Here is a 72,089-nt window from a genome sequence, read left to right on the forward strand (position 1 = left end):
AATCATCGCCAAGATTTTGTGCGTCTTCTTGTTCATTGTCTTTATCTATCCCTTCAGCTCCACTACCCTGATTATCGCTAGCAGCCTACACAAGAAAAGAACAGTCAGTATTGATAAACAAAATATAATGAAATAAATTACACACTATATGTGACTCTATCATGTGTGATCTAAGGCAATAAAAAAACTCTATATGTGATTCTATCATGCTCATATGTGTGCTAAGGCAGTCAAAAAATTGAATATGTGATTATAGCATGTTCATATGTGTTCTAAGGCATCTAAAAAAACTCTATATGTGATTCTACCATGCTCAGATGTGCTTTAAGGCAGGCAAAAAACTATATATGTGATTCGATCATGCTCGTATGTGTGCTAAGGCAGTAAAAAAATTGAATATGTGAATATAGCATGCTCATATGTGCTCTAAGGCAGGCAAAACCAAAAATTTTATATGTGATTCTATCATAAATGATATATAACATGTTCATATGTGTTCTAAGGCAGTTAAAAAACTCTATATGTTATTATAGCATGCTCATGTGTGCTAAGGCAGTCAAAAAACAGAATATGTGATTATAATATGCTCATATGTGTTCTTAGGCAGTCAAAAAACTGAATATGTGATTATAGCATGCTCATATGTGTTGTAATGCAATCAAAAAAACTTTATATGTGATTCTATCATGCTCATATGTGCTCTAAGGCAGACAAAAAGTTAAATATATATATATATATGTGATTCTATCATGCTCATATGTGTGCTAAGGCAGTCAAAAAATTGAATATGTGATTATAGCATGTTCATATGTGTTCTAAGGCATATAAAAAAACTCTATATGTGATTCTACCATGCTCAGATGTGCTTTAAGGCAGGCAAAAAACTATATATGTGATTCGATCATGCTCGTATGTGTGCTAAGGCAGTAAAAAAATTGAATATGTGAATATAGCATGCTCACATGACGGGCATGATATGTCGTTTTCCTGCTCCTTGAAATACAACATGCAGTGATTTGGACAAGCATCAATCTTTTTGTAACCCATACCTAGAGCGTTGACCATAACTTTCGCACGATAGAAATTTTGTGGCAATTTCTCATCTTTAGGCAACATACTCTTCACAATCATGCACAAACGGTCAAAACATGATTGACTCAAATTATACTCAGACTTCAAATTCATTAGTTGAAGAACTGCAGACAAGATAGTGTGACTCTCACAACCGTTCCAAAGTGGCTCATCAGCATCTTTAAGTAAATCATAAAATCTACTAGCTGCATCGTTTGGTGATTCTTCATCTACGACAGTTCTTACATCACTAGAACTCATAGCAGAACCCAGTTCTGTTCCTGCAACATCAAATATCAAATTCGTATATGGATTATCGTGCACCACATTCACCCGTGCATCAAAATCGTTTCTAAATTCTTCTCCATGAAACGTCCAGTTCTGATAATCACTCACAAAACCCTTCCTGTATAGGTGATGTCTAACGCCATGAGGTTCTACAAATCGATTATTCTTACAAATCTTGCAGGGACACCTAATCCGACCTGTGGGATCTACCGTACTGACACTCGCCGTTGCAAATTCAATAAAACTATCGACACCATCCATATATTCATGCGATAACTCATTGTCCACTATCCTACGGTACATCCATTCACGGTTTGCAGTCATTCTGTCGTATGATGTTACGAATAGTATCCTAACGAATTAAGAAAAAAACAATCAGAATGCTACGATGAAGAAAATATCAAATTTATCATGCAATATACTATGTCAAACAATAACAAGAATTTTGATGCATGCATTGATAACTTAATATTTTCATGTGCAAACTATTAATGACACGATACAATCATTTGAAGCATGCTTTTATTATAAAATTTCACATGGAAGTCAAAATCAAATTGAAATTAACTACATGCAAGCATGGATACAATTACATCAAACATTGCAATACATCATAATCATTCATATCAAATAAATGGCAAACATGTACCTGCAGCAAACACACTTCAATATCTCACTAACTACTACCATGCTTAGCATGGACTCCGTACTCCAAAAATAAGAACACTTCCATATTTCTACATTAAAATCATGCTCAGCATGATCTCCGAACTCCAACAAAGCAGTCCTAGATATCAACAACTAAGTGAGTGTGTGAACAATAAAGTGCTGCATTCAATAAATTAAATAACATGTGATACGTTTGCATCACTTACTCACCACGGGTATTTACCCGATTTGCATTGTTTTTGTCATTTACTTACCACAGGTGGCCGAGCACGAGTTGGTTCCGTTGAAAAATCTGCACAAAAACAAAACAAATTAAGTAACAAACTAACTAATCATGAAACAAGATGAAACACTAACTAAAAAAATTAAAACAAATTAAAACAACTCTAACTAATTGAAAGAAGAGAAAAGAAAAATAGTATATATGTTAAGCCAAATCTAACTAGAAGATGCTAATTTAACAAACCAGCTATAACATGTTGAACCAGTCGACTACCATAAAGTCATAGACAATTTCTAATCTGAACTACTTAGCAAAGGAATAGTAAATCAATCAATTAGTTTACTAGAAAAGATGTGAACTCCGTTTAACCACCACTATCATAAAGAATTCAAATAGCCCTAATCTAACTAACTGATTGTGAGAACATTAAATACCAATCTATCTAAGAAAAATATAATTATAAAAGACTAATAGATTGAAATACTCTAACTAACCAGATTTCAAGAAAACAAATTAAAGTAAAACTAACTACCAGTAGACATTAACAAACTAACAAATTGAACAACATGGACAACTTGTATATATACATTACAAAAAAAATTTCAACTTAAAATCCATATGGACAACATATATGCAAACTACACTTAAAACCATATGGACATCTTATATACACATATTACAAATTTTTTTTCAAGCTAATCACATGGACAACATAGGGATCACATAATAACTTTTTTTTTTTTTAAAAAGAGATCACATGGGCAGCATAGGTATCCATAACAAAAATTCTTTTCAAAACAGATCACATAGGCAACGTAGGTATCTCATAACAAATTTTTTTTCTTCAAACAAACACATAAGCAACATAGTATTCCTACTAAAGATTTTTTTTTTCAAACTGATTTACATAGGCAGCATATTCAGTAGTACTTGAGAAAGATGAAGAATTTGCACTTGTTCTGTCCAACATTGGCAAAAAGTAGGACACATGAAACACTGCTTGCTATTTATCAATACAATGGCTAGCATGTGCAATGGAAAACATTTACCAACTATTGTAAATAGAAAGTATTCTTCATGTGATTTTGTGATTTAGATGTAAGGATACATTTTGAAGCGGGAAAATGGTAGGAAAACATTGCAGTTTTTTTTTAGCGGGAAAAAAAACTTATAGGATCCGGTTATGGTTTTTCAAATTTCCTGATTAAGATATGAAAATGTTTTTCCATCTCAAAGGTGGAGAAAGTTTTCCTGTCAACAACCTCACCTTAAGGGGTGTTTGCTTGTCACGAAATAGGGTGCCGCGTCACCCTTTCTGTGGATTTTGTCTGCCACAGAAACTGAATCGGACCACTCCCATTTTTGACGAAAAAGAAGGGTCCAGCATGTAAAATGACACAACCCTTTAGGCATTTTCACAATGCCATGTTTGTTTTTGACATATGGCTCCGCAAAAATGCACCGGCAGGGGGTCGACCCCCCCTGCCGGAAACGCAGGGGGTCGACCCCCCCTGCCGGAAAGCACGGCAGGGGGTTAAACCCCCTGCGTTTCCGGCAGGGAAGGGGCGTACCCCCTGCGTTTAGAAGAAGAAGAAGAAGAAGAAGAAGAAGAAGAAGAAGAAGAAGAAGAAGAAGAAGAAGATTACCTGCGCGTCGCCGGACGGTGGCGGGAGGTTGACGGGGAGCGGCAGCTGGCGAGCGCCGGCTGGCGATCGGTGGACGGGGAGCGACGGCTGGCGAGCGGCGGCGGCCGGACGGTGGCAAGAGTCGACGGGCGGCGGGAGGGAGCAATACAGCGAAACAGAGAAAAGAGAAAGAGGGATGGGATTAGGGATTTACGCGACATTTAGCGACGAAAACATTCCGTCGCGAAGCCGTCGCTAAACCAAAATACCAAAAAAGCGACGGAATATATTCTGTCGCTACGCCGTCGCTAATTAGCGACGGATTAACGACGACAGAGTTCCCTCTCTAAATTCGTCGCTAAAATGGTGTTCTTGTAATAAAATGTAGCGACAAAAACATGCAGTCGCTAATCCGTCGCTAAGTAGCGACAGATTAGCGATAATAGTCGTTTCCTCGCTAATCCGTCGCGAATTAGCGACAGATTCTATCTCTAGCTAATCTGTCGCTAAGTAGCGACGGAAAAAATCTGTCGCTAATTTCCGTCGCTAATTAACAATTTTCTTGTAGTGATACCTCAAATTTGCCTTGCTTTGAGGGTAGAGTTAGTACTGGAGATATAGTGAGCTTTTCTTTTAGAATTTGGAAGCTTTCTTCACATTTAGCATCCCAATCAAATTTAGCACCCTTCTTTAGAAGTCTGGTCATCAGTAATGCTATACAAGAGAAATCTTGAATAAATTTTCGGTAGTATCCTGCAAGTCAAAGGAAACTTCGAATGTCTGTAGGATCCACAGAGATTCCATCCTTTGAAATTACATGACCCAAAAATATAACTTTTTTTAGCCAAAATTTGAATTTAGAAAATTTGGCATATAACTGATTCTTTCACAGAGTATCTAGAATAATCCTCAAATGTCTTTGGGCCTTTAATGAAGAAATAACTTGATTTTTAAGAGTAGAACTAGATAACCTAAATTCTACCTTGGGAATTCTAGGTTGAGAAAATGTAACTTTTCCTTCCTGACAAAATATTCTTGCATGATGTTGATGTAGCCAATCCATACCCAATATGATATCAAAATCTGATATATTCAATAAAATTGGATTGGCAGATAAATTTTGTCCTTCAATATTTACTTCTAAATTCGACAGGTATGACCCACAAAAAGATTTACATCCTATCAGGTTGACCACTTTCTGTGCACAGTTCAATGACTTGATAGGCATATTAAGTAAAGTAATAAACTTCTTGGAAATAAAAGAATGAGTTGAACCACAATCAAATAGAGTAAAAACATGTTCAACTACAGATAAAGTACCTTGAATCAGGTCACCCTAGGATAACTGATCAACATTGGCGACTGTTATCATCGAATTTTTTTTTCTTTCCACTATGAGAGAAAGAAATGATTCTGTGAGTCAAATTTGACCAAGATTTGAAAATTGTTTTTGAAAATAACTTGCCACTGTTTTAAAATTACAGGAAAATTCCATAGAATGGGACTTCTCTGTCAGTACGAGGTTCAACCGTTCTTGGTGCCATAACCAGGGGTAATTGAACCAAGGATCAAAAGTGTGCTTAGCTAGGTTCAACTGTCTAAATCATGCGCTATTTCCTAAATGCATAGAGAATCACGCATATGCTATGAAATTTTTGAAAATGCGCGTTGAAAACATGATGTTTGCTTCTGATATTTGGAAAATGACTGAAAAAAATATTCTTTGAAAATCATGGATCACATTGAGGATTACCTTTTTAATGGAAAATTGATTTCTAAAGAAAAATTGGAAATTCTAAGGAAAATCAATTTCTGAGATAATTCAAACATTCTTGAGAAAATCGATTTTTCTATAAAATAGATCAATAAAAGGGGCGTGTGGCCATATGAAATGATGTAATCTAACTTAGATGAATGAATGTGATTTAAGAAGATATTTTCTACAGAATTTGCGAAAAATCATTTGAAAAATGCAGTGATTTTTAAAAATAGCCTAAGAGTGTAGGCTGAATGTGGCTTATACGAAGATGACAAATCTCGGTCTCGTTCGTATTCTGACTATGACCATGAATACGAACTCCACCGAGTTTTCCAACTCCCTAAAAGCTCGTGCACGTGCCATTCGTGTCAACCATGCTGGATTTCAAAAATTGCATGAATTATCATTCATCAGATATTAAAAATTACGAAAACAAACTATATGCAATGTGATCCTATTCTATACAGAAAATGTAAACTCTTATTGCAATATTACATTTGATTTTACATCAATGAATAAACAATAAAATAAAAAAAATATAAAATTGTCCACTTGAATATCCCTGCAAAACTAGAAAACGGGTTAGCACAGATATGTAGGTCTTTCCGGATTTATCCAATAATATTGAGAAACTATCATATTTTATCTGGATATAAACCCAATTTCATTCTACCCTGAGATAAGTACGATGAAAAATGATGCAGATGCAAGAAAATAAGAAAATAAAGGATTTTGAAATTCAAAATTATGATAAAATTGACCAAAATGCCCCTGATAACAAGACTATGTCCTTGAAATCAGGGTTTTTAGAAAAGATTTTTTTTTTTGCAAAAATGAGAATTTTGAAATTCAAATGAATGTAAATGGGAATAAAATTGAACATGAGATGTCATGATATGGCTATATATGCAATAAGACCCTAAAATACAAATTTTCCTAAAATATCGCCAAAATATCAAATTTTGCTTGTATTCCGTGCGAATCGGGGTTCCGTGGTTCTGAAATTTTAGTCAAGAGGTCAGTTCTTACTAAAAAAAATAGCACAACAAAAAATGGAAATACTAACCTACGAATTATACTAACATATCCTAACCTAAGTGAATATGCAAATTACTCAAAACTCAACAAAGTGTAAAAGAAAACTTACCTAAGGCTGACAAAGAAATAAAAAAAAAACTTCCTAAACTAACAAGCCATCAAGAGATTACCTAAAATACATTGCACGAATTTGAAAGCTCTAAGCAAAGGTCCAAACATACTAAAAATTTGAAATACAAATATTACCTATGCTACCCTACCAAAAATTAATCTATACCAACATTAGACCAAGGACTGAAAATGTAGAAGTCAACCTAAAATTTTTAGAATATGTAAATTCCTAAAGCTAAATAAAGTAATCAACAGACTCACATAACACATGCTACACGGTTTTGAAAAGCCTAAGTATTAACCTTACCTAAATAAATCAAGTCAAAGCTGGAAATAACATAAACAAGTCAAGTACAACATCTAACCTAATAATTGAAATTGGAAATTCAAGGAATCCTAAGAAAAATATTAACTGTTACCTTAAATACCACCTACACAAGTTTTCCAAAAGGACCTAATTTAAAATCAACGAATGCTAAAACTACACACCCAACCTATATGTTAACCTACTGACGTGATTATAACAATTTATATTATCCTAAATCTAAAGCAAAGTAACCTAATCTAATTATCATATACTAGTCAATCACACATAAAACAAAAAGAATTACCAAGAGGACTATGATACTTGGCTAATAAGAAAATGTCTACACTACCCCCACATATTATCTATGTTAAAACTCATAACGTAACAACCATATACAATTAAAAATCTAACATTACCTACTGTAGACTCTATGTAAAATCAGATTAAAGACGGATGAAATGAATATTATAAACCATTATTGACTTTGGATTCACCTAAATTACACTAACACCTAATTTTAACATTACACAGCTAACATTAAAACACAATACTACTCTACTGAATTATGGTCGGATCTAGACGAAGCTATATCACAACCAGACCTGACACTTTCATACAAAAATCTGAATTTAATTAACTATAAATTGAAAGAAACAATTGATCAAATTATCTAATGACACTATTCAACCGATTGACTCATATTAAAATCGGTGAAGCTTAGTCAATCGGTTGATTAGGAATTTCCAGATCAATTCTTGCTTCAGCAAGAATTCGATCAAAACAGACTTTTGGACAGAAAATACATTGAATTTGGGACCAACTGAACACTTAAGGGACAAACCACGATTGGACAACAATATGACACAAGGGTTGACTCGAACTATGCTAAAAGAGAGAGATGAGAAAAGATCTACCTAAAACTAAAAATAAAACAGGAAATAATTAGGGAGATATGATTTTTTTATTTATATTAGCTATTGAAATGAGGGATTCAATCCATTGAACGGATGAATCGCCTCATTAGTGTAGCCTTGTCATGACAAAACCATCATTTCACATCATTTAAATTCATAAAGCAAGGTCTTTCACCAACATGAATCCAGTTTTTAAATGGTTTCACATTGTATTCATAACAACAATACAGGAAAACCTCATATCATTATGCAGCAAGAAAGATCATCATATAAACTTAACAAAATAATAAAAAGAATAAGTATTTTTACCTTGGGAACCCTGCTGTAATGGTTGGGGATGTTGCTACAATGGAGGGATTGAAGACCTTTGATCTTGCTGGAGAAAGGAGGAAGAGTCCATAATGCGTGAGAGAGAGAGGGGAAGTGCGTTAGAGAGAGGGAGAAGGAGCTGCTGAAGGAAGGAGAGAGGCTGCCAAATCGTGAGTCCTAGAATTAGAAAAGGGGGTGGTGATAAAGGGAGAGGGATTGCATAGCATGGCTGGACGTTTCCCCTTGGGTCCTCTTTTGTAAAGAGAGAAGAATAGAAAGAAAAAAGGAAGAGAAGAAAGGAAAGAATGGAAAAGAAGGAAAAAGGAAAGAAGAAAAGGAGAAGAAAGGAAGGAAAAGGGATATGGAAATCTAGAAAATAACAAGAATAAATAAAATGAAAGAAATAGAGAGGTCGACCTCCCTAGTGGGGTCCACTTTGAATATTTTTTTTATTTTTCTTTTAAACTAAATGAAACTTGACATAAAGAAAAATATAAAGATTAAAATAAAAATGTAAAGCACTTGCTAAAATTTTAATACAAGAAGGAAAGCTTGGGCTAGAAAATTTTAGATGTGGTTCCACCTAGGTGGGCCCACATTCAAGATTTTGAAAAGGCTTTTTATTTGAAATTTGAAATTGAATCCTTTAAAAAGAAAAACTCTAAGCTCTATTTTGGATTTTTTTAAAAATCCTAATCTAAACAAGAATTTACTAACTAAACCTAACCTAATTTAAAAAAATTTCTTTTAAATGTGGCACCACTTAGAGTGGGCCACACTTATTTTTAGAGGAGCGATTTAAAAATTATTTGCAAAACCAAAGAAACTAAAATGATTTTATAAAAATTTTGAAAGAAAAATTTTTGAACTAAAATAGAAAGCTTTTGCATTTTTGAAATGAACTTCAAAATTCAGAGTTTCGTCCCCCTTGGCAAAGTGGGTCCAGCTTAAAACAATTTGAAAATTGAGTTTGAAAGAAATCCAGATCATTTTCTCAGGAAAATATTTTGAAATGTAGGGTCCTGGGGATTAACAAATGATAAAATATCGATTTAGAAACCCACGGTTTGGAGTTGATTCCAAAAAAGTTTTAAAATTTGAATCTGGATTGAAAATTTCAAAACTAGAGTTTTGGACCTCGAGATGACATGCAATGACGTGGAATGCCATGCGATGATATGCAATGATATGCACTAACATGCAACATTTTCAGGAAAATGCATTCTAAACAAAAGATTTAAAATTTCAAACCCCCCTGACACAAATAAAATTTTGAAAATTTGCAGCTGAAGATGAATATTTGAGCCAGAATATAGAAATGTTGAGGATTTAAAACAAGAATTGGACCTCTGAGTGATCCAGGCTCAGGTGTTAACCAATTTGTTCTCTGAAGGCCTCAGAGAACAGGTCTCAGCGGCTAAAAAGAGGTGTTTGTGAATGCGAGTGAAAATTTGAGGTGTTTATAGCGGCATAAATGCGGCATGGTGCCCTTTTATTCTTTGGTTGTTATTGTTGTGGTGGTGGTGGTTGCTGTTATTGTTGCTACTGGTACGGGTACTGAGGTTGTTGTTGGGGGCGAGGTCTATTACAACCTCGAGCATGTTCATCCATTTCTTTTTTGTAGCAGTCTTTAATAAAATGGCCTGACTTATCATAATACAAACAACCACCAGTTGTTCGAGGACAAGGTTGTCTTGGATCAGATCGATAGCAACTCTGACACGTTCTAGCTGGTAGTTGTGTTTGCCTAGCTTGAAACTGCTGTTGTGGCCTCTTTGCTGGGGGGATGAACCTTCTTCCTTCAAATTTTTTTTTAGGCCAACTCCTTTGTCCTCTAAATTGAGAAGCCGCTCTGCCAGATTGACTCTTCTGTATTTTCTCCCAATCTTCCTGTAGCAATGTGGCTACTTCCACTGCCTTGTATAAGGTTTCTGATCTACTAGTGAAAATTTTAGTTCGTAGGACCAGCTTTAATCCTCTAGTAAATTTCATTGCCCTCTCATCTTCCGTATTATAGACATTTGGACAATACTTCTCCAAATTTTTGAATTTAGTAATATATTTAGATAAAGAGAGTCCTCCTTGTTGTAATTTAAGAAATTTTCTCGTCTTACGACTTCTTTCATGCTTGGGAAAATATGCAACATAGAAAACTTCAATAAATTGTTCCCAAGTAATTGGTCCATTGCTAAATTTGATTTCCAAGGTGGATGCCCACCACCTTTCTGCATCTTCCTTTAACCTGTATGTTGCATAGTCTACTTTACGATCCTCAGGTACTGTCAAAATACGAAAAAATCTTTTTTATTTCTTGGATCCAAACCTTTGCAGCTTTTGGATCCGTCTTTCTTGAGAATGTAGGTGAATCTAATTTGAGAAACTTCTCATATGAGACTTCATTATGGCTCTGACAAACTTTTAAAGATATAGTTCGATCTTGCCTACACTGATTCTGATCTCTTATAGTAGCCGCTAGATTATTTAATGTTTCCATGATGAATTCTTGTTGATCATTCTGCTCCTTGGATCGTTTCTTTTGCGCTTGACTAGGCATCCTTGATCAATTATTAAATAATAACCAGACTTAGATTAAGATAAAAAGAACATTTATTCATATAAACAAATATACATTAAGGCTCATATTTACAAAAATTTACATATTCATAAGAGACTAAAAGGAAATTCTATAGAAATTTGAGGAATTGACCCAAGCAATCTCTCTTATTTCCATTTTGCCTCGGCCGGTGAGAAGGCCCCGAAATATCTGGATCCGTAAGATGATCTTTTCCAGTAGGGGTTCTTAAATATGAATTTTGGTCTTCTCTAGGTTCCATCGGGTTATAGTTTATGGGTTCTGGTGGTGGAACAGGAAAGAGAAAGTCCAAAGGGTCTAAGGTTACTGTAAAATTTAAAGGAGTGGGTATTATAGGTGCAAGAACTTTAGGTGAATCAGAATAAATGATTATTAATTCTTGATTCTGAGGAGAAATCCTCACATGCAATCTTCGGTCGGGTAAGTTCTCGGTCGCCCACTATTTCTGCACATATCCTTTCTTTATTTGACATTCTTGTTCCACATGTTCAGTCTCTCCACAGAATGAGCATTCTTCCATTTCTAAAGGACATGGTTGTGATGGAAGAGATTGTGAGCACCTATGACATTTTTCTAATTTTTCTTTTTCTGCCAAGAGTTGTTGAACCTGAGTGCCTAAGGTTTCTATAATACCATGTTGTAACCACAAAGTTCTTTCTAACCTTTCTATAGTTTCTGCCATTTCTTCTATGACTTTCATCATGTCTTCAAGAGTCATCTATAAGGAAAACAATGATTTAACAATAATAATAAAATGAAAATCTAAAGTAAATACTTACAGTGTAATGTAGGGACAAAGTGGATCTCGAACCAGATTTTCCAAAACTTCGCTCTGATACCAACTGTAACGCCCCAGGATTTTAAAACCTTTAAAAATGCATAATTTTTTTTTAAATAAACAGTGAAAATGATTTTTGACTTCTGGTTTTAAACGTTAGGCTCGTCACATTTCACAAACCATAATAAAAGCAAAAATAAATTTATACCAACATTATATACATTATCTTTTTACAAGGTTCATAAATTAAAATATTTAGGATTGAATTTAAAATAAATCCTAAATTAATCCTGAGATCTTAGAAATCTGGATTCTTCGATGCCGCTCTTGTCCAACATCCACTGTAATATTGTCTACTCCATATTCGAACCTGAAATCCCCATAAAACAGGGTCAGACTTGTGATAGCCAGGTAAGCTATTAATCAAAATCATATAATTCAAACATTAAGCATGATTTCAGTAATTTAAAATCAAAATGCATATATCTAAGAATAATTATATAATTTAAAATAAGTTAATAACATGGCAATTTAAAACTAATTCAAAACATGATTATGTGTGATATCAACAAGGCATATTTTCATATCAAATTCTATGAAAGAAAAATGTTATTGTTTCAATATTTAACGTCCTCCTGGTACGGTGAAGGACACTCGAATCTTAGACTAAGTATTTTGGGGGTATATTAATTTATTATGGATTATCCAGATACCTGAATGAAACGGGCTCCCAAGTGAGCGATCAATGACCAAGAATATTCTCGACAATGATGAGCAAACAGGAGAATCAGATGCATCCACTAACTGTGACAGTCTAAGACCTATTGGTCTTTGTCTCCTCAACCTGAGTGATAGGAGGCCTCACAGAATCTATTGCTCTAAAAAATCATCATCTTCATAATGTCACTTCTGGCTGTACCACTACCCCTTTCTGGGTAGGCTAAACCTAGATAGGCCCGAAAGGTTATTTTATAAGACTTTTAATATTTTCAAAACTAGGCTCAATAGCTAAATCATTCTTTTTAAATAAACATTAGGGTCATATGTACCCAACTCATCCAGAATTTTTCTATATAAAAACGAGCACTCGCCTATGAAGGCGAAAATTAAGTTTGCGTGTAGACATGACTCATGAAGCAAATGGGTGCCTTATTGCATATTTTTAATTTAGAAAACATACTACACAAAAATCTTCTTTTTATCAAAATCGAAAATCGTCAAAGTCTTGTCCATCGTACTTAATAAAATTTGATTCAAAATCATAAGATTTGAAATCTTGTTATTCAAAACATGTATTTAATTTTTGCAGATGTTAAAATATGCATTTGATTATGAACCATATTTAAATAATCATGCATGCATCAAAAACATGTATAATATAAAAATCATAAGATTTGGATAGAATAACTTACCTTGATGTTTGATAGAACGAGGAAGAATAGTATAATGCGCTCGACTTTGATTTAATATGATAAAATTCATTATATTAGTTAAAGTTTTTATATTAAATTTTGGGCAGTATTTTTCCTATAAATTCAAAGAAATATCTTTTTAAGGAATTTAGAAATGACCTTAAAAATTTTTATAAAAAAATTCACAGAGTTTCCTCTGTAATAACTTAAATGTTCGAAAAAAGGTTCGCACTTGGATTCAAGTTGTAAAAATTCGAACATGACTTTGCGTCACAAATATTTTTATAAAGGTTTTTCAAAAAATTTGACTCAGGTGTTTAAAAAGGATTTTGAAAATTTTGACATAATTTCCTTTACAAAAATTGATTTTTTCTGAAATAGCTATAAAAATTTTGATATAATTTCTACTAAATAAAGTCAAAATTTCAAAAGTATTTGAAAAACTTTTGCTAGAATTATGATTAAAATAACTAAAGTTTTTAAAATTTATTTAGAAAAATTTGCCAAAATTATGGTTATATTAATTCTACTTTTCAAAAATTATTTAAAATAATTTTGCCAGAACTTCTGTTATAAAAACTCTATTTTTCAAAATCTTTTAGAAAATATTTGCCAGAACCACTGTTATAGTAGTTTTGAATACTTAAAAATATTTTTAAAAATTTGAACAGAACTTTCCCTACGTAGAGGCAGGATTGAATTAAATTTTGGCAAAATTACCAAAATTCAAACCTAGAAAAAGAAGTAGGAGGGAGAATAGGAGGTTCTATAATTACGAATTTAAATTCAAAAAAAGAATTTGAGTACTGACCTGATTTAAAAAATTTGGGAAGCGCTTCCATGGTCCAAATCTGATTTTTTGCTAAATTTAGCAGAACTTCTGCAGGCAGCGCTCCTGAGGCTGGATTTAGCTTGTCGAAACTCCTACGAAGGAAAATATCTCGTTTAAAGAGAGAGAGAGAAGAGACTAGAAGGGGTTTCTCAGAAAAAATCTGAGATTCAACGAAGATTTAAGCTTAAAAACTAGAGAAAAAAATTCAAGGTTAGAGAGAGAAAGTAGGAGAGAGAGAGCTTAGAGAGAGAGGGGTCTTCAGAACTTGGGTAGAGAGAGAGGAGGTGCTGCCCCCCTGTGAGTCTCATTTCAAGTGACATTTTTCACTTGAATTAATTTAAAAATTAATTTTTAAATGACAATTGTCATTTACTTTTATTTTAATATTTATTTCCGACACATGTCAGAGAGAGAAGAGGGTTGGGTGTCACCTCCTCACAGTGAGGTGACATGTGTCAGCTCATGGTTTTGAAAAACCATGGCTGCCCTCGGTTTTGGGCCAGTGGTTTTCCAAAACCATGGTATCTGGAATAAATTAATATAAAATATTATATTTTATTTGATTACTAATTTTTTTATACCTGTTATGCCCTAATTCAAATCCCATCTTTCAGAAATGCCATATGGGAATTTGGAAGTTACTCTATTACACTTCTGCAGTTCAAAAAAATATCGGGTCTACCATTGGGGTGGCAAATTACTGTTTTTGCCCCTGACAAATCTATTAATTCCTTGAAAACATCCCTAAAATAAAAATTACTATTTTGACCTTATCTAGTTGGGTATTTTACCGAAAATGCCACTGGATTGGCAAATCACTAAGCTACTCTTGACAATTTGATTAATGATGAGAATGTCATTGAATTCCAATTTTTAAATAAGTCTCTACATAATTTTATCAGGATTTCAATTATGGATTCAAATCTTCATTTTAATCAATACTTACCAAAAATATCAGGGTTTTAAATATATAATTCATATATAGAATGAATCAGAAGAAAAACTTGAATTTTCTTCAGAATTTATAAATCATTAAAAAATTTCGGTATTATAGTTCATTTTCGACACATGGGTGAAATTTTATAAGGTTAAAAAAATCAACAGTCCAAAATCTTTATAAATTTTTGAGGTTCCAAATATCATTTTTTTCATAAAAAACACATATGGATTCCTCATAAATTGACCATGCCCAAAACATTTATAGGGTCAAAACTGTAAAAACAATACTAGAAGAGCAGAAAAACCCATTAAGCATGTGTCATTAAGCACCTACACTCTACTATATATATATATATATATATCTAAAATATAAAAAATGTTCAAACCAATACATGTTTTCTACTAAATAAAGGATAGAGATCACATCTACAAATTTAGATTATGAAGAAAACACATGTAAATATATTTTTCAAAAGGGTTTGAGATAGTTTGAAACTTATATATATATATATATATATATATATATATATATATATATATATATATATATATATATATATATATATATATATATATATATATGATTGGTAGTTGCTGTTAGGTGCTAAATGGGTTTTTCAATCTTTTTTTATTTTATTTATAAATTCTGACCTTACATGTGATCTATGTACTTGATTTTATAGTGATAAGCTCTTGAAGTGTTCTATTCCGACACATGGGTGGTTTTTATAAGGTTTGAAAAATCAATTGGCCAAAATCTTCGTAAAATTTCAAGGTTTCAAATATCATTTTTTTCATCGAAAACACATGATCCAGGTGTGGATTCCTCATAAATTGACCATGCCCAACACATTTATGGGATCAAAACTAAAACACTGAAAGGATAGAAAAACCCATTTAGCACATATCATTTAACACCTAATGTGTGAGTAACTATCAATTTCTGCCCTTATGGTGTTTTTCTCACAATTTCAACCCCATAAATGTGTCGAGCATGGTTGATTTACAAGGAATCCACACCTGGATCACGTATTTTCGATGAAAAAAATGATATTTGGAGCCTAAAAAATTTATAAAGATTTTGGACAATTGATTTATTGAACCTTATAAAATCCCACCCATGTGTCAGAATCCAATGCTTCAAGAATTAATTCCTATAAAATAAATTTCATAGATCAAATTTGTATGGTTAGAATTTAAAAATAAAATGAAAAAGGTTGAAAAACTCATTTATCCAGTAAATTTCACACCTAACCTATGAGCAATAGAAATTGGTAGCTGCTCACCCGTTTGGTGCAAAATGATACATGCTAAATGGTTTTTTTTGCTCTTTCAGTGTTTTTTTTTTTTGCATTGCCGACCTCATAAATGTGTCGGGCATGGTCGATTTACGAGGAATCCACACCAGGATCATGTGTTTTTTATTAAAAAATAATATTTAGAGCCTAAAAATTTACAAAGATTTTGGACAATTGATTTTTTTAACCTTATAAAACCCACTCATGTGATGGAATCAAACCCTTCAAGAGCTGATCCTTATAAAATCAAGTACATAGATCACATTTGTACGGTCAGAATTTAAAAATAAAATGAAAAAGCTAAGAAACCAGTTAGCATGTTCATTTTGCACCTAACATGTGAGTTCTCTCTCTCTCTTTCTTTCTCTCTCTCTCTCTCTCTCTCTCTCTCTCTCTCTCTATATATATATATATATATATATATATATATATATATATATATATATATATATATATATATATATATATATATATATATATATATATATATATGAAACCGTGCAAACAAAGAAAGGTGCAACATTTATAACCAATGGTAATCCGATGGCTCTCCTTCCCCTGTGCCCAAGCATTTCATCCATCAGACCTTATATATTTGTGCTCTATAATGTATTTAATAAAAAATATGCATTTCATAAAGATTTTACATCTAGACATTTTTTCTAATCATGAAAAATCAGCGGCTCATAATTTTATAATATAAAGTATTGCCAGCCTGTGATTTTTAACACTTTAAAAAATGCATCTAAATATAAAAAATTCAGAATATAAATTATGTTGCTTATGTAACCTGTGGAATAATGATAAAAATGCAATATATAGAGCCAGATCGATAAAATAATCGTAGGATTGAGCATAAAAATGGCGACCTGAATATTACTATCCTGGGACTGAACCAGATCTGATCCACATTATTGAATCTCTGTAGTATGTACAAGATATGGTCTGGTGTAACTGGACCCGTTTACCTTTTCTATATCAACATCTATACATTTTGCTGGTTTTACAGTGTTTCAGATCTTAACCGGTTGAGGGGCTCTACTTCAAGACCTGAGTTAGACCCGGATCCAGAATATGACCCAGTCTTCAAAGTTACTGGACCCATATCTAAATCTTTTTTTTATCTCTAATCCATATTTGCATCCGGTTATGCTTGAGCCTTGATCAAGTCAACCAGGTGCTATCTAATTTTAGAAAAGCAAAACCAAACCTGCCAAATGGGATTCGTATCTAACATATCCGGATAAGATCAAAATTTACATTATTCCAAAAAAGATAAAGGGTTCAGTTAGGGTCAGATCCTGATCATTCGAATATCCCTGACCGTAACTGTATGTTAGGAACAAATGGATCGGATCTGGTCAAATATTTCATCCAAATTTGACACACTTTCTAGGATTTGGATCTCAAAATAAGACCGGAATTTAAGTTCAGATCGGACTTGGTGAGATCCATATTTGAATCTGAATCAAATCTGATCCGTTTTCACTTTTTACATGTAAAACTCTTGTTTTTTACCCCTTTTCGGGTCGGATCCAGCATGATTATGTGAAGTTCCTAATTGGATCAGGATTCAGGACTGTAGCATAATATCCATGTCCTGATCCGGATCTACTATGATCAAGCCCATATCCAACCCGTCTGTGGCCTGTAAGACATCCAGGCCTCGGATAACAAGCCCGATCCATTTATTCTAAAACTAAATTCTTGCCCATGTCCATAACTAAACCGAACACTAATCGGGTCATTTGGACCTCCGATACGTTTTGAAACGGTATTGATTGTAAAGTCTGGGGTATTTTAGGAACTCAAGATTTAACGGAGGAAACTTTCTCCTTGTGGGCCCTAAATTCATGGGTGGACGTGAGCGGCATTCCTTAAATCTGATTAAATGCACGGTTTGGGTCCGAGTTGCGTAGTCACGAAAGGCAGAGAGGAGCAGGAAGGAGGGAGAGAGCCATTTCTAGAGAGAGAAAGAGGTTCCTAGAGAGAGAGAGAAACCTAGAGTTGCAGAGATGTCGTGGCAATCGTACGTCGACGATCATCTGATGTGCGAGACCGACGGCCAGCATCTCACCGCGGCCGCCATCCTCGGCCAGGACGGGAGCGTCTGGGCTCAGAGTGCAAACTTCCCTCAGGTTTCCCGTTTTTTCGATCATGTTTGTTTGTTTCTCCGATTTCTCGATCCCATCGGGGTTCGACGCTCCTTTCGGTCGATTCCTCATCGATTTTGCGCGTACACGTTTCGTAATTTTGATGATCCGGCGATTTATTAGATCTGGATATCGTATGATCTATCGAAATTCGTGATTTATTTGAATCGAAATGATTCGATTATCACGTATTTGGGTTATTATTTTCATTGTCTCGTTCATTTCTTGTATGATATCTGAATCAAATCGAGATTTTTTTTATCTCTACGCTGATGGTTGTCTCGAATTTTGGGTCATTTGGGATTGTTTTGATGTGATTCGGAATTAGGATTTTATATTTTTGTGTTAGAAGATCGTTACGGAAGTGCATGCATTTGGTGTTATGGCGCTGCGATGCCGTATTTTGATCGTTTCGACTGCTAAACTTTTGTGATCGAGTTCATCACCTTCACAATTTTACTTATGCCACATTGGTTACCAAATGATTTTATTGAACACAAAATAATGGAATTTATATTTGCATGGTGGGGTCCTATTTGCATTAAGCAAAAGCTCTTGCTCTAGGTAGGAAGGAATGGTGAAAAAGGACTCGTGAATCGAACCTCTTGCAGTTGGGATAAGGTTTGATGATCATGATGAATAATGATGATGATAGGTTCATGTTCCTATTTGATATTTCTATTGTATGATCATGCCATGGATCCCAAATGGTATCTTATTTTTTTTTGAATAATGCTTGGTTGGATTGTGCATCCATGAGATTTCAGATTGGATGATCTATTTTTTGGATCGATGTTTTGATCTGTAGTTTAAAACTGAAGAGATAACTGCAATTATACGTGACTTTGAGGAGCCGGGATCGCTTGCACCAACTGGGTTGTACCTTGGTTCGGCAAAGTATATGGTCATTCAGGGTGAGCCTGGTGCTGTCATCCGAGGGAAGAAGGTGATGATCCTACAGTCCTATCTGTTATCTTAATGTTTTTTGCTCTAATTAATTGGTTCTTTGGTTTGCGCGCAAATAAACAATTTAGTGATGGAGATTCTAGAGCATATCAATGTAGATAATCATGAATATGGCGATGTTCCATAAGATTCTTTCTTTGATATATGAAAGTTTGTGTTCTTGATCTATCTGTATTGCATCAACTTAGAAAGTCTGCTGGTGGAATAGATACTCGTGGATTTAGTTTGCTCATCTTTTGACCTATCAATGATCTTGGGGTGGCTTGTTTTCTCCTGCCAGCTTAATTGCCAGACAAGCTTTGCCTTCTCATTGCTTGCAAAGAAAAAAAAAAGCTTATTGCTTTTGGAATGATGTTTGGGAAATTTCATCATTGATGTTTCAGAGTTTGCATTTTTGGTCTATTTGTATTAGTCCAGGTTAGAAATTTTTAAAGAAATCTCTGTACAACTCAGAAATTCGAACAATCAAACAAGTTTTGATGTTATATCTTAGTGCACCCATTGTAGTTGAAGAAACTCAGTGGCCCAAGTACTATTTCAAAATTTTCCTTATCACTTGGCTCTTTGACCACCACCCTGCCCACCATCTCTTGTCATATACACATGCACTTAAACATGCACACAGGGAAAGGTTTAAAGGCTGTGGAAAGATTACTATTAAATGATCTAGAAACTTGCCATCTTTGTTAGAGATCCAATTATTTTCTGTATTTTTTTAAAAAGTAAATAAATATCAATTCCTCTAGACGTTAAGTGGTTAACGAATACAATTATTTTCTTTATTTTTCTTCATCATGTTTTTCAAAAAAAGTGTTTTATTTGTGTTTAGCTGTACGCGTGAGCTAGGGAATCAAACATTATAACTTGAAATGACAAAATCAATTGGAGGTGACTAGGGAATCAGACATTATACCCTGAAACTGGAAAATGCATTAAGATATTGAACCTTTGTTGGCTTTGGTCTTTAATTTGGCAGAATTTGCAATTCATTTTGGAAGTCAGCCTTCTCATAAATCATAATAGACGTGAAGAAATGTCATTGCTTTTGTCTCTTGTAGCTATTCAAGGCATCTTTTTCTTTGTCTTCATTCTTATTCTCTTCATGGCGTATATTGCTTTGGTTATTCTTTATGTTTCAACCATTGCTCTAGTTATTCGGGTTCTCTAGTTATCTCCCCCATTTCATTTTACTTGGTTCATTTGATTATGCAACTTTTGTTCAATAGTTTGAGTTGATTCCAGAAGCAAGCGACAGTCCAATAGTATTTATTTGGTCCATTTCTTTGTAATTTGTTGTGAAACCTTCTATTTTATCATGACATTGTTGCTTGGTTGAAAACAGGGTTCTGGTGGGATCACAGTCAAGAAAACCAACCAAGCCTTGATCATCGGAATCTATGAGGAGCCAATGACACCAGGGCAGTGTAACATGGTTGTTGAGAGGCTTGGTGATTACCTTTATGACCAGGGCCTCTAGATCTTCCACTGCATATTCATTTATATTTTGCTCGTGTGGGCTGTGATTTTCTGAATCAGCTTATGTGTTCCTTCTGTTAGCCATGAACAGCATTGATCTTCGAGGTGTTGCTTTCAAATAACTATAAGGTTTTCAAGGAAACCTTATGCGAACAAAAGTATTTGTTGGTGGCTAGTATTTTTTATGTTTTCTGAAGCGTATGGATTCCTTTTATTGTTTTAGACTTCAGATTTAGAGAAACCTGTAAGCAGAGTTGCTTGTTTCTACCGTTCTTGTTGCTGGGTTTCTCTCAGTTTTCAAAGGTTTTGTTGCTTTCAAAGACTCAAGGGTTTTGTGACCTTACACTTGCTCTATCAATATTGCGTAAGAATACTTAGCATTTGCTACAGAGGCATTCATTTCTTTCTTTGGTACTATGAGAGAACTTTTTACACTTGCATGTTATACATGTCTTTAGGAGCTGCACTTTGTCTGATCTCAGGTTGCCTTATTTTGGATCAGTGTCAGTTTGAGCTCGCCTTGCCGCGAGCTTTGAGTTGAGACTGGGCCAGCTCATTTGAATAACTATATAAACATAGACAAAAGATGAGCTCAGGCTTGAATGAATAAAATATTTGTCTGGAAAGATGAGCTCAGGCTTGAATGAATAAAATATTTTTCAGGAGGAACTACAGTATTTAAACTTCCGACTTCTTTGTATTAGTATAAATGCCATGCCTAGCAACTAGGACGGCCAAACTAGCCAAACTAACCGAATGAAGGGTGTTCAAGATTGGCTTATTCTTGTGGCAAGCCGAGCCAGGCTCGTGCTTGAATTCATTGCATGCCCAAATTCAATGATCATGCTCAAGCTGGCTCGTTTGAAAAAAAAGTTCTTTTTATTAAATTAAAAATAATAGAAGTTGGATTCTGACCTTGCTCATTTATAAAATAATTACATTGTTTCAAAGTTGGCAATAAGATTCTAAACTTGTTGCAAACCAAACACTTCAACCACTGATATAATATAATATAATACATATGAAAAGTGGTAGTTACTTAATCCATAGCTGCCTAAAGAAAACGCACCTGCTTACCGTCCATTGCACGCCCGTGGCCGTTCAGGGTGCAAAAAATGACAAAAGGGCTTTAGTGGCATTGCAAAACGCCGCTAAAAACCCCTGCGGGGACCTGCCTGGTATTAAATAAAAGGTTTTTAGCAGAAACGTTGCTAAAGGCATTTTGCTCATTTGCCCATGTTTTGGATGCTCACTGTGAGTGCGTTTACCACTTGCTATATATATATATATATATATAACTCATTAGTTGCTAGTTGATAACCTTGTGCGAGCTAAGCAAGCTGAACACTCGTACATATTCGCCTTGCCAAGCATAGGCTAATGTTTTGATGCCTTGCAATGGGATGAAAACATGGTTTCAGTGTTGCCCAAATATGGTTTTGCCAATGTGAGAGATTGAGTTGCCAAAAATATCTTCTGGTGAAAGGTGTTGAAATGTGATGTTGGGACCAGTTCCAATGCATACTTTCAGCAACGCCACTGCTCCCAAACAGCAAGAGAGTATTGGAGCATGGCAGAAACTACAATACAAACTCTTGATTCAAGGCTCCCAAACATGTCCTTAATGAATTCAAACAAGCTCTTTATAAGCTGAACAATTGCCAAGCCACGAACAATGCATCTCGTTTCTCAGCCCTACTAGCAACCAATTTGTTATATGCTGTGTGTGTGTGTTTTATGAACCTACGTGAACTGGGTTAAATCTGTGAAGCCCTGGTTCATGTTTGACTCCTCAAGTATGATGTGATTGTAAAATAGGCTTGTCAAGCTTAAGTCAAACTTATTTGATGAGCTTACTACCAAGCTGAGTTGAGATGAACTGCAAGTGTTATGGTTCATATACCAGCCGTTGCACTTAGGGGTGTCAATGGGTTGTCTTTGATCCAGACTCAACCCGTACCAAACCCTATAAGGTCAAGGTTTGGTGATAAACAAGGAGGTTCAATTAGAATTCGGGTCAGACTCAAAGGGTCCAATTAATATATGAAGTTAGGTATGGTTTGTGAAATTTCGTACCAGACCCGAGCTTCGACTGGTGTGAGTTTTATAAAAACGATTTTTAAAACAATATTTTTAATGAAAATCAAGTGAAACCCCGACACCAAAAATATAAAAACCAGCTTGCACGAGTGGTGGAGTCTAGGTCGATCTCAGGGAACGGAATCAAACACACAATCTACTCTACGCTTTATTTCCTTGAAAAAAAATATTTATTAACTCATTAAACAATAGAGTGTTGCTCCTACAGAAGTTTTAAACAAATAATTAAAGTGCCTTATTACAAACCCAAATGAATTAAAATAAAGGAAATCCTAATATAAAAACAAGAGAAAAAGTCTTCAGTGTTTGAGTCTTCTTGTCCCCTTGTGTTTCCTTTAATGGAACATGTAATGCATGTTTTCTTTTGCTCTCTGAGGGCTCCATGAGGGCTCTTCTGAGGGCCTGAGGTGAGCTCTGAGGGTACTAAAAGGGCTTCACCATACGTCCAAATGCTTCCCTTCAAGAAACAAAAATAAGACACATAGCAGAAAAAGAAATCTATGAGAAATACAAAAGTAAATATAAAAAAAAATCACAAAAATCTGAACTAATTAACATGAACTAAACTAATAACATGAACTAACTATAAACAAACTAATAACAGGCTATCACTAAAAGACATAATAGCAAAACAACCTAACTAACCATAATTCAAGAACTAATTTCTAAAAAAACTAAAGAAACCAAGAAATCAAGAACTGATTAATTCTAAAGATTAAGAAAGCAATCAGCTGAACCTAACAAACCACTTAATGAGTTTACTCTAATATTAACAAATTGATAAAAAAAATTAATAAGAACTAAGAAAGAAAATCTGCCAATGGACTATGCTAACCGGCTAACCCGAGTTCACTAAAACTAAGTATTAAACTAGATTCAAGATAAAAAAAATAACTAACTAATGGATGACAAAATAAACTAACTTCACATGAATTCTCTGTTGTACAATTTATGAATGCAAACTGATAACTAAAACAGAAATATAAATTTAACCTAGCTATGCTAAAAAAAATCAAATGCAATGATAAAATATAAATCGGCTACTCTACTTTTAACTACCTATGTATGATAGCTAAAACTTAATAATTCTAAAATCAACTAACACGAATTCAATATACTTTAAACTAACTAAAGTACTTAACTGTCCTAAGCTACAACCAAATACAATACGTAACAGTTAACCACTAAGCAAACCAAGAATTTGGAAAAGATGGAAATTGGCTAATGTTTAACAAACTATTCAAAATAAGCAACCCAAACAAATATCGTCTAATGCTATCAAATCTAATGCAATAACTAAAACAACTACTTGCTGAGTAATCCTAATGAAACCAACAACTGAAAATATTTAAAACAAAACACCGTGCAATAAGCAAGCCGACTAAAAAAATTGACTAGTAAAGACAAAGCAATTAAAAGCGCTATATGCAAACTGACTAATAAACTAAAATACCAACACGTTGCTGAAAACAAATAGCATATTGCTTGGCATCAAAATCGGATTTCACAAAAAAAAAATGATAAACACAATACTCGGCTAATAAACAAATATTTTGTTTATATGATCTAAAGTGATAACGAATAAAAAACTGTGTTGCATAGTATTCTAACTAAATCTAATCCTAAGCTAATCAAGATTCAAGAAAACAAAAATATAAAAACTTAGACTAACACTAACGATCTACCTAAATCTAGATGTTTCAATGCTTGAATCAAGAAAACGATTAAACTATCAAAACAAAATCTGCATTTTTCTTTCTTTTTATTTTTCAGATGCAAGATATGAACTAAACTAATCGTGTAATGCATAAGAATGCATAAAGTAAAATTATTTTCTTCCTATATCTTGATTGCCATGTCGTAACCTGACTTGGTCATCTTTTGATTGCAAACTGCTTATGCGAATAAATGATGACTCAACGAACTAATGGCGAATCGCCCAACAAATGGGTAGAACAAAGGGGATTCATCATGGATACCCTCAACACCATGGCCATAGCCCTTAGGAGCCAAGTATATGCCCAGTGGGAACATGCTACACCCGCAAGGATGAGCCATCATCAGAGGGGGTAATGTACGAGAAGTTTATAAAATTTATCCTTTGACTGTCTGCCCGACTGCCTCAAGCACTAGATCAACTCTAATGCACTGAGATTTTTAACCTTTGGAAATATACGCAAAAATTAGGAACTTTTCTTTATATTTAAAATTAACAGCAAAAACCTTTAAAAACTCAAGTTCAAAACCTCAAAAAAGTTTACATTTTTTTTAAAGTGTTTGATTGAAAACCTTCAAAGGATTCTCAATCCATTTACAAAAAAGGTGTAGTATGAAAGTTTGTATAAAAAGACTACAAAATTTCAGGAAAAAAAGGAGAAACTAGTTCAGGTCATTGTCCTTTCCGCCCATCACATTTAGCATCATTCTTCACCTAAACAGGTTAGAATACAAATTGTTAGACTCACAATCTGGTAGGTATGAATACCTCAAACGGTTGCAAGCATTGTATTATACATGTCAAACAAGTAATATAACATGCAGACCGTAATCAATACTTGATGCTTCATCGTATCATACATGCATGTTCGCTTACTCATGCATATTAACAAGAACCGGGTCCCATTTGGACCACTAAGCACTTAGCAGTGCATCACACATAAAAAACATGGCATACCCAGGTCTTCTGACCTCTCCTCGAGTTGATTTGATTGAACCGTGGGCTTAATCGCCCTTACCCGAGCTAAAAATAACAAGGAACCTCAGTCGAGTTCCCAAAAGTTGACTTTGCTGGAAGCAGGGGTCAACTTCAGTGGCAAAGAGTCACATAGCATACAAAGGGTCGACTCTCTATGTGTAGAGGGCTGACTCTTCTGATGCAGAAGGTATGTTCTGTTAAAAAGGGTCGACTCTCCAAATCTAGGAGTCGACTCTTCTGATATAGACGCACATGAGATTCAACAAGGGTCGACTCCTCAAAACAAAGGGTCGACTCTATGTGAATCATGGGTTTATAACCCCATGATGGGCAACTCCCTCTTTCAGAGGGTAGACTCTCAGGTTTTGCATAATGAAAGGGGGTTGACTCTCTCTCAGTCTCAGGATTATAGGCTTACGAGGGGTTGACTCCCATTCACATGGGTCGACCCTCGGGCCTTCCCTATGGCCTAAATTAATAGGGGTAGACTCTTGTGACTGCAGAACTTGAAAAGCTATGTTTCGACGATGCTTTCGTGTCCGAAGACATGTTCTTTTCATGGTGTTCTTCGGCTGACAATTGACAGTCCTGACTTATAGCATTTAAGCAAAAGAAAACCATATGTTTTTATAAAAACTTCGAAATAGTTCATGTGTATCACCCATATATGCAAAACTACAAAAAAACCTTACATGAAATAACGTAAGCAACGTGCATGGGTTTCTCGTATTACCCCTATCTTAGAAACTATGAAGGAAACAAAGAAAAAGATAGGACACAACAATGAAACATCGTGGCTTTGCAACAAGACCTTCAGCAACCTCTAAATCGAGAGAAATAGGAAGTGGGAGGGCGAACCTCCTCCCACCAGTTCCTAACTAAGAAGAGAGCAAAAGAAAAGGTGAGCTTTATAGCTGTCGTGAACACAGAACCAAAGAGAGTGAGTAAGGGGTCTTCAAAACCACCAAATAAGAGAGGGAGATGGATATGAAATGAGAGGCCATTTGCCCCCTTTTATAGGCAAAAAGAAGTGGTTGAACCAGATAAGGAGGAGAGACGATGGTGTGTGAACGCAAATGGAGTTTAGGTGAGAGGGTGGTGGTGGCTGGAGTAGGGTGGTGCACTAGGTAGGGGGTGATGATGATAATCAAAACCCAAAACCCCTAGAGGTTTAAGAAAAATGGTGAGGGAGGGGGTGAGGTGGCAGTAAGGTGTCAAATCGACACACATACACACACAAAAAACAGGAGGGTCGACTCTTCTGGGCAGGAAGTCGACCCTCATGGTCCCTTATGCCCTACAACACCAAAATACCAATGGGGGTTGGCTCTCTTTACAAAAGGTAGACCCTTGAGGGTCATTTTCAAGCAAGGGGTCTAACCCTTTTTGGTCAAATGTCCCCAAGAACTTGTTGGGAGTGCTCAAAACCCATTTTAACTTTGATTTTGATGAAATGAAGACCAGTTTTTATAAAATTTTGATATGAATTCAACCATATACTAAAAATAATAAAATATGCTTCAAAATCTTATTTAGTTATTTATAAAAATTTATGGCTATTACATCCTACCCCTCTAAAAAAAATTTCATCCTCAAAATTTTCATCTGTCAGGTCAAAACAATGGGTAGTATTGGAATATGTTGCGAGAGTTACTTCAAAACAAATATGAATGAAGCGTTAATTTTGTCTTCAAAAATTATTATCAAATGGGTGCTAACTCCTCATCTAAAATTTTACCAAAAATAGGTGCTAACTCTGCATCCAAAACTTTATAAAAAAGGATGCTAACTCTATATCCAAAACTTTATAAAAAATGGGTGCTAACTCTGAATCCAAAACTTTATAAAAAACAAATGCTAACTCTGCATCTCAAAACTTTATAAAAAATGGGTGCAAACTTTGCATTCAAAACTTTATAAAAAATGGGTGCTAACTCTGCAATCAAAACTTTATAAAAAATGGGTGCAAGCAATGCATCCCAAAACTTTATAAAAAAATGGGTTCTAACTCTGCAACCAAAACTTTATAAAAATGGGTGCTAACTCCGCATCCCAAAACTTTATAAAAGATGGATACTAACTCCACATCCCAAAACTTTATAAAAAATGGGTACTAACTCTCCATCCAGTATTCTATCACAACGAGTGCTAACTCCTTATCCAAATTTTTATCAAAATGGGTGCTAATTCCGCATCCAAAACTTTTGTCAAAAACTGGCCGCATCCCAAAACCTCAAACAAGTGCTAACTCAGTATCCTAATATAATTTATCTATTGTGCCATCACATTCTAGTCCATATGTTTAGACAATTGGGTTGTACTAAGTTTAGACAAAACAAGACCAGTGGGACTGGCAACGATCACAGTATCTCATACCAAGTTACCCTCATCCGAACTGTCTATCATGCTATGGCTGTTGTTGAGGCTGAACTCCCCAAGCGTTTTATTTTTGCCAATCTGCCGCCTTCTTGGGGGCACTGATTGATAACATGGCCCACCTCTCTGCAGTATAAACAAGCACTCGTGTCTTGAGGGTAAGGATATCTAAAGTGGTGCTTGTGGCACTTTAGGCACCATAGATCCTGCTCGATCTGAGGCCCAATACCTTCGTGCTGCTTCTATTTCTTGGCAGGTGGTGTGGAATTCTTTCCACCATTATTCTCCTAGATTTGTCCTTTCTTTGAGCGATCCTACTCTTCACTCAACAGAGTTGCTGCTGCTATGACACAGGAGAAAGTCACAGTCATGCTGGTCATTACTCAGTAGAGGAGTTCTTCCTTGAGTCCTCAAATATACTTATTTTCTCTTTCTTGGTCGTCAGTAAAAAGATGCAGGTAATACCACTCTAAGTTTTGGAATTTGGTGGTGTAGTCCACCAAACTCATGCTTCCTTGGCACAACTCCAAGAATTTTACCATCTTTTTGTCTCAGGCATGCACAAAAAAATAATTTCGTAGAAAAGCTTCTCAAAATACTTTCCATAGAATTATTTTAGTTCTCAAAAAATGGACTCTTCGAGCTATATCCCACCAGCGTCTCCCTTTAGTTGCTATGTGTCAAAGTCGGTCTTCTTATTGTCTGGCACAAACAATACCCGAAAAGCTCGTTCAATTTCTTTGATCTAGTTCTCAACCAGTTCTAGATCGACTTTTCTCAAGAATGTTGGGGGATCCAAATTGAGTAACTTCTCACACGTAACCCCGCCTGGATTATGGCATTCCTCTACGGGTACATCAGGCACCCTCTGGTTTCAAACTTGGTTCCAAATAACTTCAACCAAGCAGTTGAGGAATTCCATGATGAACCCTCACTGATCTGCCCACTCGTTTGGCAGATCTCCACTTATTCGATGAGTCAACTTTAATGATTCAAATCAACATGTCATTGACTAAACCATCTAAACAAAACCAAGTGTGATGTACTAGCTAGTATTTCATTTTCTAGGTTCTCAATTTCATGAATAAGGTTTTACAACATCACATAATTTAAGCTAGGATATACTTACAGTGATGTCAAAAGCAAGATGAGACTTAAACCATTCTCATTTTTAAAACAACATGGATGCTCTTATACCAATTATAATGCCCCAAGATTTTTAACTTTTGAAAATATATGCAAAAATTTAAAAAAATTATATTTAAAATTGACACTGAAAACCTTTTCAACTTGGGTTCAAAACCTCAGACGGGTTACATTTCATTCCTTTTTTGAACAAAGTGTTTGATTGAAAACCTTCAAAGGATTCTCAATCCATTTAAAAAAAAAGGTTTTATATAAAAGTTTGTATAGACAGACTACAAAATTTCAGAAAAGCAAAAAGGAGAAACTAATTCAAGTCGATGTTCCTTCTGCCCATCGCATCCATCATCATTCTTTACCTAAACAGGTTAGAATATAAACTGTGAGACTCATAGCCTGTTAGGTATGAATACCTCAAATGGTTGCAAGCATTATATCATACATGTCAAACAAGTAATATAACATGCATACCATAATCAATACTTGATGATTCATCGTATCATACATTCATGTTCGCTTACTCATTCATATTAATGAGAACTGAGTTCCATTTGGACCACTAAGCACTTAGCAATGTATCACATGTTAAAAACATGGCATACCCAGGTCTTCTGACCTCTCCTCAGATTGATTCGATTAGACCTTGGGCTTAACCGCCCTTACCCGAGCCAAAAATAACAAGGGACCTCACTCGAGTGCCCAAGAGTCGACTTTGCTGGAAGCAAGGGTTAACTCTGGTGGCAAAGTGTCACAGAGCATACAAGAGGGTTGAATCATGTTATGCAGAAGGTATGTTTTGTTCAGAAGGGGAGTCGACTCTTCTGATGTAGAAGCAAATGAGATTCAACAAGGGTCGACGCTCCGTGAACTAGGGGTTTATAACCCTATGAGAGTCGACTCCCTCTTTTAGAGGGTTGACTATCAGGTTCTACATAATAAAAGAGGCTTGACTCTCTAAATAGAGGGTCAAATCTATCTTAGTCTCAGGATTACAGGCTTACGAGGGTGTTATCGTTGCAAAATTTTTCCCTTCCCTGCGGGAGAGAGGGGAAAGATCCCGCGAGTCAAACTTGACCAAAGTTTGAAAATGATTTTGAAAATGATTTTGAAAATATTCGCCTCCATTTTGAAAATAGAGGGAAAATCTGTAGGATGGGGCTTGCCTGCCGGTACGAGGTCCGATCGTTCCTGGCACCTTTACTAGGGGTAATCGAACCAAGGATCAAAGAGTGCTTAGCTTAACTTAATTACCAAAATTGATGTTCTATCCTAGATGCACAAAGAATTCAGGCATGTGCTATGAAAATTTGTAAAAATGCATATTGGGAAATATGATGTATGCTTCTGAAAATGTCTTGGAAAATGAAAGAAAAATATTTCAGAAAAGGATGAGAATCAATTTCTTAGAGAAAATTCTGATGAAATGGTTTTGATGACCTTGAGAAAACTTTTGAAGACTTAAGGAAAATCGACTTCTCTAATTTTGGAAAATACATTTTAGAAAGTCATGTGTGAATTCAGAAAGTGAGTGAAAATCCTTGGAAAATAGAAGGAGTTTTGAGAAACCCTAACTATGGGAAAACGAACAACTTTAAGGAAAAGCACCTCTTGAGAATCCAACTTTGAAAATCGATTTTGATTTTAAAAAATTGTTGGAAATTCATGGGGAATCCTTTTAACAAGGGAAAATCTAATCTTTAGGAAAATTGAAGTTCTAAGAATACTAGCTTTGAGAATTTGAAAATCAATTTGGGGATCTTGAAAATTCACTGAAAATCCTTTTTGAGAATCAAATCTTTGAGAAAATTTAAATTTTAAGGAATTCCAAGGTATCTTTTGAGAAATCGATTTTCTTAAAATAGGATTTTCTTGAGAAAACCAAAATGCACATAATTCCATGATGCAAGCTAGCTTAAATGAATGAATGCAACTTTTGAAAGATATTTTGAGAAATTCTGAGAAAGTCACTTGAAAATGTGCATCTTAGAATTGAAATAAGGTAAATCCATTATATATTAACGACTATGATCGCAAATATACTAGGAATTTAACTTATTTAATTCTAAAACATTTTGCAAAGTGTGAAATATGCTATGACTTTTGAAAATATCCTAATAGTGTAAGCTCAATGTGGCTAATACAAAGATGATGAATCTAGGTCTCATCCGTATTCTGACTATGGCCATAAATACAGACTCCACCGAGTTCATCAACTCCCTAAGAGCTGGTGCACGTGCAATTCGTGTTCATCCATAGTGATTTTCCAAGAAGATGCATGAATCATATATCAGGATATTACAGAAAGTAAACTATATGCTATGCATCCTATTCTAAGTATAAAAATAACTCTTATTCCAAATTTTCATTTTATATTTACATCGCCAAAATAAAAGGAATAAAACAAGAAACTCAACACCTCCTTTTGAATATCCCTACAAAGCTAGAAATTGGATTAGGATAGACATGTAGTTTTTTCCAGATTTTTCCGATAATATCTAGAAATTAGCGGATTTATCTGGATATAAACCCAATCTTATGCCTCCTTGATATGAATATGATTTGAAATAATGAAAGTGCAAGAAAATAGGATAATAAAGATTTTGAAATTCAGAATTGTGGTCAAAATAACCAAAATACCCCTAATAACAGGATTGTGACTTTGAAATTAGGGTTTTTGAAGGAATTTTGATAAAATGTGGGAGTTTTGAAATTCAAACGATGATGAAATTGAGGATGGAGCATGATGCTATGCTGCTAAACATAATAAAGTACTAAAATCAGCAATTATTCTGAAAATTTTGCCAAAAATATGAATTTCACTTTTGTCTCGCGCGAATCAGGGTCCTGCGAGAACCCTGTTTTGATGATACAACTAAACCAGACATCAAATAAATGTAAAATCCTGCCAAATTTGACATGGGAAATTATATCATCATCAAGAATGGAGTAGTACCCGAAGGTTTTAAGGCATTATTTTAAGATGAACTTTTGAATAAAAACCTAAACTAAACTAAATTTTGCCTGTGGGTGCAAATCAAACGCGGTCTTTAACAAAATAGCAGAGTAATTCACCACAGAAATTCTTGAGATTTTGCAGGCTGCTGGCAGACATAAAAATAAGCAATTTTGACTTTTATAGCCTCTGAATTTGATCTACGATGACTTCGGTAGCACTGGTCCAACTCTGACATGTATAGATTTAATAGGATTTTCCATAAAACAGATAAAAAATAATAAGATGCTACCAAAATTTCCGAAAATTTAAGAGGATACTACTGCTACATAGATAAGCAATTTTCATTTTTTTAGACTCACCATTTGACTCCCTGATAGTGAAGATTTAAATACGACAACTGACTTATGAATCATAAGAACAGGAACGAACAATGAAACCATCGAATTATTCTAAAATTACTGGAAAGCTATCAACTCTATTCTAAAAATTATGAAAATTTAACCTCAAATAGTAGACACCCCTTATATGAACTTCCTCTTTTATAGCCTCTGCTTTAGAGTCACAGACTAAGAACTATGATCGACTTAAGTTGATCCAGAGCTCCAGGGACTCGTATCAGGCTCTGACACGTGGCCCCTGCCTTTCAATTTTTGATAGATAGTAAAACTTTTTAAAAACATCGAATAAAATCACATCAAATACTACACTGAATTCCAAGAAAGCTTCATTTTTTGGATCAATAATCGGATCTCCCATGAGGGAGATCTAGAATTTACAATCCGGGACCCGACACACTTAGCATTTTCCGAGCATTTTGAACTATGAATAAAGCAAACAATTTCAAATGATTCTGAAATTTTTGCAGGATATCAGGAATGACCATACTCATACTACATGACTTTTTTGTGATTTTTTGAAGAAAATAAGAACATGAAATAACGAGTGGACTGACTGCTAAAATCAAAACTCTACAGAAATGAAACAGAAACAAATGACATGCAAACTAAATCACGAAAAATGCTATTAAATAAAATATATATATATATATATATATATAACATGAGGCATGTGTATTAATGATGATATGATGCAAATGATTCAAGGAGGCACAGGTTCTTTGTTAATGTTAGCCATCCATAAGAGAGAGTCAGTCCATCGACCGGACAAATCCTCTTGTTGGGCTAATATAGGTACATTACCTCTCAAAACAGTGTGAATCCATCTCAAAGCTAGTTTACATAGAATTTCATGTTAATCATATGTAGAATGAAGGATTTTGAATGCCAAAATGCAAAACGAGAAAAGGTGAATCCGATATAGACCTTACCTTGGAATTGGCAATGGCGGTGGAGGTCAATCCTTGGTGCTCGGCTACCACTCAGATGCTAGGTTGAAGGAAGAAGGATGGAGGTCGATTCTGCAATGCTTGGCTGCTCCTTGGTGGTTTGACTGCTCTTTGATGACTTTCTGGAAGGTGGAAGGGAGAAGGAGGAAGCTAGAAGGGGGTGTGTGGTAGGAGAGAGAAAGAGGTGGAGAACCAAAAGGGGGCGGGTGTTGAGAGAGATCTAGGGGGAAGAAAAATGAGAGCTCCAACATGCTGGATGGATGGATAGAAGGTTCAGCTAGGGGGGGTTTAAAAAAAAGGTGGCTGAAAGTTAGGAGGAGCTAGGGTGAAAGCTATTTTTTAGGAAAAGCAATAGAGGGTGTTTTTGGCTCTTTCATTTTTTTTTGAAATTTTGTTTTGCCTTTTCTAAAGAGGCCGCAAATGTGGCACCACCTCATGGTGAGGCCCACATTTGTTTATTGATAAAATGAAAACAAAAAGAAATAAAAGGGAAACTCTGGAGAGGCGCCACCTCAGAGGGAACAAATTTGAACTTTTGAAAAATTTTCATTTACTTTTCCTAAAGTTTAACTAAAGCAGGCTACTTTTAGGGGAGCTTCAGATGTGGCGCCACTTCAGGGTGGGGCCACGTTTTATTTTTGAAAAAAACAAGATGAGAAAATTTATTTTTATTTTTTTAGGTGGCGCCACCTCAAGGTGGGACACCTCTATTTTCTAGGCTTTTTCAAAATTCAATTTAAAAGTTACCTATTTGTGAGAAAAAGCAAATGTGGTGCCACCTCGGGGTGGGCCCACATTGCTTTTTAGAATAATAAGAAACAAAAATAAAAAGGGTATTTTTGGAAGAATGCCACCTCAGAGTGGACGGCTCCTCAATTTTAGGTTTTTTAAAAAGTTAAAACAAAGACCTAATTCTAAAGAGGAGCTAAGGTGGTGTCACCTCAGAGTGGGCCCACATCCAGTCCTTTATTGGTTAAAAATTGAATTTGAAGACTAAAAAGTAAAAAGTAAAATTTAAAACCTCTTTTTGGAATTTTTATAAAACCTATACTAATTGGCAATTGTAAAGAATACTTGACCTAATTATGGAAAATTTTGGAAGAAAGTGGTCCCTCAGGGCATATTTGTAAAAATGATTTTGAAATTGCTGATAAAGGGGGTGAAATAAAGAGATTTTATGAAATTCAAAGTCCTTTTGCAAAATTTGAAATGAAAATTCAGAGCTTCATCCCATTCTCTAGGTAGAGCCAGTCCATTTTTAAAAAAAAATCAATTTTGAAAAGTATCCAGATTGTTTTTCTGAGAAAACATTTTGAAATTCAAAGTCCTCGGGGTTAAAATGGGAAAAGATGACAATTTTGAAGATCCAGGGGTTGGAAATTGATTTCAAAAGAGTTTGAAATTCGAATCTGGATTGAAAATTTTAAAACCATGAGTTCTGGACCTCGAAACAACATGTTGTGCAGCGAAGTGATATGAAATGTTGTGTGATGACATGCACTGACATGTTTCAGGAAATTCGATTATGAACCTGGAATTGGAGATTCCAGTCTCTGATATGAGTAAGAATTTGGAAATCTATGACTGGGGGTGAAGATTTGAGCCAGAATATGAAAATTTTGAGAATTGTAAATGAAATTTGTACTTCTGCATGGTCCCAGCTCAAAAATTGACCATTTTGCTCTCTGAAGATCTCGGAAGACCAATTGCGATAACTGTGTGGAAGTGCTGAGGAGGTGAGTAAAAATTTGAGGTGTTTACAGATGCCCCTCTTTGCTACTAAGCCGGTTGAAAGCCGAGCTTAGTGGCAAAGAAAAACACACCAAATTTGGGCTATATATAAAAAAATTGCCCTAGTAAGAAGGATCTGACTGGGTATGAGGAAATTGGCCCTGATGAAGATGGTAGTTATGGAATGGAGAATGAAGAAGAAAGATTCACTCCATGGGAGTGAAGTTCAGGTTTTGCCCTTAACCTAGATGGGACAAAAATACCTCGTATGGAACGAAGCTTAGGTTTAACCCTTAACCTGATCGGGTAATGAAATACCCCATCAAAATGAGGCTCAAGTTTAAACCCTTAACCTGATCGGGTAATGAAATACCCCATCAAAATGAGGCTCAAGTTTAAACCCTTAACCTGATCGAGTAATGAATGAAATCTTCGCAAGAAGAGACCATGATGAAACTTTTGGATTTTGCACAATAAATCAGATAGGGGTTTTTGTAAAAGGAAGAAAATGGGGGGTCCCTAAAGCTTGAAAAGAGATTGATCTTGGGCGTCTCATTGCTGAGACTAAATCAGCTTTTGAAATTGGTGGCCTTTTGCTAGAGAATGATTGTTGGTTTGACCTCGAACCAGAATGAGACTATCTATGGCAGGATAGCGGGGCCATAGGGAAGTGTGCGAATCTGAGAGCCCAGGCGCTTAGATTATACCAAAGGAAGGGAAGGAATCATAAAAACTCTTGTAATCAAGTCCTAAAGAAGGATGAAAATGGTGTCAGAATGTGTCAGACCAAACATCGAGTTTTCACTTCCTGCCGAGATAGCTAGAAAATGTTGTCAAAATGTTGAAAATTATTGTTGATTCAAAATAATTGAAAATGATGCACATTGGTGCGAAAATATTTCCCCTTTTCTACCTAAAGTATTACCTCCAATCGGGTTAACTTCGTAGAATCAAGATTCAAATTCAAATTGCTTGCGATTGGCTTTCTTCAAGGAAGCTATCAATTTCCTTGATATGAACAGGAAAGAAAGAATTAACATTGTGAAAACAAATGATGAAAGAATATTGATAATAGAATTTCACAAAATCAAAGAAAATTCATGGAAAAATTGGCAGTTTGATATCTTGGGGCTTTCTCATGATAATTTTTTGAGATCTCTTGGGTTTTTGAGGAGAAGTTTACTACATCATTCTTCATTTTGGGAAGGGTACGTCAAAAACTCCTTCAACTTGAAGATGTTTCGAGCTTTCTTTGTTTCAAAACATATATTGATGGTATTGGCTCATTGATCGAAAGTTTCTTGAGGATAGCGAAAATCAAATATCTTTTAGGGATTGTCGGAAGGTTTATCGCATCCGCCTTCAACTTGACGGTGTTCTGAACTTTCCTTGGAAGGATCCGTCACAAACCCCTTCATCTTGGAGATGATCCAAATCTTCTTTGGCCCCGAGGATCTAACTCATCCACCAGTCTTCAACTTGCTAATGATTGAGAGATCCCTTTTGCAGATATTTAATTACAACTTAAATGACTGAGGAGATATGGATTAAGTGAACTTTTTTTTATCACTTAGGTTGTTTTCATTTCCTCATTTTTACAATAATGGTCTTTAAAGATGTGCCATAGCTACGATCAATATCAATCACTTACGACTTTGCGACAATATTAATTTTCTTTGCTGTTCATATCGAGGATTTATTCTTTATCCCTTTGGTTGGCCAATACAAAGAATTTGAATTTTGAATATTTTTTTCGCAAAAGCTTCACCCTTTTTAGAAGTAATGCTGAATGTAGTTTGAGGTAAAAATTGGTGCAACAAAGATTTTGGAATCAACAAAGGTTTGACGACAAATTGACAAAATGTTCCTGGAATCCTTGGTGAAAGCGAGCATCTGAAGTCTGACTTAACGCCTCTGTGACAAAATTCTCTTCTCCTTTCCCCAAACAAGAAGACTTAGAATGAAAAATAGAAAATACTCCTCTCTTCCTTGAAGATGAGGTGTTTTCAAAATGACTTTCGACGAGAAATTAAGCTTTTGTCAAAGCTCCCTAACGTTAGGCTTCTCTTATGGAAAGGGGGCCGACAAAAGTGAGGTCGATAATTGGGTCATGAAGGAGCAAGTCCATCACACTCTCCCTGAAAAGAGGGACCTTCATGACAAAATGACCTAGTATGAAGATTGGGGGGGGGGGGGGGGGGCACAAGGAAAGTGAGTCTCCGTCAAGTCTCTCCCTATAAAAAAGGGTTCCTTGTGTGAAGTTGGAAGATTATTTTGCAAACGGTTTACAAAGACACGAGTCCCTTCAACTCTCCCTAAAAAGAAGCTAAGTGAACAAAGAGTGATAGCATGCGAAAAGAACGAGCTCCCTCGAACTCTCCCTATAAAAAGGGTCTCTCGCAAGAGAAAAAGATTGAAATTGGATTTTGAGCCAATTGACAGAATGAATCTGACGCAAAGGTCAAATCATGCATGACCATGATTGGCAAACGTGGCCCATGGGTCAGAATGATTAAGATAAAATTGATAACCTAAAGGTTTAAAACTGGCTGACCTGGCGGTCAAAATTTGGAATTGGTTGACTCGAGGGTCAAAATTGGGAATTAGAAATCGAGTGACCCGAAGGTCGAAATAGGGAAATTGGAAATTGGGTGACCTAAAGGTCGAAATTGGAAATTGGATGTTGGTGGACCCGAAGGTCAAAGTTGAGAATTGACTGACCTAAAGGTCGAAATTGAGAATTGAGAATTGAGAATTGAGAATTGAGAATTGAGAATTGGTGGACCCGAAGGTCAAAATTGAGAATTAACTGACCCGAAGGTCGAAATTGGGAATTGAATTTTAATGAAAGTTTTGTAGAAGACTGATCTTGAGAGATCGACTAATGCGATAGATAGGATACTAATGCGAGGGTTAGATTTTGGAAGGGTACCAGTGTGAGCACGGAATTTGAAAAATGTACCAGCACGAGTACTGGATTTTTAAAGATGATCTAGTGTAAGGACACTGAGTTTTGAAAATGTACCAGTACGAGCACTGGATTTTGAAAATGTACTAGTACGAGCACTGGATTTTGAAAATGTACCAGTACAAGCACTGAATTTTAAAAATGTGCTAGTATGAGCTCTGAATTTTGAAAATGTGTCAATGCTAATGACTGACTGGCACTTTCACAATTTTTGAGAATTGTGATGGGGATAATTGCCAGAGTCTCCAGATTAACCCTTATCTTGAATGGGCAGTGAATAAAAATTGAGAGGAATTGATAAAATAGATAAAAATTGATGAAAGATTGATAAGAATTTGATGAAAATTTTGAACTTCAGTAGACCATCATAGTTAACTGTATGTGGCCTGCTTTTTCAGGATTAGCCCCTTATCCTGAATGGAGAAATTAACATTGATCAATGTACTTGAATGCAAATGACTATGAGTAACTGCAAGTGAATGCAAATTAATGCTCATGAGTGCACCAGTGTGCAAGAAATGAAAGATTTGTTTATCCTGCCTGCATACAAGGCATTTTTGGATAGAGACAAAGATTTAAAATGCCCCAGTGTAACTGGGAAAGAGAATTTTGATCATTATTGAAGGAAATAGGTGATTACAAAAGGAAGAATAGGTACTTCAGGCATAGAATTTTTTTAAGTGTCTAGCATTGATGGGATCTGACAATTCTACCCCATCGGCATTGATGAGTCGATATGAATTGCAGGGTAACGCTTCTTTGATGACGTATGGATCTTCCCAATTTGGTGACCATTTGCCGCCTGGACGATGTTTGAGATAAGCAGTGGATCTAAGCACTAGATCATTGACTTGAAATTCTCTTTCAATGACAGATTTTGCATATTGTCTGGCTATCCTCTGACGATAGGATTGAGCGTGTTCCATTGCTTTTAGCCTTCTCTCATCGAGCAAGTCAAGTTGTACCAGTCGCTGCTGCTAGTATTGATCAAGAGGTAATTCTAGAAGTGATGCGAACTTCAGAGCGGATTTCTGAACATGCAGGGGCAATACTACTTTTGTTCCATAGACCAACTCTGATGGAGTAGCATTAGTTGAAGTGCGAATGGTAGTCCTGTATGCCCATATCACATCATGGATCTTCTCATGCCAGTCTCAGCCTGTTTCCATAGTTCGCTCCAAGATACGAATTAGGATCTTGTTAGTGGCTTCTGCCTGACCATTCCCTTGAGGATAATAGGGAGCAGAGAAATGATGGTGAATCTTTAATTTTGAGCAGAAAGTTTTCATTCTTTCATTCTTGAAGTGACTGCCATTGTCCGACACGATGTCGTGCGGTATGCCGAAACAACAAAGGATATTTTTGTGGATAAATGAAACCACGTGCCAACCTTTTACTGTACAGAGAGTGACAACTTCCACCCATTTGGTGAAATATTTTTTTGCAGCCAGAAAGTATTTATGGCCATTTGAAGCAGAAGGAGTGATGGGACCTACGACATCAAAGGCCCACATTGAAAATGGCCATGGAGAAATGACTTATTGCAAATATGCAGCTGGTGTGTGAATAGCTGATGCATGTATTTGACATTGCATACACTTCTCTAAAAAGTGATACCAGTCTTGCTGCATAGTCTTCCAATAATATCCTGCTCGGATGATTTTCTTGATAAGGGTTTGGTAGCAGACATGGCCACCACAAATGTCTTCGTGTGCTTCCCGCACGACTTCTTTACCTTCGTCTTCGTCTAAGCATCTGGAATATTCAGAACTGAATCTGCGACGATAGAGAACAATAGCAAGGATGAAATAGCGAGTAGACATGCACTGAATTGCTCGTTGCTATTTCTTCGAGAGTTCTGGAGAAAATTCACCAGTTTCTACAAAAATTTTGATATTGTAATACCAAGGCTTCTTCTTTTGATCAGCCTGGTTTACTTGTTCTACTAGAAGGAAAACAGGTTGATCAAGTCTGCCGATTTCAAAGGAGCAACATGATTCTCCATTTTTTAATGCCATAATGGAGCCCAAGTTGGCTAGGCTGTCGGCAACTTGATTGAAGTCTCTCTTGATATGGAATAGCTGAAATTCTTCAAAACTGCTGGCAAGAGCTGAAATTATCTTTTGGTAAGGAAGTAGCTTTTGATCCTTTACTTGCCACTCGGTTCAGACTTGATTGACGATGAGCAGAGAATCACCATAGGCATGCACTTTCTTGACATTAAAGTCTTGCAGAATTTTCAGGCCTTTTACGAGAGCTTCATACTCGGCCATATTGTGAGTGCATGGAAAATCGAGCTTGAGAGAAAAGGGAATCATCTCTTTTTTAGATGTGATTAGTAAAATCCGGATTCCTATTCCTGTCATGTTTTTGGATCCATCAAAGAATAACCTCCAAATTGGAGGCTGTTGGATGTTGCATATTTGCTCATCAGAGAAATCATCTTTAGCTTTCATTTCATCTGCGAAAGGAAAGTCGGCCAATGGATCTGCAATTGCTTGGCCTTTGATTGATTGCTAAGAGACATATTCCAGGTCATATTGCATTAGTAGGACTTGTTACTTGGCGATCCGTCCGCTGAGAAAGAGTTGCTCGAGAATGTATTTGAGAGGATTTAATTTTGACAGGATCTTAACTTCAGATGCCAGCAAGTAGTGCCTCAACTTCTGACACATCCAGACTAGGGCTAGGCAGGTCTTCTCTATTTGAGAGTATTTCTTCTCATAGTCGATGAAAGTCTTACTCACATAATAGATGGCATGCTCGATCAGGCTACCTTATTCATACTGCACCAGAAATCCACCACAGGCAACTTGATTAACTGAGATGTATAGCAAAAGGGGTTTCTCCAATTCTGGCGGCTTTAAGACAGAAGGATTAAGAAGATATTTCTTGATATGCTCAAATGATTGTTGACATTCTGGTCCCCATTCAAATTTTACTCCTTTTTTGAGTAAATGATTGAAAGGCTCACATCTCATGGCCAAATTAGATATAAATCACCAAATCAACTGCATGCATCCCTGAAGGCTACACAACTCTTTGAGAGTGGTCGGGGGCGACATATTGATGATTGCTTTGGCTTTAGTAAGATCTACTTCTATCCCTTTCTTGCTGACCAAAAATCCTAATAACTTCCCTGACTCGACTTCAAAAACACATTTTTGGGGGTTAAGCCTCAGCTTATAAAGAATGAGCTGCTTAAAAACTTGATCAAGAGCTTCAAGATGATCTTCCTCCTCTTTGAACTTCACGAGTATATCATCGACATACGCATCCATAATTTTACGCATCTGGTCATGAAAAATGATGGCCATTGCACGTTGATATGTTGCTGTAGCGTTTTTGAGCCCAAATGACATAACTGTATAACAAAAAGTGCCTCATGGAGTAGTGAAAGAAGTTTTGGATTGGTCTCTAGCGGCCAACTTGATCTGATTATATCCAGAATATTCATCCATAAAAGAGAACATGACATGTCCCTCTGTGTTGTTGATCAAAAGATCGATGTTGGGAAGTGGATAATCATCCTTTGGAGTTGCTTTATTGAGATCTCTGAAGTCTATGCAAATTCTTACTTTGCCATTCTTCTTTGGAACAACGACAATGTTGGATAACCAATCACGATAGTCGATGGTTTGAATGAAGTCTGCTCTGAGTAGATCTTCAAGACCTTCCTTGACTTGTTGTTCCATTTTGGGATCCATCTTTCTCAATTTCTGCTTGACTGGCTTGACATCTGGCTTCAAAATGAGGCAATGCTCGACTAATTTTGGATCCAGACCTGGCATGTCTTCATATGTCTATGTGAATAGTTCCTCATGCTGTTTGAGAAAATTGGCGAGCCTCTCTTTCTCAGCCGGACTCAGACTAGTGCCGATCTTGAGAATCTTAAGATTGTCCTCTGAACCAATGTTGACATCCTCAGTCGGATCTTAAACTAAGGATGATGGCTCATCTTGCTTTTGAACTGAGGCAAATTCTGGCAATTCTTGAAGAGATGGATCAAATTCTGTGGGCTCTTTTGACTGCTTCGTAGCCTTACTGTCTTATGTTCTTGCTTTGACTCGGTAGATCACTATCGACGTCTGAAAAACATTCGGATTGAGAATAAGCCTCTTGATTGATCGAGACGACATTCAGAAAATTGGAGAAGAAACTTTTATTCATGGAAAGTCGTCCATCATGAGGTAAGTTGCATAGCATTTAGAAAAGTTGAAAAAGTACATGAAATGACAACAAGATCGTGAAGACTGATAACAGAGAGATGGCATATATATGGATAAAGAAAACTTTGAATTTTATTGAATTGACCAAATGACATTGATAGAATAGAACATTATTTTGATGAAAAAGGATGAAAAAGAAATGACAAATATTATTCTTGATGTGCCCCTTTGACAAAAATAGTCTTCTTCTGCGATCTTCTGCCGGAGAAGCCCAATCCTGCTCTGTGAGGATGATGCTCTGGGATCACTGGTTTAATTCGACCATCTTTGTTTTTGCCCAAGCCTTTAAAAGGTTGGTACCCATGCTTCAATAACAGATCTAATCCTTTCTTAGCATTGATAAACTGAGGAAATAGAGAATGACCCCTGAAAGTACTGTAGTCCAATCAACCACTGATCTTGAAAAACTTAGGACCCCTCCATCGGGTCATGGGTACAATATGCAGTGATGGTGCTGATGCCTGAAGTATTTCTGGACTCTTTCTGAGACTGATTTCTTCTCTTTCTCTGATGTTGGGGATATCTACAGTGAAGCTAGGTCTAGGAATCATAGGTTGTGGAAGCCTTTCTTCTAGATCCTCTCCCAGCACAGTTGTAATCATTCCACCCTTGGACCACTTGATGCACTGGTGCAGAGTGGATGACACAACATTTGCATTATAGATCCATGTCCTTCCTAATAGCAGGTTGTAGGTGGGAGGTACATTAACCACGTGAAAGAGGACTGAGTGAACCAAATAGTTAAAGATCTCCAAGAAGATCTTTCCTTTGGCTGGTTGTCCGTGATTATCGAATTCATAGATGGTGATTGGATCTAGAATATACTCATCTTCTCTGAGGCCTAGAGCTTTGGCGGTCATCTAGGGACATATATTGAGGTTGCTGCCTCCATCAACCAATACATGGGGTACAATCATCCCCCTGGTTCTGACGACGATGTATAGCGCATTGTTGTGGAAAGCGTAAGGTTTTGGTAAATCATCATCTGAAAATGTAATCGGCGCATTAGTCATGGCCTGATTGACAATCTGGGCCATGTCTTCTGGAGTTATGCTGATATTATCATCGCAAAATTTTACTTTTGCAAGTCAAACTGACCTTTGAAAAAGTTTTTGAAAATAACTCGCCTTCGTTTTAAAATGCGGGATAATTTCGAAGAATGAGACTCACCTGTCGGTATGAGGTCCAATCGTTCCTGTCGCCTTTATTAAGGGTAATTGAACCAAGGATCAAAAGTGTACTTAGCTTTGCTCAACTTGTCTAAATCTTGTTCTATTTTCTAAATGCACAAAGAATCAGGCATGTGCTATGAATTTTCTAAAAATGCAGATTGAAAACATGATGTTTGCTTTGAATATTTGAATCACTTGGAAAATTCTTGAAAAATATAACACTTTGAAAATCATGATCCTTGTTGAGAGAATATTTAAGAAGAAAATAAAAATCGATTTCTGAAGAAATACAAGTGTTTTGTGAAAATCGATTTCTGAGGAATTTCAAATGATTTTGGAAAACATGATTTTTCTGAATTCAAACTTGAAACTGAAGATATTATGACTTGGAAAATCATGATTTGAACTTGAGAAATATTTGAAATACCACTTGAAAACTCAGAGTTTTGAGAAAATCAATTTCTGAGTAAGACTTAGAAAATTTTGAGAAAATCGATTTCTCTGGATTAGAATTGGAATTTGCAAATTGAATGAAATGAATGAATATGGATTTGAAAGATATGTTTTGAAGAATTGAGAAAATCTTTTTATATTTTTGAGAAATGCAGTGGATTTTGAAGTTAGCCTAAGAGTGTAGGCTGAATGTGGCTAATATGAATATCACAAATCTGGGTTTTATTCGTATTCTGACTATGGCCATGAATACGAATTCCACCGAGTTTGTCAACTCCCTAAGAGCTTTGTGCATGTGACATTCGTGTAGACCATGGTGGATTTGTAAAGAATATGCATGAATTATACATTCATCAGATATTGAAATTTGCAGAATTAAACTATATGCAATGCTCCCTATTCTAAGCAAAAAATGTAAATCTTATTCCAAACGTATTTAATTTACATCACTAATTGAATTTAAGTAAAGGAAAATAAAAGAAAATACAACCTTGGAATGTCCCTGCAAAACTATAAAAGCTTGTTAGTGAAGATATGTTGGCTTTTCTAGATTTATCCAGCAATATTTGGAAATTGCTAGATTTATCTAGACATAATCCTTTTTCCATGATTCCCTGAGTTAAACATAATGAAATATGGAATAAAATGGAAGAAATAATAAAGATAAACAACTTTGAAATTCGGAATTTTGTGAAAAATAACAAAAATACCCCTGAAAACAAGACTATGGCCTTGAAATCAGGTTTTTCAGAAAGATATTTTGTAAAATGCAAATTTTGAAATTCAAATGAGAATAAATCAAACACAATATGATATGATATGATTAAAAATAAAAAAATCCAAGTTAAGAATTTCGAAATTGAGGTCAAATGACCAAATTACCCCTGATAGCAAGACTATGGCCTTGAAATTAGGGTTTTTAAAAAATATTTTGGTAAAAACTTTGAATTTAGGGTATAAATAAAATCAAATAACAGCTAAATCGAACATGAGGTGTCCTATCATGATTCTAAACATGAAAAAACCCTAAAAACATGAACTTATATATAAAAAACTAAAAATATCACAAAAATCATGATTTTGGCAGTGTTTCGGGATCCTATGGGCACCCTGTTTTGCAATTTAACTCATCCAAGCATCCAATGAGTTCCAAAATTAATAACAATTGGTACCTACACTTGTTATCACCCTAAAATTAGATTGGAATCAGAAAAAGATATTTTTGACATTATTCTAATTCAAAAATTGCATTAAAACCCTAAAATATGTTATTTTTATCCGCGGGCACATGCTTGTCATGGTGTCAGACCCGAATAAGGGGCCAATTCACCATAAAAATCTATAAAATTTTACAGAGCCATAATAGATAGAAAAAAAAGAATCTTCTTTTTACAGATCGGAAAAATCATCTTCGGTTAGGGAGATATCATTCCAGCAATCTGTACTTGAATATAACAAATATAAAATCAATCAAAAGAGGCACTTTCGGTTGCAAATACAGGAAAAATAGCAGACTTCATAAAAAAATGAGATTTTAGAAGTGAATAACAGATATGTAAATAATAAACTTCCTTTTTTACAGATCATGAATCAGATCTACGATTAAGGATCTATGATTGCCACAATTGGAACTAGGGTTTTAATAAATCACAGCATTTTAAAGCATGGGTCTGACTTCCTAACAAAGGGAAAATAGTGAAAAGTAATATAAAAATACAGAAAAATCACAGTAAACAATAGGCATTAACACAAATCTATTGCACTTTATATATCATAAATTAGACTTTGGATGACAAAAATAACACACTTGCAAGTTACCTATGAATTTCGATAGCGATTTTAACACCTGGAAATCACGATTCGATCTTTTATTTTTCTGATAGGGTTCCCAAATCCCAAAACCTCTGATTTTTTTATAGAAACTCAATAACATATCCTTGGACCACATATAAAATTTTCAACAATTTTTAACAAAGATTTAAACTCAGAATAACATGATTTCTACAGTTCTAGAATCAAAACACATGGAAATCTAAGAAACACTAAAAAAAACATGGTTTAATAATGGAAAACATAAAAAAATACCTAAAAAGCAACACAAAATCTATTTTAATGCTGAAACATATGCAATGAACATTAATATGATAAAAAAAAAACAAAACACAGGGAATCCATGGTAAAAATTTCTTTTACCTTTGAAAACATGAATTTAATTCATTTAATGGATAAATCTCATGTTTCATTGGTTAAGAACATGAAAAATGATAATGTAAACGATTCTAATGGATTAGAATCTCAAAAAACATCATGGAATAGGGCTATATCATCTTCTTGAATCGAACTTAAGGTTCTTGGATGAGAATCTATGGTTAAAACCATGAAAGAGAGGGCGCCAATGGTGAAATCCATGTTAAAACATGGAAAAATATTAAATAAAGCATAAAAAATTTATGAAAACCTTACCTTGAGGTTGCAGCTGCAATAGAGAAAAGAGAGGTGCTGGCGAAAGGAGAGAGAAGCTCCAAGATTTACCCAAGAGAAGCCTAGGGGTCAACCCCTCTTATGGTCCATTTAAATCGAAAGATTTAGGTTTAGTTAAAGAGTTTGGACATTTCCAAACTCTTTTTCTAATTGGCTTCTTAGGGGGGGGGGTGATTTTTAGGGAAGATTACTTAACTACCTCTAACCTAATTATCCTAATCAACACCTAATCTAGACTCCTAATTACCTTAAAAGACTCTCAAATGTGGCACCACTTGGGTTTTTTAAAAAAACATATTTTTAAAACTTTAAAATCAAAGTTAAAAACTAAAGTGAAAATAGGGATTTTAAAATTTAAATTTTGACTCACCTAGACATCTAACCTAGATAGGACACTGACTAATCCTAGTCTAACCCTAATTTTTACAAATGTGACACCACCTCGTGTGGGCCCCACTTGAATTTTCAAAAATGATTTTAAAACTCGAAAAACAAAGGTTTTCAAAATAAAGTTAAAAGTGAAGTTGGAATTGGATGTTTTAAAACCAAATAGATTTCAGACTGAATCAGAACTCTTCCATATGTGGTGCCAACTGAGTGGGCCCCACACCAAGGTTTTGAAAAATTCAAAATAAAGATTGAAAATGGCTTTGAAAAGGGGTTAAAATCAACAGGTGAAATTCAAAGGTTCTAAAAACAGAGTTCTAAACGAACTGAAATTCTGGACCAGAGTCCTGAACCAATTAGCACTCTGAATTTTTAGAATTTTGAAAGTCAAATAAAGAAGTTTTTGAAAGATTTCATCAGAACTGGTAAAAATAAGCAAAAAAAAATGCAGTCAGGGTTAGAGTCCTAACTCAACCGAAACTCTGAAATAGAGTTCTGAATCAACTGAGACTATACAAAATGGACTGATTCTGGAAAAATAAGTGGAAAAGATAAAAATGGAAGTAAAAACAAACTTCAGAATAAACTTTTAACTGGATTAGGACTCTGGGACAAAGTCCGGATCGAACTAAAACTCTAGATTTTTTTTGGTATTTTCTGAAAAACAGATAAAAGAACTTGTAAAAACAGTGAAAATAATGACAAACAGTGAAATCAAAGTAGGATTCTGATCCAACTGGGACTCTTGGGACAAAATTTTGATTGAACTAGGACTCTCATAATTTTGGATTTTCTGAGAAAACAAATGAAAAGATTTTGAAAAACAAGTGAAAATAAGATAAAATTAAAGTCCGGTTCAGAGTCCTGATTTGACTAGGACTCTGAGGATTTTAGGTTTCCTAAAAGCAAATGAAATTTTTTTAAAAAGAACTTTTGAAAACCAATGAAAATGAAGTGAGAAAACAAACTTTGGATAGAGTCCTGATTCGATCAGGACTTTGGGATAAAATCCCAGAATTTTGAAATTCCATGATAAAGGTACAATAATTTTGATAGATAGAAATATTTTTGAATGATTCTCTCAAAATTGAAATCAGGGTCAGAATCCTAATTCAACTGGGACTCTTCAAACAGAGTCTTGGTTCAACTAAAACTCTGGAGTTTTGGCTAAAATGGAAGATTTTGAAAGTCAGATGAGAAGGTTTTGAAAACAAGTGAAGAACAAGAGTAACAAATGAAATCAGAATAGAGTCTTGATTCAATTAGAACTCTAGGAAAGAGTCATAATTTGACTGGGACTCTAGAATTTTGGCCAAAAACAAAGGATTTTGACAAGTTTTCTTAAAAACAGGTAAAAAGGGTAGTAAAAGATTGAGTTCGGATCCGACTAGGATTCTAGAAAAAGAGTTCTGATCCAACTAGGATTCTAGAAAAAGAGTCTTGATTGGACTGGAATTATGAAATTTTGACCAAAATGACGAGAATGGGCAAGGAATATGACTACATCTGGTTTAAAATCAGAATGGAGTTTTGAAAAGGTTCAAAAAGATGAAAATACAGAGTCCTGATCCAACTAGGACTCTGAAATTTTTGAGATTTTTAAAAAATAAAGGAATTTAGAAGCAACACCACCTAACTGGGTCTCATCTAAGGATTGAAATCGATTGAAATTGAGTTTAAAATGAATCCAGATTGTTTTCTAAGAAAAACATTTCAAAATATAAGATCCTGGAGGTTGACAAATGGTAGAATGTCGATTCAAAACCTAGGTTTTGAAATTGACTTTGAAAGAAAAATTTAAAACTTGAATCTGGATTTAATATTTTGAAAACTGGAGTTCTGGATCTCGATAATGAGATGTGATGACATGCAATGCGATGCAATGCAATGCAATGCAATGCAATGATATGCCAAATGCGTGTAGTGATATGCAATGACACATGAAATGTAAACACTGGATGAGGGTGAAAATTTGGGGTGTTTATAGATGCCCCTCTTTGCTACTAAGTTGGTTGAAAGCCGAGCTTAGTGGCAAAGAAAACACACCAAATTTAGACTATAAAAATGCTACAGTTAGGAGAATCTAACCAGGTATGAAAGAATTGGCTCCGACGGTAATGAGCAATATGGAATGGAGAATAAAGAAGAAGATGCACCTCATCGTAATGAGGCTCAAGTTTGGCCTTGAACCTGGATGGGGCGAGAAATACCTCATGGAAGAACAAGATTTAGGCTTAACCCTTAATCTAAAAGGGATAATACCTCGTGGAAAAACGAGGTTCAGGCTTAACCCTTAACCTGAAAGGGACGATACCTCATGGAAAAATGAGGTTTAGGCTTAACCCTTAATCTGAAGGGGGACGATACCTCGTGGAAAAATGAGGTTCAGGCTTAACCCTTAACCTGAAGGGGGACGATAAATGGAATCCTCAAATGAAGAAACCATGATCGGACCTTCGAATTTTGCACGATAAATCCTAGAGGGGTTTGCAAAAGGAAGATAGGGTGTTCCGTAAAGCTTGAAAAGGGATAAGTCTTGGGCGTCTCATTGCTAAGACTAGATGGCTTTTAAAACATATGACCTTTTGCAGAAACAATTTAGGTTTAACCCTTACCCTAAACGAGAACTGTCTATGGTGGGACAGTGGGGAGCACATGGAAGGGTGCGAATCTGAGAGCCCAGGCGCTCAGATCAAAACAAGAAGGGAAGGATCTTGAACAACTCCCGTCATCTGATCCTAAAAGGGATAAAAACAATGTCTGGATGCATTAAAATATATATCAAGCTCTCACTTCCTATCAGGATAACTTGAAAAAATTGCCAATAAGATAAAAATTGTGATTAATTCAAAAATGATTGAAATGTAAGTATATTTATATGAAAAATATTCCTTCTTTTCTACCTGAAGTATTACCTCTAACTGGACTTAACTTCATAGAATTAAGATTCGAATTCAAATTGCTTGCAATTGAATTTCTTTTAAGGAGGCTATCAATTTCCTTGATATGAATGGAAAATGAAGAATTCTCATTATGAAAGCAATTGGTGAAAGGATATTGATAAAAAAATTTCACAAAATTAAAGAAGATTCTTGATAGATTCGGCAGTTTGATATCCTGAGATTCTTTTCTCAGGATAGCCTTTCTGCACTTTTCTGACAGAATTGGAGCTCTTTTGGGTTTCTGGGAAATTTATTACATCATCCTTCATTTTGGAGATGTCCTAGATTTTCTCTTTTTGAGAAGTGTACGTCACAAACTCCTTCATCTTGGAGATGTTCTGATCCTTCTTTGCCTCAGGGGTTATATTGACGATATTGGCTCATTGATTGGTGGTCTCTTGATGATAGCTGAAATTAAATATCTTTTAAGGTTTGTTGGGATGTTCATCGCATTCCCTTTCAACTCGGCGGTGATATGAACTTTCGCTAAAAGGATCCGTCACAAACTCTTTCATCTTGGAGACGATCCAAATCTTCTTTGGCCCCGGGGGTCTAACTCGCATAATTCGTCTTCAACTTTATGACAATTAAGAGATCCCTTTTGAATATATTTAATTGTAGCTTTAAGTGATTGAGGGGACATGAAAATTGAGTGGATTCTTTTTATCGCTCAGGATATTTCCACTGCCTCATTTTTACAAGAATAGTCTTTAAAGATGTGCCATAGCTGCGATCAATATCAATCACTTACGGCTTTGCGACAACATTGATTTTTCTTTGCTGGCACTATCTAGGATTTATTCTTCATCCCTTTGGTTGGTCAATAGAAAGAATTTGGATTTTGAATCCTTCTTCGCAAAAACTTCTCTCTTTTGGAAGTAATACTGAAGGTAACTTGAGGTAATTCTTTTGTGTAATAAAAGTTTTTTGGAATCAACAACTATTTTTCATGACAAATTGACAAAATATTCTTGAAATCCTTAGTGAAAGAAATCACTTGAGGTCTAAACGACACATCCGTAGCTAGATTCTCCTCTCCTTTCTCCAAAGGAGAGACTCAGACTTGACCCTTACCTGAACGGGTAACAAAAAGATGCTCCTGTCTTCCCTAAAGAGGACGTGTTTGCAAAACGAACTTTCGAAGAGAAATAAAGTTTTCGTCAAAACTCCCTATTTCTAGACTTCTCTTATGGAAAGGAGGCCGCTAACAAAGGTTGAAAAGGATGTCATAGAGGAGCAAGTCCATCACACTCTCCCTGGAAAAAGGGTTCTTGATGATGGGGTGGCCTAACAAAAGACATTTAGGGTTACAAGGAGAACGAGCTTCCGCCGAAGCTCTCCCTGGAAAAAGGGTTCCATGTGCGACAATAAAGATTGTTTTGCAAACTATTCGTGAAGCACAAGTCCCTTCAAACTCTCCCTAGAAAAAGGGTTCAACGAACGAACAATAAAGACATATGAAAAAAATGAGCTCCCTCGAACTCTCTCTGGAAAAAGGGTCCCTTGCAAGAGAAATGACTGATAATTGATTTTGAGCAAGTTGGCGGACAAATTCAACACAAAGGTCGAATCTTGAAAGACCATAATTGCTGGATGCGACCTTAAGGTTGGAAAGATACGACTGATTTTGATAGAATTGATAACTCAAAGGTTTTGCTTGTTAAAAATTGATGACTGGAGGTCTGACTAACAAAATAGATGACCCAAAGGTATGAGTGATAGACTGGAGTGACCCAAGGGTCTGACAAAGATTGTATGGTTCACAGATCTAAAGATTAACATTGAGTCTGAACCCCAATGCGTGTCTAGTGTTTGGATTGCGACCAGTATGAAGACTGAATTTTGACAAAGTACTAGTACGAGCACTAGATCTCAAGAGATCACCAGCACGAGCACTGAGTTTTAAAAGATTACCAGTACTGGATTTTAAAAGATCGCTAGTACGAGCACTGAGTTTTAAAAGATTACCAGTACGAGCACTGATTTTTGAAAGATTGCCAATACGAGCACCGGATTTTAAAAGATTACTAGTACAAGCACCAGATTTTAAAAGATTACCAATACGAGCACCAATTTTTAAAAGATTACCAGTACGAGCACCGGATTTTTAAAAGATTACCAGTACGAGCACCAGATTTTGAAAGATCGCCAGTACGAGCACTGAGTTTTAAAAGATTACTAGTACGAGCACCAGATTTTGAAAGATCGCCAGTACGAGCACTGAGTTTTAAAAGATTGCTAGTACGAGCACCGAATTTTAAAAGATTACTAGTACGAGCACTGAATTTTAAAAGATTACCAATACGAGCACCAGATTTTAAAAGATTACCAGTATGAGCATCGATTTTTAAAAGATTACCAGTACGGGCACCAGATTTTTAAAAGATTACTAGTACGAGCGCCAAATTTTGAAAGATCGCCAGTATGAGCACTGGGTTTTAAAAGATTACCAGTACGAGTACCAGATTTTAAAAGATTACCAGTACGAACACCAGATTTTGAAAGATCGCCAGTACGAGCACTGGGTTTTAAAAGATTACCCTTTAGTTGTGATGGGAGATTTTCAATCATCACCCTCACGAAGACTCAGTCAGTTGATCAGAATCTCTAGATTTGTCCCTTATCCAGAATGAAATTTAATGTGAATGCAAAATGGATATAAGCAAATGCAAACACATGCGAATAAACATGAATGTATGTGAATGAATGCGAACAAGCGAATGATGAAAGATTTAATTTGATCCCATCTACATACAAGGTATTTTGAATAAAAGATGAATTTTATAACAAAAATGCCCCAGTGTAGTCTGGGGAAAGAAATGTTCTGGTAAAAGAATAATTGATCATTTATTGGAAGGGAATATATTGAAGAATACAAAAAGGTAGAATAGAAGTTTTCTAAGTATAGAATTTCTTCAAATGTTGGGCATTGATAGGATCGGGTAATTCTACCTTGCCTGCGTTAATCAGACGATATGAATGCCATGGTAACGCTTCTTTAACCACATAGGGTCCTTCCCAGTTTGGTGACCATTTGCCGCGCGGGCAGTGCTTGAGATGAGCCATTGATCTGATGACCAAATCATTAACTCAGAATCTTCTTTCGATGACTGACTTGGCATATTGCCTAGTTATCCTCTGTCGATAAGACTGAGCATGCTCTACTGCTTTGAGTCTTTTCTTATCGAGTAGTTCAAGTTGTACCAATCTTTACTGCTGATACTGTTCAAACGGTAGCTCTAGAAGAGATACAAATTTAAGGGCAGGTTTCTGAACATGAAGAGGCAATACCACCTTAGTTCCATAAACAAGCTCTGAAGGAGTTGCATTGGTCGGGGTTCGATCGATGGTTCGATACGCTCAGGGTGCATCATGGATTTTCTCGTGCCAATCATGCCCTGTTTCAATGGTTCTTTCCAAAATGCGAATCAAAATTTTGTTTGTAGCTTCTGCCTGACCATTCCCTTAGGGATAGTATGGAGCTAAAAAATGATGATGGATTTTGAATTTTGAACAAAAGGTCTTCATTTTCTCATTCTTAAAATGAGTACCATTATCTGAAACAATGTCATGCGGTATACCGAAATGACAAAGAATATTCTTGTGAATAAATGAGACCACATGTCGACCCTCTACTGTGCGTAGAGTGACAACTTTCACCTATTTAGTAAAGTATTCGGTTGTGGCAAGAAAATATTTATGGCCATTTGAAGCTGAAGGGGTGATGGGACCTACGACATCGAAGGACCACATAGAGAACAACCATGGAGAGACGACAGACTGCAAATATGTTGCTGGCGCATGAATAAAAGGTGCATGCATCTGGCATTATACGCATTTCTTCACAAAACGATAATAGTTTTGTTGCATGGTCTTCCAATAATATCCTGGCTTAACAAGAGTTTGGTAACCAATGTGGCCACCACAAATGCCTTCGTGCACTTCTCGAATGACTTCCTTGGCTTCTTCTTTGTCTAGGCACTTGGAATACTCAGAACTGAACTCACAACGGTAGAGAACATTGGCGAGAGTAAAATAACGAGCGAACATGCGTTGAATTGCTTGCTGTTCTTTCTTCGACAATTCTGGTGGAAGCCTACCAGTTTCAATGAAATTTCTGCTATCTTGATACCAAGGCTTCTTCTTCTATTCTGCCTGGTTGATTTGCATTACTGGAATGAAGGCAGTTTGGTCAAGTTTGCCAATTTCAAAAGAACGACAAGATTCTTCGTCTTTGAAAGACATAATGGATCATAGGCTGGCCAAACCGTCAGCTATTTGATTAAATTCTCTTTTGATATGAAAAAGTTGAAATTCATCAAAATTGTCGATGAGGGCTAGAACAATCTTTTGATAAGGAAGCAACTTCTGGTCTTTTACCTGCCATTCGGCTTTGACTTAGCTGACGACGAGCAATAAATCACCGAAAGCATGCACTTTCTTAATATTGAAGTCTTGCAGAATTCTCAGACCTTGTATTAAAGCTTCATACTCGGCCATATTATGAGTGCACTAGAAATCAAGTTTGAGAGAGAAAGGGATCATCTCCTTCTCTGGCGTAATCAGCAAGATTCCGACTCCTATGACTGACATGTTTTTGGACCCATCAAAGAATAGATTCTAAACTGGAGATTGCCGAACGTTATGAATGCGTTCATGAGAGAAATCATCCTCGATTTTCACTTCTTCTAACAAAGAAAAATTGGCTAGCTGGTCGGCGATAGCATGGTCTTTGATCGACTGTTGAGAGACGTATTCCAAGTCATATTGCATCAATAGAACTTGCCACTTGGTGATCCGTCCACTAAGAAACGGTTGCTCGAGAATGTACTTGAGAGGATTAAGTTTTGAGAGAATCTTGACTTCTGATGCTAACAAGTAATGTCTCAACTTCTGACACATCCAAACCAATGCTAGGCATGTCTTTTCTATATGAGAATACTTCTTCTCGTAGTCAATAAAAGTCTTACTCACATAGTAAATGGCATGTTCTATCAGACTGCCTTCTTCATATTGTGCTAAGAATTCGTCGCAAGCGACTTGATTAACAAAAATATATAGCAAAAGGGGTTTCCTCAATTCTGGCTGTTTTAAGACAAGAGGGTTGAGAAGATACTTTTTGATATGCTTGAATGATTGCTGACACTCTGGCCCTCATTCAAACTTCACTCCTTTTATGAGTAAATGATTGAAAGACTCACATCTCATGGCAAGATTGGATATGAATCGTCGAATTGATTGCATATGTCTCTGAAGGCTACATAATTCTTTAAGAGTAGTCGGGGGTGGCATGTCAATGATGACCTTTGCCTTAGCGGGATCCACTTCTATCCCCTTCTTGCTGACCAAGAAACCCAACAATTTGCCTAACTTAACTCCGAAAACACATTTCTGAGGGTTGAGTCTTAGTTTGTAAAGAATGAGCCGCTTAAAGACTTGATTAAGAGCATCAATATGATCTTCTTCTTCCTTGGATTTGACCAGGATATCATCAACATATGCATCCATGGTCTTGTGCATCTGATCATGGAAGATGGCAGCCATCGCACACTGATAGGTTGCTCCGACATTCTTAAGTCCAAATGGCATAACCGTGTAACAGAAAGTACCCCATGGCGTGGTGAAGGTTGTCTTGGATTGGTCACGAACGACCAATTTGTTTTGATTATATCCAGAATATCCATCCATAAAAGAGAACATAGCGTGACCCGCCGTGCTATTGATCAAAAGATCAATATTGGGAAGTGGATAATCATCTTTGGGAGTTGTTTTGTTGAGATATTTGAAGTCGATGCAAATTTAAACTTTGTCATTCTTCTTAGGAACTGCTACGATATTTGCCAACCAATCTGGATAATCTATTGCTCGAATGAATCCTACTTTAAGCAAATCCTCAAGTCCTTCCTTGACCTGTTGCTCGATTCGAGGGTCCATCTTTCTCAACTTCTGCTTAATTGGTTTTGCACCAGGTTTCAGAATGAGGTGATGTTCTACCAATTTAGGATCTAAACCGGGCATATCCTCGTAAGTCCATGCGAACACTTCTTGGTATTGTTTGAGAAAATCGATGAGCCTTTCCTTCTCATCTGTGCTCAGACCAGTGCCGATTTTAAGAATCTTCAGACTACCCTTTGAACCAATATTGATGTCTTCAGTTGGGTCTTATACTAGGGTCGATGGCTCATCTTGTTTCTGAATTGCTGTAAATTCTGGCAATTCTTAAAGAGATGAATCAAACTCTACAGCTTTTTCTGACTGCTTTGTGACTTTACTGTCCCCAGTTCTTGCCTTAACCTGATAGATCTTTGCAGACTTTGACACGATTGATGGATTGACGACTAGTCTCCTTATTGATCAGGAAGACATTCTGAAAATTTGAAAAGGAGTAGAATTTTTAGATAAAGTTGGCCTATCATGAAACAAATCGCATGAAACAGAAAGGATAAATGACAATGAATTTTGAAGACAAATTGTAGAGTAGGAAAGGAATGATGGCATCCCCATGGATAAGAAAAATTGATAACTTTATTGAAGATTGAAATGATGACATAAGGAAATGAAATGAAATTGGACATCGTCCCTACAAAATGCAAGAATCAAAGAACTGAAGTAGAAAAAGAATGATAACAAATGCTCTTAATGGGTCCCCTTGACGAAAACAATATCCTTATGAAATCTGTTGCCCATGAATCCCAACCCTGCTCTGTACGGATGATGATCAGGGATTACTGGCTCTAGCCGGCCACCTCCCTTCTTGCCTAGGCCTTTGAAAGGCTGATAGTCGTGTTTCAGTAGAAGATCAAATACTTTCTTGACTTTTATGAATTCTGAGAATAAAGGATGGTCTCTGAAAGTGCTATAATCAAGACGACCTTCGATTTTGAAGAAATGTGGTACTTGCCATCAGACCATTGCTGCGGTATGCTTCGTCTCTGCTGTTGTCTCTAGCTTCAACATCTCGAGGCTTTCACTGAGAATAACTTCTTTGCTCTCCCTGATGCTAGGAATATTAGCAGTATAGGTCGGCCGGGGAATCATAGGCTGAGGCAACCTTTCTTCTGGTTCTTCCCCCAGGACAGTAGTAATCATGCCACCCTTAGACCACTTAATGCACTGGTGTAGGGTAGATGGCAGTGCATTCGTGTTGTGAATCCACGTTCGCCCCAATAGAAGATTATACGTTGGCGGTACATTAACAACGTGAAAAATCACCATGTGAACAAAGTAGCTGACAAATATTTCCAAGAAAATATTGCCCTGTGCTGTCTGTCCATGATTATCAAATCCGTAAATGGTGATCGGATCCGGTGCGTATTCTTCTTTTATACCCAAAGCCTTGGCAGTCATTTCAGAGCAAATGTTGAGGCTACTGCCTCCAGCTATGAGCACATGGGGTACAGTCATCCCCCTGGTTCGAATCACAATGTATAGAGCATTATTATGAAATGCATGGAGCTTGGACAGGTCTTCATCAGAGAATGTTATGGGAGTATTGGTCATGACCTGATTAACGATCTGGACCATATCTTCAGGGGTGGTTATTATCATCGCAATTTTTTTCCCTCCCTCTGCGAGAGAGAAGAAGAAACGATTCTGCCAGTCAAATTCGATCAAAGTTTTGAAAATTACTCGCCTCCGTTTTGAAAATTTACGAAAAAATTCCGTAGAATGGCATCCACATGTCGGTACGAGGTTTGACCGTTCTTGGCGCCTTTACCAGGGGTAATCGAACCAAGGATCAAATGTGTGTTTTGACTAAGTTAACTTACCTAAATCATGCTCTATTTTCCTAGAATGCACAGAGAATCAGGCATGTGCTATGAAATTTTGAAAAGATGCAAGTTTGAGAACTATGATGTTTGCCTTGGAAAATTGAGATGTACTTGGAAAATGATTAGAAAAGTGCTTGAAAATGGAATTCCTGGGAAAATCATTGAATTTCAATGAAAATAAAAAATTTACATTGGAAAATGAATTCTCAGGAAAACTTAAACTTTGAGAAAATCGATTTTGAGATTTGGATTGCTTTTCTAAGGAAATGGATTTGAGAATCTTGAGAAAATCAGGAAGTTCATTGGAAGATGATTTTTGAAATGGAAAATAGATTCTCAGAAAAATGTGAACTCTGAGAAAATCGATTTTTGAGATTTGGGTTTGAAATAAAAATCAATCTCTAAAGAAGATTTGAGAATCCTGAGAAACCAACTTCTGAAATAATTCAAGGAACTTTGGAAAAATCGATTTTGGGATTTGAAAATGAAATTATGAATGTGGAAATCTTGGAAAATCATGATTTTGAACTTGAAAAATACTTTGAAATCTAATTCGAAAATTCAGAGTTCTGAGAAAATCAAATCCTGAGAAAGACTTGGAAACTTTTGAAAAAATCAATTTCTCTGAAATGAAATTGGGAAAAGAGTTTGAAAATGATGTAAATTGAATGAATATGAATTTGAAAGATAATTCTTTGAGGAATTGGGAAAATCTTTTTTGAAATTTTGAGAAATGCAGTGCATTTTTTGAAGTTAGCCTAAGTGTAGGTTGAATGTGGCTAATACGAAGATCACAAATCTTGGTTTTCTTTGTATTCTAACTATGGCCATAAATACGAACCCCACCAAATTTGTGAACTCCCTAAGATCTTATGCACGTGCCATTCATGTCAACCCTAGTGATTTTGGGAAAAATGTGTATGAATGATACATCAGATATTGACATTTTCAGAAATTAAACTATATGCAATGCAGTCCTATTCTAAGCTGAAAAGTAACTTTATTCCAAATTATTACATCTGATATTACATTGAATTAAAATAAAAGAAATTAAAAGTCTTCTTCCTGGATATTCCTGCAAAACTAGAAGACATGTTAGCACAGAAATATAGGTTTTTATGAATTTATCTAAAAATATTGAAAATTATCGAATATTATTCAGATATAAACCCAAATTCATACCCCCTTTGATATAAACATAATAAATAAGTAATAAAATTCGAAAATAAACCTGGCAATTTGAAATTGGGGTCAAAATGACTAAAATACCCCTGATAACCTTGAAATCAAGGTTTTCTAAGAGAATTCTTATAAAATTTGGAAATTTGAAAATAAAATAAAATAAAATAAAATAAATATAAACATAAGATGATGATATGCATGAAAATTTGGAAAATTGAAGTTTGGAATTTCGAAATTGAGGTCAAAATGACCAAAATGCCCCTGATAACAAGACTATGGCCTTGAAATCAGGGTTTTCTGAAATAAATTTTATAAAAATGGAAAATTAAAATGAAAATGAGGTTGAAATTAACCCTAATATGACATGACATGATTATTTACATGATAAAAACCCTAAAATGGCAAAAATATCACAAATTATCGAATTTGACTTGATTTTCACTTCTGAATTTAAAAGTAAACTAACATACAAAGCAAATGAACTTGGAATTGAGCCAAATTTGACATGGACACCTAGATTAACCCTAAAAACAGAATTAAGCTCAAAAATCTATTTTTTGCTATTTTTTAATGTAGAAAATAATTAAAAATCCTAAAAAATTAGGATTTTGCCTAAAATGCTAATTCTAAATTGGATTTCGGGTACTAAACTTCCATAAAAACTTCCAAAAATTTATGAGGTGACAGAGGACAGTTAAGCAATGATTTTTTTCTTTTACAGATTCTGGTTTTGACCTATGGTCGGAGCTGGACAGCTCCGACAAGTTGGACCGGAATCCGGCGACTCTACGATCTATGGCAGACATACAGGTTTTGGAAAAAATTATGGGAAAAATAAAAGACAGATGATAAAATGGATGAAATTCTGGGAAAATGTCCCTGACAAATAGAGTAATATTTCTTATTTTTACAGTATTAGAATTTGGGTTATGGTTTGAGAGAGAGCAGAGGATTATCAGAGACCTAGATCTCTGAAATTCTCAGACATTGGAATCTGACAGACATGGAAGTTAATTTCGAGAAAAATACCTAGATTGTTCTAAAAATTCTCAAATTTTGGGGAACGACAGAGGAAAGAGTTAGAAACAACTTATATGTTGGAAGTTTTGATATCCAGCCTATGGATTGAATGGACACAATGGATTAGAGTCGGTCTAGACCATGACAAAGAAAAAGTGAGATTTCCCCAAGGGTCTGGGAAAATCGATTTTTAACAGGGAACCAAACTACTTAGAAAAAGCTAGGAAAGTACCGGAAAACAATAGGCTCTAACAGAAACTCACTAAATTTTTTTGAGAGAAATTCGAATCGTCCATCTAGGAGATCTCGGAGGTTCTTGTCTGCTAAAATGAAGTTTGGATTTTCGAGGAGGGTAAAATCCCAGTTTGGGATTTGATTTATTAGAGAGGGTTCTGAAACCCAAATTAATTCAAACTTTTGGCAAGAAAACAAAGATCAATTACTAAGACTATCACGCATTTGTTTTTGGATTTTTTAACTAAAAATTCCACATAAGATCATAACTGGACTCGATGCATAAATCAAACCTAAATTAAACATCAATAAAAGCAACATTAAATGCTCATGAAATTGAAAACTTCTCTAAATGCAACATAAAAACTACATGATAATGAAAATAAAATGAGAAATGATAGGGGGGGGGTATGCTTTATTTTGATATTGGCTACTAACATGAGAGATCCGATCCATCTACCAGATGGGTCATCTCACGTATGTAGCATTAATGTGCAACACATAGCAAAATGAACATATTTATAAGGGAAATACAATGAATCTTTTTTTTTTTTTGAGAAAAACCAGTAAAGTAGGAGGGGATTACCTTAGATTTGGGTAGGAATCGGCTGCAATGGAGGCGTTGGAGGTGCTTTGAAGGAAGAGCTGGATCCCGACTGGAGGTAGGCTATGACTGGAACCAAGGAGGGCGTGTCGTGGCTGGAACAAGGCTGCAATAAGGTGGAATATACTGCTGCTATGCTAGAGTTTGAAGGTTGCAGCTCTTGTGAGGGCAAGGCTGGAGGTGATGGTGCTGTTGGAGATGTGCTGCCGACTGAAGGTGGTTGTAGTTGCTAGAATGAAGAAGGGGAGGTTACAGTGGTGATGAGGCTCCAATGGTGCTGAGAGTGTTGGAGCAATAGGAAAGAGGCTAAGGGAATGAAAGATGAGAGTTTGGGGCTGAAAGATGAGAGCTAATGGGAAGATGGGAGAGAGAGAGAGAGAGAGATGAGAGAAAAGGCTGAAAATGGGGCAGTCGTATAGTTTTTTTTTTCTTCTCTTTTTTTTTCAACCAAGAAAACTTAGGCTTCAATTGCCATGGACTTAGGGTTTTTAGGGATTAATGAGAAGGGGAATGAGTGTACGTGAATGGGCTGGACCAAGGAGGAGAGAAAGGATGGAAGGGAAGGGAAGAAGGAAAGAAAGAGAAGAAGAAAGGAAAGAAAGAAGAAGAAGAAAAGGAAGAAGAAGAAAAGGAAGAAGAAGAAAGAAAGGAAAAGGAAAGAAAGGAAGAAAAGAAGGAAAGGAAAAGGAAGAAAGAAAAAGAAAGAAGAAGAAATGGGGGCTGGAGGCTTGGTTGACCACCTTGGTGGGTCCCACCTCCTTTCATAAAAACAAGAATTAAAATGAAAGAAAATAGAGAAAAGAGAGAGATATATAATTTTTTTTTATTTTAAAATGAAAATGTAGATGTAAATGAAGGAGCCATCTCAAAGTGGGCTCACTTTCCAAATTTGAAATTCATTTTGAAAATCATGGGGGTAGATTAGTTTTTTTAGAAATTTTTTGGACAAAACGAGCTATTTTTGGCAATTTTTGAAACGAGCTCAGAATTTAAAGTTTCATACCCCGTTGCGAAGCAAATCCAGTTTAAAATTTGAGTTTGAAAGAAATCCAGATTGTTTTTCTCGAAAAAATATTTCTAAATTTAGAATCTTGGGGGTAAAAATGTTAATTTTGAAAACCCAAAGTTTGAAGTTGATTTCTGAAAACTTTTAAAACTCAATATGGATTGAAATTTTCAAAACTGGAGTTCCGGTTCTCGAAAATGAAATGGAATGTGATGAAATGTTATGAAATGATATGAAATGATATGAAATGATATGAAATGATATGAAATGATGAGAAATGACATGAAATGTTATGCAAAATGCAAACCTTGAATGAAGAAATTTGGATATTAAACCTTGATTGACAGTTGTACCAGTTCAAAAAGTGATAATTTTGATAAAAATCGCAAAATGGTTTGAGAAATGGTTTTTGTCTCTGTCTGGCCAGAGTGACACTAAAAATTAGGGTTTGAGCTGGATTGATCTGGGTTCTAGGGTTTTAGATCTCAACTGGACTGACAAGACACTGATTCAACTGAACTCTCAGACTGAATTGTCAAGAAAAGCTGCCATTTTTAGAGAAATGACGAGAAATGGTCACTGAAGTAAAGTGAATTACGAACACGAGCTGGGTTTGAGCTGAAACAAAGATCAGTAATACTGAGATGAACTAAAATTGAAGCTCGAACACAAGCTCAACTGACTAAACTCAGGTCAATTTTAGCTGAAAGAGCTGAAACAGGCTAGAATGGGTTCCTGGACACTTGGAAATGGTTTTGAACTGAAACTGAAGCACTTGAACTCTTAGTGAGCTCAAGCTAGACTCTAAAGAATAGGATTGACAGACTTGAAGACAATTGGCTTAGATTTGAGTGAGAAATGAGCTCATTTATGAAGAAATGATCCAATTTTGGCAGGAATTGTCAGAAATGAAAATGGTCTGTTTATCATGAGCTCAAGTGAGCTAGAAATGACTGATATTCTAACTGTTCTGAACTGACCAATGAGCTTGGTTGACTCTGACTGACTGGGGTCCGGGATGACCTAGGGGTAAAATGGTAATTTTTCTAATAAAAGTGGGTAAAATGGTAATTTTCTGACATAAACTCGGGGTTGGACTCCTACACAGACCTAACAGGGTTGGCACTGCACGAGGGGAATTGTCTGAGAATGGATGAGGAAAATTTGAGGTGTTTAAAGTGGTGCCTGGCTTAACCTTGATTTTTCGCAGTAAATCATCTAGGACTTGCTGATGCTTGGGAGAAGCACGCACCAATTCAAGGATCGGGATATTTGAGAGGGTAGTAATCAGTCTTTGCACTATAGCGACCTTCTTTTCTGATGCTTTATCTTTTTTAGACACTGATTTAATAAAGCTTTTGGGGGAACCATGGCATTCTTTTGACCACCTCAGGAGATATCCCAGCAGGCTCTTTTAAGACTTTCAGCTTGCCGAAAGCTGAAATGAGGTTCATCTTCTGAGTATTGGATTGGGCCTTATGTAATACTAACACCTGATGTTGAATATCAATATCACTGCTAGGGCATGGCTGGATGCGATCTTGTGACTAAAATGGATGATCAAATATCATTACGGTTGAATGCTGAAGGAAGGGCTGATTTAATATTCTCATTTGCTCATTTTCAGCACCTTCTACTAGTAGGTTTTTATTAATATAATCTTGTATGATGTTTTTGAGAATGAAACAGTTCTCAGTATCATGTCCCACTGTTCGGTGGAACTTGTAGAATCTATCCTTCATTTTACCCATAACCACTAGTGGATCAACTACTCTTGGAAGCTTAATCATGTCACTGCCGAGCATATATTCTAACACTGTTTCGAGGGACTGATCCAGGAGAGTAAACTTGCGATTATAACTCCACCCTTCACGCTTTAGCTTTTCTTGAGGTTTCGATCCCTGTTCAAGAGTCTGCCATACTGAGAAATCGATTTGTCTTTCTGATCATTTTTGTTGGGGTTTTGACCCCCTGATCTATAACTGTGGTCTTTCACATTTCTCTTATGTTGATTTTTGCTATTGTCGGTAGAGTAGGTGAAATGGGTTTTCTTCTTGGATTCCTGCTAACTGTTGCCTTAAGTGAATGTGAAACCCTTGTAGGATATGTTTTCCATACTCAACTCGAGCCATTCAGCTCATTCTGTTAGCTCAATAAAAGTTTTTGATGGCGAGGTAGAAATCAATCTCCCTTAGGGGTTGTAAAAAGTTGCTCAAAATCAAGGATAATGCATGTCCTTCCGATATTGGATCTCAGATTTTATTACAGGCTGACCTCCACCTGTGGATAAAATCTCTGGCTTTCTCATTTTCTTTCTGTTTCAGACTACAGAGGTGGCTGAGAGTTGGGAGTGCCTCATCATTGAATAAGAAGTTCTCGATGAACAAATTGACCACTTTGTCAAACTCTTTTAGTTCTATGGGGTTAATGTGCTTTGAGTACCACTTTGCTGTGATACCTTCCAAACTGCGGGAAAAACAGAGGAACGAGGCTCAAATATTCCTTCTGAACCTAGAACACTCTGCGAAGAAAAGGGCGAGATGTGATTTTGGATCACTCGAACCATCAAATTTGATAATTTTTCTAGGGAGGTTATCAAGATTGTCATCCCCATCCAGTCCGTCGTAGAAATCTTCACTTGTAAAGACTTTTTTACCCTTGTCACGAGCTTGGAGGTCCTTGACCATCTTAACCACGTCTTTGAGTTGCGGCTGCGTAGGATCATCGACAGATTGATTCCTGGATCTGTAAGCTGACCCCTGTCCTTGGGTTGACCTTCGAAGTTCCTGCTGTATATCATATTCCTCATCGGTACCACCCGCTGACTCTACTTCATCAGAAGTTTCCTCATGATGATTCTTCCTCTTTGAGATTTTCATATTCTTTTTCACTGTGGGTGGAAACCCAAACGAGCAAAAGAACTCTCCAAAAAATTTCAAGATACTCTATCATAAGCCTTCGATAGATCCAATTTTAAACATAGTAAAAGAATTTTCTTCTTGCCAAAAGAGTCAATCAACTCATGGGCAAGCAAAGTACTTCATGAATATTCTTACCTTTTAAAAATGCCACTTGATTCTTGAAAATAACTCTCATTAAAGTAGCTCTCAATATGTTTACCATCACCTTAGATATAATGCTCAAGTAAAAGAACATTTTAAATGATAAAAGCCATGAGGATAGAGTTAGACATCTTAGAAAAGGCAAATACTTGGACTATCTAAGATAATGGGTGTATAAGGTAAAAACTAAGAGTGATGGAACTCTTGAAAGATACAAAGTCAAATTAGTTGCCAAGAAATATTTCCTAGAGTATGAAATAGATTATGTAGAAACATTTGCCCCAGTTGCTGGGATGATCATAGATAGAATCTTAGTAGCTCTTGCCTCTGTGAAAAGATAACCAATATATTAGATGAATGTCAAGAATGCATTTCTTAATGAAAGATTGGCCAAAAAAGTTTATATGAAAGCATCACCTGATATAACTAATCTTAAATGAAAGGCTCTTCATTTAGATAAAGCACTATATGGTCTTAAACAAGCACCAAAGGCTTATTATGACCAGTTTAGTCAAGTTATGCTTGATGTTTTGTATAAAAAATTACACAAAGTAATTAGTTTGAAATCCTTCAGTTGGTTTGCACCTTGAGATTTAAGGATAAGTGTGATCAAGGTTAAATTCATAGTTTTTATAGGTTTACCGTTTAGAAAGAAATCTGTAACAACTGCAATGATGTCTCTCCCCATAATATCCCAACATCTTTGAAAGAACAAAGTTGGGAACCTGTCTAGGCCGAGAGCTTTGTCACCCTTAGCTTGAAAAACAATAATTCTTACTTGCTCATATGTAACAGGAGCTTACAAAGTCTCGTTTTTCTTCTGGGTCACACACAGCCCATCCCAAGAGGGGAACAAGTCAGATTTGTCCTCATCCTCTGAAAGAAAATCTTAAAAAACTTAAAACACTCATTTTCAATGTATGAGTGTTCCGAGACATGGGAGTCATTAATGAGTAGATGGTTGATAGAGTTATTATGCCTTCTTCCCTTAACTGAAGCCGTGAAAATTTTTGTATTCATGTCTCCTTCTTAAGGCCAAAGAACACAAGATTTATGCTTCCACTGAGAACCCTCCAGCATGAGGGCCCTCACAAGCTCTCTATTAAGATTAAATTTAGACTCAATATCTTCATAAGGAGAGGCATAATTTATCGAGTGTTGCACATCCAGAAGCTAGTACCACAGAGCTTGAATTTTTTCTTCTAGAGACCCAATTCTTGACTTCTTCCATACCAATGACTTTGACCTCACATCATCCAGCTTATTCAAAATACGAATCATAGGACATCCAAACTATGGAGTATTTCAACAATCTAAAATAATTTTCAAACATTTTGGCTCTAACAACCACCACTCAAAAAAATTAAAAGGCTGCTTACTCTTTCTCACAACCATATCAGAGTCAAATACAAGAAAGGAGTGACCAACTACTGATCTTGGTAAAACCTTCAGCATGCTGCACATCCCAACATTGTCAAACTAGTGATAGTTGACGAAGCATCTATTCAACCTGCATTGCACATTGTCACTGTCTTTTTAGTTATTTGTCCATGTGAATCTTTCCCTAGAATCCCCAATTTCAAATAGGCCTCTTGCTAAAATAAAATCATAGAACTCTAATGGGCTATAAATATTTAGTGAGAGCCTCATCTTTTCTGAATCATTGAGCACACAATTGAAGTCTCTGATAATCATCCAATGATTTGGCTCAGGTTTTATCATGGCTAGCATTGCCCCAAATTGCATAGCTAGATGCCTATAATGGTTACTATGGTACACTCCTGCAACCTTGCAACCTTGAAACACTGCTTGTTTCCTTGATAAAAAAACTGAACAACTAATAACTCCATCATTGACCTAGAAGTTCGAGCAGTCCAGCCGACCCTAGTCCCAAAATCACATAATATACATTCTATCAGTCTCACATAAAGCATCATGAACAACATTAAAAACAACATATTTGTATTTTAAAGATGAAACTCGCTTAAAAGAAATCATGGGTTCAATAATAAAAAACATCTCAGGATGATAAATTCGAATAAAGATTGGAGCTCCCTTTGCTATTGGGGTTTAGCAAAACCCCTAATGTTTTATGAAAAAATCTTTATGGAGCACCTTTAGACTTACCACCAACACCTCCACAAGGCAAAAGAGTAATGAGACTCACCCCAGCAAAACCCCAACAGACTGTCCAGACATACCTTTCTTTGGATGACCCACTTTATGCTTAGCAACAATAGATGCCTCACCATGTGAAGGATTGGTGGTTTTATCCATTTTCTCAAGCGAATTCATAATGGCAATAGTAGGAATAGACTTGCCATTACGGGAATTAGAACTACCACCTTGAAGGTTCTCTGTAGCACCCAAGGTTGTTAAATGCGATGAGGCGAAACGAGGCATTGAGCCTGTTATGAAGCGAGGCGTTGAAGCGTAAGCTTCATGATCAAAATAATAAAATATATAATATAAATAAAATAATGAAAATTTTTTATGGGTAGCTTCCATTTCATGTGTACCCATATCTCTCAAGTCATTAGATGGATTTGGTTTCCTCTATGTTCATAACAGACATGCTTATCTTGATCAATGCTAGAAAAAGGTAAAGGAATTTTTTTTCAAAAGCTTCTCTTCTCATGTTTTTTTATTTTTTATTTTATTTAATATGTTTATTTATCAATACATATTTTAAACAAAGTATGTGATCTAAGATAATAGGAGTTGAAATCGTAGGAAAGTTCTGTAAAAAAAAAAGAGAGATAAGTAGTTGCATTAATGCTAGTACGTCGGTAATTATATCATTTTCTGCGAAGCCAGCAAGGAAGAAAATACGAACTGGACAATCTACATCGCAATAGAAATCTCCCTCTCTCTCTCTACTGATTTACACTTATCTTCCTCTCTTTTTAAAAAAAATAATGAAAAGAAAAAACTAGAAAACAAAAACTATAGAAAAGAAAAAAGAGGTACGGCATCACTGCTAATAAATATCGAGAATGAATAAGAAATCTCAAATCAACTCAAAAAAAAGGTACGACTTTTGTTGGTGGTATTGGTATCATCGATAGCCAGATTATTATTCTCTAGAGTGGCAGTTTGCTTTCTCTATTTCCAGGGTTTGTGTGGTTCCTGAAATTGCGCGGGAGAAGATCCAGATAAAGAAGATCGACAACATCACAGTGAGGCAAGTGACCTTCTCAAAGAAGAGGAGAGGGTTGTTCAAGAAAGCCCAAGAACTCTCCATTCTTTGCAATGCTGAAGTGGGTGTCATCATCTTTTTTGCTATCGGCAAACTCTTCTCTAGGTACCTTCCCCTCCCCTCTTCTGCCAAGATTCCAAAAGCTGCAGGGGGGCAAGCCCATGCCTGCCAAAAACAGAAAGGGAGAGAGAGGTGGAAGGTGCGACAGGGGGCCGCTGACCTCCTGCCGCTCCCCCGACATATGCAGAGAGAGGGGAGGCGCAGCAGAGAGCCGCCGACCCCTTGCCAGCCTCCCAGCGAACATAAAAGAAAGGAGGGAGAAGGAGAAGAAAAAGACAGAGGTAGAGAGGGTGCGTACCTTCGAGGTCATCGACAGTGTTGATCGAAACACGTGGAAGGAGGCAGCGTCGGCTCTCCTGAGAGGCGTTAGACGCGAGGTCATCGATGCTGGGAGCGAGAGACAAGGAGGAGGGAGGTGCATGCTGAGATTTTGAGAAAGCTATCCCTCCCCTCTGCGATTTTTAAAGAGGTTTGGAGGAGGCACAAAAAGGGAAGGGGGGGGGGGAATGAAGGTTTAAAAGAAATCCCCCCCTTGTGTTTTTTATTTTTGTGGGTTGTACATGAAGCACATGCCTTAGAAGCGAAGTGCGCCTCGATGCGAGGCGTGCGCTTCACCCATGTGAAGTGTGCACTTCAAGCTTGCAAATGCCTTATATAGTGCCTCAGTACCTTGAGCTTGCACTTCGCCGCTGAGGTGTACGCTTCAGGTACTGAGGCATAAGCCTCTCACAACACTGATAGCACCTACCCCAACAGATTCTAAACCTTCCTTGTAGCTTTGAAAAGGCAGTGCGACAATCTTGAAGACACCATAAGCAGCCATCTCAATCTCTCCGTCTGAATTGACAATGAACTCATCATCCACCGCATCAGCAGTAGCCTTAGGATCGCTCTCTTAATTAGACTGCACCACAACATGCTGGTCATTGTCCACTTCATCGTCCCGACTTCCATCAAATAGGATCTCAAACCGGTTAGGAGAACCGGTCCTGGGATTTTCTTGGGCTCTTGGATGAGCCTCCTCATAATGTTGTTCACTCTGATCCATCTTCTCTATAGAGTTCCGAAGGATATTAAAGGGGTTCTCAAACCCTTTTATAGGAGCCTTGGGAGCCCAAATTTTGTGAATTTTTTTTCCCGAGTTGGCTGCCAACCATCACCTGAAACTTTCGTGAGAACAAGATTAGTTTTACGTGGGCATTGCTTAGTCTCGTGTGTGCGGGATTGACGTACCCCACAAACTTTAGAGGAAGATTTGTAATCAAACTTCAAATCTCTTTGAAATAAATCGCTTAAAACAAGAGGCACAGATTCAAGCAAATCACAGTTAACAGGTACTTCAATTAAAATTCTAGCAAAATGAAGATGTACCTTATCACTCGTGCATTTATCCTACCTCCCAACCTTTTAGCAATCAGTGTAAACATGTCATGACACCACATAGCTAGAGGGAGGCCTCAAATATGAGTAGATCTCAGTGTATGAAACTTACGGATCCCAGAACCATCCAATTGTTCCATCAGTAGGGTTCTTTCTACCAACATTCAAGAACCACGCTGAAGCACTGACATCATGTCCTTATTCCAGAAGCAAATAAGAATTTTGCTTTCAAGAAGAGTAGAAGATTGACTTTAGATTCAATTTTCATCTCTTGCAAAGCTCTGACACATAAAATTCTCGTCCCAATGGTCAGGTATCTTGTTTTCACACAAGAAAAAATTCATACGGTTTCATATGACTATATAAATCTTGGAGAATACTAAAAACCATTTCCCCATCCTCTATACTTGGCTTTGGCCAATTCAGATTCAAATATACTGAGTTGCACCCAACAATCTGGGCCCAAGACCGATAAGGCTTTAGTGCCATGCATTTTGGCAAAACCAATCCCCTGAAAGAGAGCTAGGCTCCTGAGCCCGCCTAAGGACATGAAAGAAGCATAAGAAGCCTTTTTGGGTGAACAAGCTTCCAACCATCCTGGTCAGCATTGCCTTGAAGTAGACAAAAGATGGGCGGGTAGAGAGAGGCTTGAACCCCATATGCAACCAAAGCCTCACGATGAATCCTTTGGATAAAGGAAGACACCAGGGGGATAGTGAAGGCACAAGTGGAGATGATATTTTGGAAGAGAATGGCAAGGCAAAGGAAAAACTCCAAGGAGGGAATAATTTGAAGCTTGGACGGTCGGTTGAATTGACCTAATAGGTATAACAAAGACCACTGATTAAGAATATGAAGGATGTTCTACAAAGAAAAAAGGTGAGTCTGTCGACTAAGGGGTGGAATTCCCCAAAAATTATGTACTTGTCTACAAAGCTTATCAAAGTGTCGGCGTGGAGAGGGTGGTGTATGTTCTCCCCCGATGATTCACTGAATCCCACATCTGTGTTCGGGGGTCTGAATGAGCACCACGTATACAAGCACATGGGGCTCGTATTCCCGTGTATGTTGACATCACTTAGCATTGTAGTCTGGTGTGATTGCAAAGACTTAAGTACCCTTTCTTGCTATTCTTCTCATAAAACGACGGTTTGAGAAAATGACAAAAATGCCCTTCATTCAAAAAAGAAAAAACAAACAATTCAAAAAAAGGACAAACATGTCCTCCATCCAGAAAGTCGAGGATGATGTTGACTCTTCAAAGTCTACACAGTGAAACAAACCTTAATCATTTCGCCGATGGTGATCTGGGGAAACGATGGTGAGTCGACGATCCGATGGTGAGCCGGCGATCCGATGGTCATCCGGCGAAACAAACCTGAGCCATCAAAAATGTTTGTTTGAACTTTTCATCATCATGTTCTTCTTCTTCCTTCTTCGTAAAACACTCTAAAACCCTCTCTCTCTCTAGAAAAGAAATCAAGGGAGGCAAAGAGTTCCCCCTGGAGAAGGCCATGAACATCAACCCTCTCAATCTCTCTCCCTTCTCTTTCTACTTTTGTGCACATCCAACAGACGATCCTACATTGCTCCATCAAACACTGACTCACCTGCACACTGACTATAGCATCGTTCAACTTGATGAGTTGTGGAGCGTGATTCATAGTTTTTGCCCTTACAGGAGGGGGTTTGGGGGATCCTCCCAGCGTGGGTAGCATCATTCAACTTGATGAGTTGTGAAGCCTGATTTAGAGTTTTTGCCCTTACAGGAAGGGGTCCCGCTGCGCGGTCAGCGGGCGGGGGGCTCAGGGGGCAGCGCCCCCCGAACCAAATTTTTTTGGGGCCTTATATAATTTTTTTATTTTCTTTCCCTCTTTTAACTATCGAAAAAGAGCAATAAAACGTTTTATTTAATCGTGGGGCTCATGTTTCCTTCGGTTGTTTCTTGCTCGAGGTTTTCGTAACACCCCTTCCCACGATTTTTCTATTTTTCTTTTTCTGTTTCTTTCCCATGATTTTTTCAATGACTCACCTACAACGATTGTTAGTGTTGTCGGGTCTCCAACGATCCCCACAACAATTTATAGTGTTGTCCGATCTTCCAACAACGATTTATAGTATTGTCTGACCTTCCAACAATAATTTGTAGTGTTTTCGGGTCTCCAACGAGCCCAACAATGATTTATAGTGTTATCCGGCATTCCAACAATGGTTTGTAGTATTTTTGGGCCTTCCTACAACGATTTGTAGTGTTTTTGGGTCTCCAACAAGGCCCACAACGATTTATAGTGTTATTCGGTCTTCCAATAGCGATTTGTAGTGTCTTTCGTAAATCACTATAGAAATTTATAGTATTTTTGGGTCTCCATCGAGCCCCACAATGATTTATAGTGTTGTTGGATCTCACTATAGCGATTTGTAGTGTCTTTCGCAAATCACTATAGCGATTTGTAGTGTTATTCAGTAAGCAAATCGCTACCCGAATTAGGACCAACTTGTCAGGGCCATATCTCCCTAACCGAAGATCATATTTCAAATCCGTAAAAAGTGATATCTTTGTTATTGAGTCTAGTTTCTTCTTGTAAATTTTCAGCGATTTCTATGGTCATTTCATTCCCCATTTTAACTAAAAACCAGACCCTTATTATTCTGTATTGTGCAACCCAAAAACACTATAAATCGCTATAGTGATTTGCGAAAAACACTACAAATCGTTGTTGGAAGACCCCCTCCTGTAAGGGAAAAAACTATGAATCAGGCTCCACAACTCATCAAGTTGAACGATGCTACCCACGCTGGGAAGAGCCCCCAAACCCCCCTCCTGTAAGAGC

The 72,089-nt window shown here is 36.3% G+C and overlaps 1 protein-coding gene across 1 annotated transcript; it reads left to right on the forward strand.

Moving 5' to 3' along the window:
• The first annotated feature begins 18,058 nt into the window (after positions 1 to 18,058).
• Positions 18,059 to 21,026, forward strand: LOC149828719 (profilin). Its single transcript, XM_090017694.1, has 3 exons — positions 18,059 to 18,304; positions 19,128 to 19,265; positions 20,628 to 21,026. Exons 1-3 carry the CDS (start codon positions 18,182 to 18,184, stop codon positions 20,760 to 20,762), a joined length of 396 nt encoding a protein of 131 aa, XP_089873820.1. The 5' UTR covers positions 18,059 to 18,181; the 3' UTR covers positions 20,763 to 21,026.
• The last annotated feature ends 51,063 nt before the right edge of the window (positions 21,027 to 72,089 follow it).

Source organism: Nuphar pumila, chromosome 9, assembly GCF_984573655.1.
Source record: "Nuphar pumila chromosome 9, dmNupPumi1.hap1.1, whole genome shotgun sequence".
Taxonomy (NCBI): domain Eukaryota; kingdom Viridiplantae; phylum Streptophyta; class Magnoliopsida; order Nymphaeales; family Nymphaeaceae; genus Nuphar; species Nuphar pumila.

What these genes read in the sequence shown, in the direction of transcription:
- LOC149828719 (XM_090017694.1), top strand. Translation starts at nt 18,182, where the DNA reads ATGTCGTGGCAATCGTACGTCGACGATCATCTGATGTGCGAGACCGAC. An exon ending in AGAGTGCAAACTTCCCTCAG is followed by an intron (nt 18,305 to 19,127) that starts GTTTCCCGTTTT and finishes TTTGATCTGTAG; the next exon opens with TTTAAAACTGAAGAGATAAC. An exon ending in CTGTCATCCGAGGGAAGAAG is followed by an intron (nt 19,266 to 20,627) that starts GTGATGATCCTA and finishes GGTTGAAAACAG; the next exon opens with GGTTCTGGTGGGATCACAGT.